Below are 70,107 nucleotides of genomic sequence, written 5' to 3'. Positions count from 1 at the left end.
TCCAGACCCAAACTGGACGGGGAGCTGTCCCTGGAAGGCCTGTGCTTTGGTGGCTCAGCACACGTTCAGAAGGGCTGGGAGGAGTAAGAAGACCTTAGTCATGTACCAGGGCGCAATGGGCACGAAGAAAGTGATGGGACGTAGGAAAGGGTTTGGGATATGAGTCTCCCCATTTTCTCACAATCAGTCAGTTCACTGCCCCAGCATTTTCACTTCTCTGGGAAGGTGGAGCAAGTCTGTTGCTGCTATAAAAAATTTAGGGTGTTCCCTAGGATACGCAGATGACACCACTCTTATGGAAGAAAGCGAGGAAGAACTAAAGAGCCTCTTGATGAAAGTGAAAAAGCAGAGTGAAAAAGTTGGCTTCAAACTCAACATTCAGAAAACTAAGATCATGGCATGTAGTCCCATCACTTCATGGCAAATAGATGGGGAAACAATGGAAACAGTGAGAGACTATATTTTGGTGGGGGGGCTCCAAAATCACTACAGATGGTGATTGCAGCCATGAAATTAAAAGACACTTGCTACTTGGAAGAAAAGTTATGACCAACCTAGATAGCATATTAAAAAGCAGAGACATTACTTTGCCAGCAAAGGTCCGTCTAGTCAAATCTTTGGTTTTTCCAGTGGTCATGTATGGATGTGAGAGTTGGACTGTGAAGAAAGCTGAGCCCTGAAGAACTGATGCTTTTGAACTGTGGTGTTGGAGAAGACTCTTCAGAGGCCCTTGGACTGCAAGGAGATCTAACCAGTCCATTCTGAAGGAGATCAGCCCTGGGTGTTCGTTGGTAGGACTGATATTGAAGCTGAAAGTCCAGTACTTTGGGCATCTGATACAAAGAGCTGACTCATTTGAAAAGACCCTGATGCTGGGAAAGATTGAGGGCAAGAGGAGAAGGGGACAACAGAGGATGAGATGGTTGGATGCCATCACTGACTCAGTAGACATGGGTTTGGGTGGATTCCGGGAGTTGGTGATGGACAGGGAGGCCTGGTGTACTGCGGTTCATGGGGTCGCAAAGAAGTCGGACATGACTAAGGGACTGAGCTGAACTGAACTGAATGTAATAAAGGAGAGAAACCACATTATCCTGAATACCCATTGGAAGGACTGATGCTGAAGCTGAAACTCCAATACTCTGGCCACCTGATGCAAACAGCCAACTCACTGGAAAAGACCCTGATGCTGGGAAAGGTTGAGGACAGGAGAAGGGGGTGACAGAGGATGAGATGGTTGGATGGCATCACCAATTCAATGGACATGAACTTGGGTGAACTCCGGGAAGTGGTGAGGGACAAGGAGGCCTGGTGTGCTGCAGTCCACGGAGTCGTAAAGAGTTGGACACGACTGGATGACTGAACGACAACATGCAAAGCATTATATAAAAATCCAGTATTTTCATGAGAAGCTAGGAATGGAAAGATATCTATAAGGAAACATTCTGCAAACATTAAAACCAGTGGTAGGGACGTCCCTGGGGATCGAGTAGGTAGGACTCCACACTTTCAATGCCAAAAGTGAAAGTCGCTCAGTCACGTCCAACTCTTTGCAACCCTGTGGACTATACAGTCTGTGGAATTCTCCAGGCCAGAATACTGGAGTGGGTAGCCGTTTCCTCCTCCAGGGGATCTTCGCAACCCAGGGATCACACCCAGGTCTCCCACATTGCAGGCAGATTCTTTACCAGCTGAGCCACGAGGGAAGTCCCACAAGCCTCAGGGTACAGCCAAAGGAAAAAAAGGCAAATCGTGAAAAGGCTTCCCTTTAAAAGCAGGAGGAAGACCGGGGGTTCATAAGGATGACTTCGACGCAAGGCTTTGATTGGCTCATGGAATAAACAGAACAAGAAATGAAATGAGAACAGGAAACGAAGAAACCAAATTCCAAATTATTATAGGTGATTTGATTGTCTACGCATAAAGCTAGAAGGAGCGAGTCAGGTTTTAGCAGGGTTGATATATACTGTAGTTTCTCTTTTTATTTCTAGTTTCTTGAGTGTTTTTCATGATGAAAAGGTGTTAAATTTTATCAAACATTTTTTCTGCTTCAATTGAAATGATCTTGTGGGTTTTTTTTTCCTCAACATAGTTTATTCTTCCTTTTAAATTTGATTAATTGTAAAATTTATATGGAAGAGGGAATGGCCAATATTTGCAAAGACTCCTAATGTCAGACAACAATGTGCAGTAATGTCCTATCAGATAACAAGACTTTTAATAAAGCTGTAACAATGCTGTACCAGTTTTCAGAGTCACTTAGACAAATAAAACAGGATAAAGAGTCTAGGAAAAAAGTCCAAGAATACACAAAAGTCAAACGTAGGGAAAAAGCTCTGTGACATTGGTCTTGGCAATGACTTTTTTTAAATATAACACCCAAAGCATAATCAATGAAAGCAAAAATTATTAAGTGGGACTGCATCAAATTTTAAAGCTTATGCACAGTAAAAGAAGCAATCAACAAAAATGAAAAGAAAACTTACAGAATGGGAGAAAAAATTTGCAAGCCATACTTTGGGATAAGGGGTTAATATCTCAAATACCTAAAGAAATCATACAACTCCACACGAAAAAAAATCCAATTTAAAAACTGCAGTGAGGAATTCTGTCTCTGCAGCCCAGTGATGAGCATGCCACATTTTCACTGCCTAGGGCATGGGTTCAATTCCTGCTTGGGGGAACTAAGATCCCACAAGCCAAGAGGTGTGGCCAAAAAGAAAAACGGCAGAGAAATTGAGTAGACAGTTTTCCAAAGTGTCTATTCCATGGCCAACAGGTCCATGAGAAGATAGTCAGCGTCACTAACCACCAGGGAAATGCAAATCGCTTCACGCCTGTAGAACGGCAATCACCAAGAAGACGACAGTTAACAAGTGCTGGCAAGCGTGTGGAGAAAAGGGAATCTCTGTGCACCCTTAGCACTATGGAAAATAGTGTGCAGGCTCCTCAAAACCTGAAGAGAAGAACTACCGTATCACCTGGTCATCCCACTTCTCGGTGTGTATCAGAAGGAAGTGGAAACAGGATCGCGAAGAACATCCGCACACCCGTGTTCACTGCGATAACAGCAGATGAAGAGATGAGAAGGCATGGTGTGCACACACGAGGAAATTGATGCGGTACATCAGTCATATCTGAAAATATCTGGAAAAATGAAAATACAGTCATCTTGGGGACTGTTAAAAACATATGAATGCTCTGAGGGGAGGATAAACTAGGAGTTTCAGGTTAACATACACATATTACTATATATATTGAATAAAATAGTTAATCGACAAGGACCTACTGTGGAGCACAGAGACCTCTAGTCAATATTCTGGAACAACCTCCATGGGAGAAGAATCTAAAAAATGGATATATGTATATGCATGTATTGCACTGATTGCTGAGCAAGGCTTTCTTATCTCTCCTTGCTATTCTTTGGAACTCTGCATTGGAAGGACTGATGCTAAAGCTGAAACTCCAATACTTTGGCCACCTCATGAGAAGAGTTGACTCATTGGAAAAGACTCTGATGCTGGGAGGGATTGGGGGCAGGAGGAGAAGGGGACGACAGAGGATGAGATGGCTGGATGGCATCACCAACTCGATGGACGTGAGTTTGGGTGAACTCCGGGAGTTGGTGGTGGACAGGGAGGCCTGGCGTGCTGCAATTCATGGGGTCACAAAGAGTTGGACACAACTGAGTGACTGAACTGAGAACTGAACTGATATGTATGTATAACAGAATCACTTTACTATACACCTAAAGCTAACACAACATTGTAAATCAACTCTATTCCATTATAAAACAAACATTAAATTAAATTGACAAAAAGGGTGCTGGGTTGACAGACCTGTATGTGTGTATACATACACACTCCGGAAAATCATGTGCGTATATATGGTAAAACCATGAAGAATGGAGATGATGGATGTAAAATCCAGAGTTAAAGGAGGAACTTCGTTAGGGCTTCAAAAGTGTTAACGATGTCTATTACTTAAGCTGCAAGGTACACACTCAAGAGTTATAGAGTATTCCTGCTTTAAAGAGTAGGCATTTATTAGGCATATTCTTTTGTTTGCACGATACATTGCAAGAAAAAGTTTCCCAAAAGTTCCCCGAGTGTTCCGAGAGCGACACTGGTACTGAATTGATTGGTCAGGAGTCATTTCTATCCGCCAGAGGGGGCTGTGACCCTGGGCAGGCATGGCAACAGATGTCACCGGTTCTCAGCTTCTCGAGGGCCTGTGGACCCAGAGGGCCGCACCGAGCATGCCCAGGAGCAGGGGCACCTTCAGGAAGACCAGCAGCAGGAAGTGGGTGCGGCCCAGCAGGAAGCGGGCGCTGCCCAGTGGGGGCCTGTGCGGGACACGGGGACAGTGCCCCGCATCCTTAGAGAGACCCCCTGGTCTCTCCACCCCCGCCCTCCAGAGCTGAGGCCACGACAATCCACACGAAGATCACCCCCGGGCAGGGCAGCCCCCCTCTAAGGCCTTCTACTCCCCTAATCTCTGCTTAATAATTCCCCTTGAGAATTAGGCCTGTGAGCATGAGGGCGAGAATCACGTGAGAGGGACCAGGGATCCTGGTGGGATCTGGGCAGGAGGAGGATTCCTTCCAAGGCCCTCCACGCGTGGGGCTACCCTATCCGGGGTACAGTAATCAGTCATGTCTCCTCTCCTATAAACAGCGTTTTCCATGAAGGAAGGAACTGTTCTATTCAGGGAGAACCTCGTACCAGCCTGATATCTCTGAAGATCAGCCTTTAAACATCTGCCGTGTACTCTAACATATATACGGCATATATACGGGACGGAGACAGCTCAGGAGTCACTCATCCATCAGCTACTACCGTCACTTTTTTTTTTCCAACGTTCACGTTAAAAAAACGTTCATACTCTAACATGAAATAAAAATTAAATTTTAAAAAGTCATATGGTGAACGTTGAAAAAAAAGTGACGGTAGTAGCTGATGGATGGATGGATGATTGGCTCCTGAGCTCTCTCCGCCCCTGGCGGCTGGGGTTCTTCGACAGGATGACACGTCTAACCAGAGCTCGTGGGGGGCAGGGGCCGCAGTGCAGGGGCCAGTGATGCCCAGAGCTTCTGCCACCTGCTCTGCCCTGGACCGGGTCCCAAAGCCTCCTTTTATGGGACATTTGCACTCACTTTTCTCTCTACCTAGAGCCTTATTTCTGCAGAAACCTGAATGCCAGGCTCCCCAGATCCTGCAGGTCTCCCCTCAAAGGATTCAGCCAGGCATCCCTGATTATCATGTATCAGATAGCAAATCTAATCACCTTCCCCACACACACTCTCACCAAAACCCCAGTGACTGGTATCTCTCTGTAGTACCCATTACAAACCGCCATATTTACATAGGGGCTCTGTGTGGACTGGTCCAGGGGTGACTTCCCCCTTACAGCACAACTCTCATCAGAGCTGGATCCTGCCTGGGTGATCTTACCTGCATCCACAGCAGAGCACCAGGAACGTAGTCGGGCCTTCACAGTCAGGTGTGGGAATAAACGAAGGGCCTGGAGATGGGAGACCCAAATCCCCCATCTGTCCCTTCACCCAGAGGAGAAACCACCCAGGTGCCAATGTCCTTCGCCCCTTACCGCGGAGATTGGCCGGGGTCGGGGGTCTCCTGACCAGACGCGGTGCTCCAGGTGGGCACTGGCAGGGTTGTGGCAGAGCCTGGGGAGCCTGTGGACCTCTCGGGGCCGGTGGCTGCAGCAGGGGCTGTGGGAGAATCACAAGGCAGGCCCCGTTTCCTTCCCCAGGTCCCACACTCCATCCCTGTGTGGCTGTGACTCACACAGTCAAGGTCACTCAGGACATCTGGTCAGATGTGCATGTCCACTGCTCCCCATGGCCTCACCCAGGCCTCCAGCACCCTGGGAACCCCTCTCCCACCCCTCCAGATGCACCCTGGCCAGGTGGGCACTGTCAGATGCAGAGTGGAGAAAAAGATGGAGAAACAGGCTAAGCCGGGCAGGGCAGGAGGAAGTCCCCCAGAGCGACAGAGGGAGGCCCACTCAGGTTGAGGGCACCTTTTTGCGCTTTCCTTGGGGTTACAAGAGAAACCCCCAGAACCCCAAGAGGTCCTTCCAGAACACTGTAGGGTCACTGGTGGCCTGTGGGCCAGCACAAGGACAGGGTGGATACTGGAAGTGGGGATCGTGGTGGAGAAGCCCAGTGCAGGTGCGGGCTCTGGAGCAGGTCCCACCCCTGGGCTCAGGGGCGGGCCCATCTCAGGTTCTCAGGGCCCCAGGGTCAAGGCCAGCCTGTATGCAGTGGGGCCTTGTGAGAGTGCGCCCCCCATAGGCAGGACCCTGCACAGGCCAGAAAGAGACACAGGCCCCTTGAGAGTGGACGTGCCCTTGTGAGGAGAGCAGGCAGCCTGGACCCCAGAGCAGGATGCCCGCCAGCCCGTGAAGCAGGAAGACGCCCACATTGACAGTGTCCACGTGTGGCTCTAGGGTGGCCCCAGCCAGAGACAGAGACGCGGCTGTGCGCCAACGAACATGGGCCCAAGACACCACCCACAGCCAGCTCCCCGCCCACGCCCCTCCCGGTCATCCTGGCCCAGCCTTTCTGTCCCACTGCCTTCCTGAGGGTCCGGGTGACCAGCCTGGTGCTGGAGTGAGGGCGAAGGATGCTCACCTGGGATCACAGACACCTCCACCTGGAAGGCAGGGTCAGTTGAAAATGGCACATCGATCCCACAGCGGTACCTTCCCGCATCCTTCTCTCTGAGGTTCTCCAAGGTCACCTTGAATGTGAGGCTTACAGGACGGTCTCTGGTGGACCCATGGCCCTTCCTCACTTCTCTCTCTGACTCTCTGGTCTCCACAGTCTTCCACAAACATGGGGGTGTGCACCAGAATGTTGTCATCTCTGAATCCCTCCTGGTACCGACACTCCACTCTCAGGGATCCCCCCATGATGCCCGTCACTCTGCTGGGGCCGCTCAGGGACAAACAGCCTGGAAAACACAGCCAGCTCCTCATCGGAGAGGGGCCAGTGCTGGGGACACCAAGGATGTGGGTCCTGCAAAGGGCCTGTGGGGTTGGAGGAGGTGGAGGCAGGAGACAAATGTTTCCTCAGACCCAGGGGAGACTGAGGAGGGACGAGTACCCTCCTCACAGAGGAGAGGGTGTCTATGGAGAAGGGAAGGGCCCAGGCTGGAAAGAACTGTGTGTATGTCTATGGGAAGAGTCAAGAGGTTATCTCTGACAGTGAATGTTGAGGTGTGACCATCATAGGCGCCCCCTTCCACCAGCACAGTGGACCAGCCTCACCTGCTTCGCGCCCTGAACCCTCCTGCTTGCTGCTGAGACAGGTGGCAGCCCCTTCTGGAACCTTCTCCCCGCCCCCCACTGCTGGCCCCCTGCTCACCCAGCTCCAGCCCTGCCCCCTCCCCTCCCGCAGGAAGGGCTGAGCCGCTCACCTGGGAGCTGGAGCAGCAGCAGAGCTGAAGGCAGCCACCCAGCCCTGCCCCTCGGGGTCATTTTCCAGCAGGGATGTCACCTGCACCAGCCAGGCCCTGGGCAGGGACAGGGTGGAGCCTCTTGAAAGGAGTCCCTCCCAGGCCTCACTTCTGCTCCTCTGGGCCTCTCTGCTTCCTGGTCCTGTCCCGGGTCAGCTCAGGTGGTCCAGGGGGCAGGGGCAGGAAGCTTAGAGGGAAGGGCACACGGCTGGTCCAGGTGCTCGGACCCGCTGCCCTCAGCTCCGCTCAATCCAGCGACTGACGCGTCCAGGGTCCCCCAATCTAGGAGGCTGCCCCCTCCTCACCCTGCACAGTAGGTCCTCTCTCGGTCTCACACACGCTCCGGCAGCAGCACCAAGCTGTGTTCCTCTTCTGGGGGCCTCCTTGGCTTCTGGGGGGCCTCCTTGGCTTCTGGGATACATCATTTCCCTGTTGTCAGGATGGACACTCCGATGAGGATGCCGTGCTCATCCATCCTCACTGGCCTTGGTGGGGATGACGCAGGGTCAGTGTCCCCATGACCTGGGACTGCGGGCACCCTGTGGGATCCCCAAGTCCACTTCCTGCCCCGCAAGTCTGCCCCGTGACCCCAGACAACTTCCTACGTTCCACCTTGGCTCTGGTTCTCCCCAGGGTACACATCCCTTGGGCCGTGGCTTCCCCCGTCTTGGGCCCCTCGATGCCTACATTAGACTCAGAATAGCGGTTCCCAACCTTTCCATGTTCCGCCTCTGGACAGAGTCTACTCCCCTTTGAGAACCAGAGAGAGACTGGGAACCGACAGGAGGCCAGAGGAGAAGATGCTGGGGGGTGGAGGGACGAGGAATTGGGGGCCCAGGGCTGAGAGGAGCCTCCTCCCCCACCAATGGCACAGAGAGGTGATTGTACACCAGGGGCCCGAGGGCACTGGCTGATGGGGCCTCTCCTGGATCCACGTGATGAGCAGGGGCCTCTTCATGGTGCAGAGATGAGGGAGGGGACGGCCCGCAGAGAGGAGACAGACTGCCTTCACTGAAGGTGGCTTGTTCGTGTGCCGTGCTGGGCCTTTAAGCCCTATTTTCCCGGGCACTGGCCTGCTTTCCTGCCCTCGGGTAGGTTATTCCAGCGTCTCAAGCTGGTCTGCACACCCCAGGGTGTCCCACTGCTCCCCTGAAGATGCTGACTCTCCTCAGTTCTGGTCACAGGGCGTAGACCTGAGTCCCAGTGCACAGCACGGCTGGAGGCCTGCCCGTCCCAGGGCGAAGCCCCGTGTTCTGACTGGCTCCCTCCACACAGCTCTTGGCAGCACCCAAAGGCCCAGCATTCGGCCTCAACATCCCGTTGCAGGTCCACCCCGGGCTACTGCCCTGCTCACTTCCGGCCTGGTCCAGACCCTTGAGTCCCTGCTCCTCTGCCTGACCCACCAACACCCGTGACTGGGCACCCTCACCTGCTCTCCCAGCTCATGCCTGCTCCCCATCTGTGGGCTCTTGGCGCCTATGACACCCCCTGGGCTTTCATCAGACCTGGGATTCGGGGTTCCTGGTGTGTCTCCTGCTGGGCTGTGACCCCAAGAGTGCAGGGTCCTCATCTTGCCTCATGGCCCGGGGTCTTTCCACAATAAGTGTGTGTCGCAGTCCAACTCCTGGCTGTCGAGTGGGTCAATGATGGACGCCTCTCTCAGGTCTCCCCTGCTTTCAGGAGACCAAGTTCTCCAACCCTGGTCTTTCTTTTCCTGCTCAGGCTGGGAAACAGGACTGGACCATGATTCTTGGAGAACATGGCACCACCGGACCCTGCAGGCATCTGCTCCCTAGTCTTCCCTGGATCCCCATTGAAAGTGTTCCCACGGCAGGACATTTTCCTCGGGCCTTCCCTTTGCCCAAAGGCTCTTCCTCCAGATGCCCACAGGGCTCACTCCATTTCTTTCTTCTGATCTCAGTTAAATACAGCCCTATTCACGGAGCCTGACAGAAGTCACCCCTCACAACTGCACCAATAACACCTTACCTGATTTGATGTTATGCCAAGATACTCTTCAACTTGGACTTTGACGTTACCGCGTGTCTGCATACCTGTATTCTTGGGTTTGTTAATTATCTGTGTCAACCAGCTGCTATGTGAGTGCCACAAAGCTGAGCTCTTGGGCTTCCCTGGCAGCTCAGTGGTGAAGAATCTGCCTGCTGATGTAGGAGACACAGGATCCGTCCCTTATCCAGGAAGATCCCCCATGCCACGGAGCAACTCAGCATTTTGCCGCAACTGATCGGCCTGTGTTCTAGAGCGAGGAAACCCCAACTACCGAGGCTCCTGTGCCCGGAACCCATGCGCCACAGAAAGGGACGCCACCACCAAGAGAAGCCGGCACACCACAGCTAGAGAGTACCCCGCACAGCAGCGAAGACCCAGAACAGGAAGAACATTTAATGTTCAAGCAAAAAAGTTTTTTAAAGCTGAGCTCTTTTTTCTGTTTGTTCATGGTTGGAACCATTGCCTGAATTAGTGCTTGCTACTTTGTTCATCTCTATACGTTTCCTGGATGAAAAGCTGGTGAAATTCCCCGGGCTCAGCTGCTTCAAATGGACGAGTCATGCCGATAACCTACCTTTCGGAGATGTTTGGTGCCCACAAGTTCATCATGATACACCTTGAACTGAAATCGGTGGGCAGCCTACTCAAGCCTTTCTTTGTTGCTATTAGTAGGAGAGACTAGGCTATTGGACAGAAGAAACAGTCATGGCCCCTCAATCTATTTCCAAACTTGAACCAGGTCTAAAACCACAGGCCTTGGATGATGGGGTGGGAAAGGGTTTCAGTTACTCTTGAACAGGAGGAAGGAAGGACTCTGTTATTTTGCATAAACTGTGTACTCTTATTGTTCTACCAGCCATCCACAAAGGACCTGAACACACTAACCAGTCTGACTGGGCATGAGGAGGGAAGAACCAATTTTTCAGGCAACTCTGGATTCTGTTCTGAACTGACACCAATTGCAGAAGCCCAACATGGCCCTTTGGTCCATTAGACAGAGCAGAGGCTTAGGAAGCTCTGTGAACAATGGAGTTTTGACTCAGAACTCAGTCTCAGTGGGCCCAAAGGACTCATGAGTTTTCTGCATTGTTATTTCCTGAGCTTCAGCATGCAGAATTCATTAGACGGATTCAGCAACTGGAAGATTCCCCACGGTGGAGCCGAGCTCTGTGGAAGGTGAGTGATTGTGGTAGCACAGATGGTGGGGGAGACCATGGAACTGCCCCAACAACACAGGTCCAAAGGAAGGCTTGCACACTCCTGGGGATGAAGACCGCAGGGAGAGCGCCCGAGAGGTAGGTCAGTACATGAGCGATGCTCTGTGAGTTAACCCGAAGGTACGTACTCAACGTTGATCTGTGGTTAGAGTTCAGAAGAACCTATTGAGTAGGTTACACTTTGGATTTATGAGAACCATGTTCTAGGAAAAAAGTTACAAAGAAGTTCTGAGAGAGAGGCGGAGTGTGATGCAGGACAGCTGGACAGAAGGTCGTTTCCATCCTGCGCTCAGACTGCATCATTGAAGAGGACACGATGAACACGGGGGCTACTGGTTCTCATAAATGGACTGACTGCCTGTCCGCAGAGCTCCTCAGAGGCCTGTGGACACAGAGGACAGCACCGAGCATGCCCAGGAGCAGCGGCACCTTCAGGAAGACCAGCAGCAGGAAGTGGGCGCTGCCCAGCAGGGGCCTGTGGGGGACACGGGGACAGACAGGGAGCCGCATCCTTAGTGGGGACCCTGGTCCCTCAGTCCCTCCCCACCCCCATCCCTGTGCCCTGAGTCCAGGACCATCCACGTAAGCATCACCCCTGGAAAGGGCAGCCCACTCTATGGCCCTCTGCTCGCTTGTCTCTGCTTAATAATAGCCCTTGAGAATTAGGACTGTGAGCATGAGGGTGGAGGTGGCTGTGAGAATCACGTGAGGGAGACCAGGGATCCTGGTGGGATCTGGGCAGGAGGACTTTTTCCAAGGCTCTCCACTTGTGGGGTTATCCTTTCCAGGGTATAGTAATCAGTAGTCGGCTTTTTTGTGTGATGTCTGCTCTCCTGTAAACAGATTTCCCAAAAAGAAAGGGACTGCTTTATTCACTGGTAGAAACTGGTACCAGCCTGATACCTCCAAAGACCCAAGGTCTAAGAGTTGCGTGTTCAATCCCTAGGTCAGGAAGAGCCTCTGAAGTAGGAAACTGCACCCACTCCAGTATTCTTGCCTGGAAAAGTCCATGGGCAGAAGCCTGCTAGTCTATAGTCCATGGTGTCCCAAAGAATTGGACATGACTTAGCAACTGAGGATGTATCTCCAAAGGTCAACACTGAAAAGTCTCTGGTATACTCTAATAATCATAGCTGATAGATGTTGGTGTTCGGCAGAAACCAGTACAGTTCTGTAAAACAATTACCCTTCAATTAAAAATAAATTAATTTTTAAAAGTCTGTGATATACTCTATACTTCATAATCAATTATAAAATAAAAATTAAATTTAGAAAAGTTGTATGGGGGAAAGTCAAAGCAAAAAAAAGTGCATGGTAGTTGATGGATGAATAAATGACCGCCTTAGTTGTCTCTGCCCTTCGACCCTGGGGCCTTCAACAGGAGGGCACCAATGACCAGGGCTGGTGGGAGGCAGGGGACAGAGTGCAGCGGCCACCAATGCCCAGGGCACCTGCTTCCTCCCTGCGCTGGGCCGGGGACCTGAAGTCTCCTTCTGTGGGACATTTGCACTTTTCTCTCTGCCTGGAACCCTGAATGCCAGGGTCCTCAAATCCTGCAGGTGTCTCCTGAAAGGATTCAGCCAGGCGTCCCTGATTATCGTGTATTAAATAGCAAATCTAATCACATTCCCCACACACTCTCACCAAACCCCAGTGACTGGTATCTCTCTGTAGTACTCACGACAAACCGCCATATTTACATAGGAGCTCTGTGAGGACTGGTCCAGGGGTGACTTCCCCCTTACAACACAACTCTCATCAGAGCTGGATCCTGCCTGGGTGGTCTTACCTGCATCCACAGCAGAGCACCAGGCACGTAGTAGGACCTTCACAGTCAGGTGTGGGAATAAACGAGGGGCCCGGGGTTGGGAAACCCAAACCCCCACGTGTCCCCTCACCCAGAGGAGAAACCACCCAGGTGCCAATGTCCTGGGACATGGGCCCCTTACCGCCGAGGTTGGCCAGGGTCAGGGGTCTCCTGACCAGACACGGTGCTCCAGGTGGGCACTGGCAGGGTCGTGGGAGAGCCTGGGGAGCCTGTGAACCTCTCGGGGCCGGTGGCTGTAGCAGGGGCTGCGGGAGAGGCACAAGGCAGGCCCCATTTCCTTCCCCAGGTCCCGCACTCCATCCCCGTGTGGCTCTGTCTCACACAGTCAAGGTCACTCAGGACATCTGGTCAGATGTGCGTGTCCACCGCTCCCCATAGCCTCACCCAGGCCTGGCCAGCACCCTGGGAACCCCTCTCCCACCCCTCCAGATGCACCCTGGCCAGGTGGGCACAGTCAATGCCAAGTGGAAAGCAAGAGGGCCAGACAGTGTCAGCCTGGCAGGGCAGGGCGAGTCCCGAGGGACAGAGCAGGGGCTCCTTTGTAAGCTTTCCTTGGGGTTACAAGAGAAACCCCCAGAATGCCAGGAGGTCCTTGCAGAACACTGTAGGGCCACTGGTGGCCTCTGGGCCAGCACAAGGACAGGGCAGGTACTGGACACAGGGATCGTGGTGGAGAAGCCCGGTGCAGGTGCGGGCTCTGGAGCAGGTCCCACCCCTGGGCTCAGGGGAAGGCCCACCTCAGGTCCTCAGGGCCCCGGGGTCAAGGCCGGCCTGAATGCAGTGGGGCCTTGTGAGAGTGCATCCCCCATAGGCAGGACCCTGCACAGGCCAGAAAGACACGGGCCTCTTGAGAGTGGGCGTGCCCTTGTGAAGAGAGCAGGCAGCCTGGACCCCAGAGCAGGATGCCCGCCAGCCCGTGAAGCAGGAAGATGCCCACCTTGACGGTGTCCATGTGTGGCTCTAGGGTGGCCCCAGCAAGAGACAGAGACGCGCCTGTGTGCCAGTGAACATGGGCCTAAGACACCACCCACAGCCAGCTGTCCGCCCACCCTCCTCCTGGTCATCCTGGCCCAGCCTTTCTGTCCCACTGCCTTCCTGAGGGTCCGGGTGACCAGCCTGGTGCTGGAGTGAGGGCGGACGATGCTCACCTGGGACCACAAACACCTCAATCTGGAAGGTGGAGTCTCGAAGAATTCCTTCAAACCATGATGTTTCAATCCCACAGCGGTACCTTCCTGCATCCTCCTCTCTGAGGCTCTCCAAGGTCACTGTGAAGGTGAGGTTTGCAGGACGGTCTCTGATGGACACGCGGCCCCTCCTCACTTCTCTCTCTGACTCTCTGGTCTCCACCATCTCCACCGATAACAGACATGGGGCTTTGCACCAGTATTTGGAATTGTTTATGAATACCTCCTTGTACTGACACTCCACGCTCAGGGATCCCCCCACGATGCCCGTCACTCTGCTGGGGCCACTCAGGGACAAACAGCCTGGAAAACACAACCGGGTCCGACTCCATCAGGTGGGCCTGGGTCAGAAGAGCCCCGGATGCAGGTCTCTGAAGGGCCCGTGGGGTCTGGCGGAGGCCAAGGTAGAAAGGGAGCCTTCCTCAGACCCAGGGGAGGAAAACAGGGAGGAGCTCCCTCCTCACAGAGGAGACGGTGTCCTCGGAGACAGAAGAGCCCAGGATGGGAAAACTTCCATGTGTGTGTGTGTGTGTGTGTGTGTGTCTGTGCGTGAGTGTGTATGTGAGTGTTAGTGGGCGTGAGTGTGTGTGTGTTAGAGTGTGTGTGTGTGTCTGTGCGTGTGAGTGTTAGTGGGCATGAGTGTGTGTGTTAGTGTGTGTGTGAGTGTGAGTGTGAGTGTTAGAGTGTGTGTGTGAGTGTGTGTGTGTGAATGTGTGTGTGTGAGAGTGTGTGTGTGTGTGGTGCCCCAAGAGGTCATTTCTGACTGTGACCGTTGAGGTGTGATCATCACAGGCGCCCCCTCCCACCAGCACAGTGGACCAGCTCACCTACTTCGCACCCTGAACCCTCCTGCTCTCTGCTGAGACAGGCGGCAGCCCCTCCTGGAACCTTCTCCCCCCAACCCCCGCTCACCCAGCTCCAGCCCTGCCCCCTCCCCTCCCGCAGGAAGGGCTGAGCCGCTCACCTGGGAGCTGGAGCAGCAGCAGAGCTGAAGGCAGCCACCCGGCCCTGCCCCTCGGGGCCATTTCCCCAGCCGGGATGCCACCTGAAGCAGTGCCAGCCCCGGGCAGGAATAAAATCAAATCTCCTCAGAGGAGTCCCTCCCAGTACCCACTTCTGCTCCTCTGGGCCTCTCTGCTTTCTGGTCCCGTCCCGGGTCAGGTCAGATGGTCCAGGGGTCAGGAGGCAGGAAGCTTAGGGGGAGGGGCACACTGTTGGTCCCGGGCAAGGACCCGCTGCCCTCAGCTCCTCTCAGTTCAGCGACTAGACACGTGCTGGGCCCCTCCACCAAGTTCACAGTAGATTCTCTCAGTCTCACACGCCCATGCACAGAGCAGGGACAAGCTGGGTTCCTCTTCCGTGGCACATCCCCACCCTTTGCGATGCGTCATTTCGTTGCGGTCAGGATGGGAAGTCCGAGGGTGGATGTCATGCTCATCCATCCTCCCCGGTCCTGGTGGCAACCAAGCGGTCACTCTCTCCCCATCTGCAGCTCTAGGTGACCACAAGACTCTGCCCCCACAGGGCCCAAAGTCCTCTTCCTGCCCCGCAAATCTGCCCCGTGACCCCAGACTACTTCCTGCGTCCCACCATGGCTCTGGGTCCCCCCAGGGTACACACCCCTCGGGCTGTGGCTTCCGCTTTCTTGGGCCCCTCGCTGCCCGCATGACACAGAGAACAGCGGTTCCCAAGCTTCCAAGACCCCTGCTTCACGCTCCGCCTCTGGGCAGAGTCTACTCCCCTTTGAGAACCAGAGAGAGACTGAGAATGGAGGCCAGAGGAGAGGACGCTGGGTGGGGGGATGAGAAGCTGGGGACCTGGGGCTCAGAGGAGCCACCTCCCGCATCAGTGGCACAGAGGGGGCGGTTGTACACCAGGGGCCCGAAGGCCCTGGCTGCTGGGGCCTCTCCTGGATCCACGTGACGAGCAGGGGCCTCTTCACGGTGCAGCGATGAGGGAGGGGACGGCCTGCAGAGAGGAGACAGACTGCCCGTCCTCACTCACCGTGGCACACTCACGTGACGTGCAGGGCCAACAGGTCACATCTTCCTGGGCAGTGGGGCGGGGGTAACAGGGGACTGCAGCCCTTCCCTCAGTCAGGTTTTTTCAGCTTCTCCAGATTGCCTGCAGAAACCAGGGTCTCCCATCCCTCCCATGCGGGTCTTGACTCTCCCCACTTCCCGGGCACGGGCGGTAGACCTGGGTCCCAGTGCGCAGCGGGAGGGATGCAGGAGAGCCGGGTCACGCTGCTTGATCCATCCCCGATCACCCCTGTGACTCCTGCCATCTCCAGATGAAGCCCCGTGCTCTCAGCAGGTCTCTCCCACAGCTCGTGGCAGCACGCCAAGGCCCAGAACTCAGCCACCTCATCCTGCCTCCAGCTCCACCCGCAGGCTGCCACTCTGCCCACACTGGGCCTCATCCAGACCCTTGGGCCCATATTCCTCCTCCTGACCCACGGCTAACACCCTTGACTGTACAGCTTCCGAGGCCCTCCCAGCTTAGGCTGGTTCTCTCGTTATGTGTCCTGTTGGACCATTTGACACCCGCTTTGGATTTACCTCCTGGGATTTGGGGCTCCCTGTGTGTCTCCGTCTGGGCTGTGACCCCGAGAGTTAATGGCCCCCATCTTGCCTGAAGCCCAGTGTCTTTCCAGCATAGCCTGTGGCAATTCAGCGAAGGGATCACTGACTGAATCCCTCTCTCAGGATGCCCCTGCTTTCAGGAAACTAAGTTCTCCAATCCTGGTTTTCCTTTTTCTACTCAGGCTGGTGAACACGACTGGATCAGGATTCTTGGAGAGCATGGCTCCAGGGGACCCTGCAAGCATCTGCCCTCTGCTCTCCCCTGGATCCGCGCCTAAAACGCTCCCAAGGCAGGACGTTTGCACCTGCAGTTCCCTTTGCCTGAGGGCTCTTCTTCCAGGTGCCCACAGGCCTCACTGCCTTACATTCTTCTGGACTTGGTTACATATCACCCTCTTCACGAGGCTGGTAGGACTCATCCCTTACTGTCTCACCAACAGCACCTCCTCTTATCTTACGTGACTACGAGATACTCTTCAGTGTGGACTTGGACATTTCTGCATGTCTGCACGCCTGTACTAATGTGTCTGTTTTATCTCTGTCCACCAACAGGAATGTGAGGGCCAAAGCTGAGCTCTTTCTTCTGTTTAATCGTGGTTGGAAGCAACGCCTAGGTTAGTGGTTACTACTTTGGTCCTCTCCCCATATATTTGCTGCATGAAAAGTGGCTGCAATTCCCCAGGTCCTGGCTGCTTCAAATAGATGAGTCAAGATGATAACCTGCCTCTCAGAGATCTTCAGTGCCGGCAAGTTCATCACGTTGCAGTTTGCACTGAAACTGTGGGCAGCCTACCCAGGTCTTTGCCTCTACAAGTCGTGAAGACTAAGCTATTGAATAGAAGACTCACTCTTGGCCCCTCAATCGATTTAAACCCTTGACCCAGGTCTGTAACCAGGGGCCTTGAATGATGGGGTGAGGGTGGGGCTTGAGTTACCTTTGAACAGGAGGAAGGCAGGATTCTCTGACAGTTGCATCAATTTTGTACTGTTATTCTTCTACCAGCCATCTGCAAAGGACCTAAACACACTCACCAGTTTGACTGGGCGTGGGGAAGGGAATAATCTGATTTTCCATGGAATGCTGGATTCTGTTCTGAATTGACACCAATTGGAGAAACCCAACATGGCCCTTCGGTCCCTTAGACAGAACAGTGGGGTGTGGAGGTTTGTGCAGAAAGGAGTTTTGATTTAGGTCCCATGCATGATGGCCCTGTGGACCATCAAATCTCTGCATTGCTATTTCCTGAGCTTCAGAATGCATAAATAGACACCCTCAGCAACTGGAAGATTCCCCACATTGGATCTGAGACCTGTGGAGGGTGGGTGATTATGGTAGCACAGATCATGTGGGAAGCCATGGAACTGCCTGCATCCATCAAAACAGACCCCAAAGCAAGATTCCCACACCGCTGGGGTTTGAAGACTGCAGAGAGAGTGCCTGAGAGTTCAGCACATGAGTGATGCTCCGCGGATGAGCTGGAAGCTCTGTACTCAATACTGATCTGCGGTTACAGTTCAGAAGCACCCATTGAGGGGGTATACTTTTGGTTTTAGAGACTCATGGGCCAGGAAAGAAAGCTACAAGGAAATCCACAAACACAGTATTCTGAGAGAGAGGGAGAGGGTGATACAGGACAGATGGACAGAAGGTCGTTTCCATCCAGTGGTCTGACTGCATCATCAAAGAGGACACGATGAACACGGGGGCTCCCAGTTCTCATAAATGGACTGACTCTGCTGGTCCGCAGAGCTCCTCAGAGGCCTGTGGACCCAGAGGACAGCACCGAGCATGCCCAGGAGCAGCGGCACCTTCAGGAAGACCAGCAGCAGGAAGTGGGCGCTGCCCAGCAGGAGCCTGTGGGGGACATGGGGACAGACAGTGAGCAGCATCCTCAGGGAGGCCCTGCTGTCTCCACCTTGCTTGCCCCGCGTCCAGGTTCTGTGGCTGCAAGAATCTATGCAAGGATCAACCTGACACAGAGCAGCCCCACCTGAAGGACTTCTGGACCTTGATTTTCAAGAATTGCCCCTGAGTCTTAGGACTGTGGATGTAAGGGTGGATGCGGCCGTGAGAATCATGTGAGGGAAACCAGGGACTCAATGGGGACCTGGGCATTAGGAGGATTTCTATCTGAGTCCTCCTCATGGGGGCTTCCCCAGCGCTCAGAGGGAAAGAATCTGCCTGTGATGCAGGAGAGACCCATGTTGGATCCCTGGGTCAGGAAGACCCCCTGGAGAAGAGAATGGCTACCCACCCCAATATTTCTGCCTGGAGAATCCCATGGACAGAGGAGCCTGGTGGGCTACAGTCCATGGGGGTCACAAAGAGTCAGCCATGACCGAAACAACTAACACACTCCTCATGTGGGGGTTTTGCGGTCTAGGGTGTAGAACCCAATACTGGGGAGCCTTGGCTGATGTCTGCTAGACAAGAGAGCACAGCCACCTCGAGCGCAGGGACTGTTCTGTCTTATTCAGTGAGCAGCCGGCACCTGCCCAGGGTCTCCAAATCTCCAGTCCTTCAAAGTCCTTGGCTGATGAAAGAGTGACCCCCTCAGCTCTGCACCCTCAGCGGCCAGGGCTCTTCAGCAAGGTGATAGAGATGACCAGGGCTCAGGGGACAGAGGGGTCACCAACATGCAGAGCGTCTGCTTCCTGCCCTGCCCTAGGCTGGGGGCCTTTTGTTCAGCCTGCCCCCCTTGTGCCTGGTGCCTCATTTCTGAGGATCCCGGCATGCCTGGCTCCCCAGACCCTGCAGGCCTCCATTCAAGTGTCTGTAATCAATTAGGTGCCCTCTCATCATTGTATTTTAACTAGCAAACTCCAGCACCCTCCCATACATGCTGGCCCCTCAGCCAGTTGACATTTTCCTCCAAGCAATCATCAATAGGTGGTGTATTTATACAGCTGATGTGTCGATCTGTTCATTATGTGAATCCCCTCTTAGAACACGACTCTGTCAGGGCAGGACTGTGTCCGTGGGCTTTGCTACTGGATCCCAAGTCAACGAGAGCTCCGGGCACTTAGTAGGACCTTTACTGCTTGTTACAGAATTTGTTGAATAAGTTAGGGTCCTTGGTGAAGGGAGCTTGCCTATTCCTGCCTGGTCTCACCTAGAAACCACCCAGGTGAGATGTCCTGGGATGGGGGTCCCTTACCGATGAGCTTGGCCGGGATCAGGGGCCTCCTGCCCGGACACGGTGCTCCAGGTGGGAGACTCCGGGGTGCTTGTGGACCTCTTGGGGCTGGTGGTTGTCATAGAGCCTGAGGGAGAAACACAAGTTAGGCCGCGTTTCGCCCCCTGGGTCTCTCCTCTCCATCCCATTGTGGCTCTGACTCACAGTCAAGGTCACTCACACGATCTGGATGGATGTGCTGTGTCCACCACCCCCATGGCCACGCCCAGGCCTGACCCACACCGTGGGCCCCCCTCCCTGCCCCTCTCCAGAAGCCCCCTGGCCAGGCGGGCACTGTCAGAAGCATATGGCCCTGCTCCCCTGGGGATCTGAGAGTGCAGAGAGGGCACTTGGCTCCAAGTTACCCCCAGGCACAGCCACACCTCTCTCCTCCTGGCCCACCCCGCCAGGCGACAAACGGGGACACATATTCTTTCGGGATTAACAGAGAGACGAGCAGACAGTGACAGGCAAGGGGCGTGGCTGGAGCAAAGCTCAGATGGAAAGTCCTGCAGCTGAGTCTGAGCTGAATCAGGAGACCCCGTGTCATGTGTCAGCCAGCCCCAGGCAGTCCTCTCCGTGGGAGGGCATGACCAGAAAGATCTACAGAGATATCGACCTGGTGGACCCCGTGAAATGTGGCCTCTCCTGAGGTAAGCGGACAGAGCCCTTCCAAGACACACCCTGCGGAGCCAGTAAACTTTCGGTTCCTTTCTTGCAAACAGAAACACCAAAAGGAAACCTTCCTCCTGAGAGAGAAGCAGCGACCAACAGGAAGGAACTCAGGGGATCCAGGCACAACCTCAGAACAAGAAGTCAAGGGGAGAAAGCAAATATAGGGACAGAGGATCGTGACTGGCTTCTTAGGATACCAGGGCAGCCTTCTGTTAAAGAAGACTTACTGGGGCTTCCCTGGTGGTCCAGTGGCAAAGAATCTGCCTTCCAATGCAGGGGACGTGGGTTCGATCCTTGGTCTGGGAAGATCCCACACGCCACTGGGCATGCGCAACGACTGAGCCCCAGCTCTAGGGCCCCTGCTCCGCAGCAGGAGAAGCCACCACAGGGAGAGGCCTGGGTGCCACAGCAAAGAGCAGCCCCTGCTGGCTGCAACCCGAGCAGGCCCGCGTGCAGCAACCAAGACCCAGCACAGCCGAAGAGGGAGAAAGGAAAGTTTAAAAATTCATTTGCAGCATGTGGCAGTCCACTGAGGGCCATAACACCTCCTAAGAGCCCTGTTCCTCATCCTTCTCTGCCTAACGGGCTCCTCTGGGTTTCCTCCTTGGGTACCAAGTGCTGGGGGAAGAGGGATAGGCAAGGTCAGGCTGGAGAGGCGAGGGGTCTCCAAAGCATCCAGAGCCCCACGTGGGCTCCGGGACTCCGCCTCCCCCCCCCTCGGCTGCTGCGGATCCCCAGGACCTCCACTGCAAGGCTGGGGTGCCAGGAGCCCTCCACACCATTGCAACGTCCTCTGCTGGCCCTGCTGGTCCCCGTCCCACAGGCCTGGCCAGAGAAGTCCAGGAAGAGACACAGGGTCACCTTCCGAGTGGACCTGACCCTTGTGAATATGGGAAGGCAGCAGGCCCCCTGATTCAGGGCGTCTCCCCATCCCTTTCCACCCAAGAGAGCTTCAGGTGTGAGGGTGTGTCAGGGGTGGACACAGAGGAGGTCTCGAAGAACCAGAGGTGGACACGTGCTGTGTGCCTGCCGGCCACTCAGAGCCTGGGTCCTGATCACTGACCCCAACACCCTCCGCTCCAGGTCCTTCCTGAAGGTCAGGGTCCCAGGTACGGTCAGCAACCCTAGAGCTGGCATCTCAGGCTCACCTGGGACCACAGACACCTCCACCTGGAAGGTGGGGTCAACTGAAAATGGCACATCGATCCCACATCCGTACGTTCCCGCATCCTCCTCTCTGAGGCTCTCCAAGGTCACTGTGAAGGTGAGGCTTGCAGGACGGTCTCTGATGGACACGGGGCCCCTCCTCACTTCTCTCTCTGACTCTCTGGTCTCTACAATCTTCCTCGGTGACACACACGGCTGTTTGTACCAGTATTTGATGTCGTCCACGAATGCCTCCTGGTACCGACACTCCACGCTCAGGGATCCCCCCACTATGCCTGTCACGCTTCGGGGGCCACTCAGGGACAAACAGCCTGGAAAACACAATGGAGTCCAACTCCATCGAGTGAGTCTGGGTCTGGGGAGCCTTGGATGGGGTCCCTTGAGGTCCCATGGGGTCTGGAGGGGGCCAAGGCAGGAGGCAGGCCCTTCCTCAGACCCAGAGGTGGATGATGGGGGTAGGAGGTCCCTCCTCAGAGAGAGAGGGTTCTGTGGAGACAGAAAAACTCAGGGTGCATGCATGTGTGAGTGTGAGTGTGAGTGTGTGCGTGTGTGTGTGGTGCCCCAAGAGGTCATCTCTGACAGTGACCGTTGTGGTGTGACCATCACAGGCGCCCCTTCACCAGCACAGTGGACCAGCCTCACCTGTTTTGTGCCCTGAACCCTCCTGCTCGCTGCTGAGACAGGTGGCAGCCCCTCCTGGAACCTTCTCCCCGCCCCCACTGCTGGCCCCCTGCTCACCCAGCTCCAGCCCTGCCCCTTCCCTCCCGCAGGAAGGGCTGAGCCACTCACCTGGGAGCTGGAGCAGCAGCAGAGCTGAAGGCAGCCACCCGGCCCTGCCCCTCGGGGTCATTTCCCCAGCAGGGATATCACCTGCAGCAGCAGCAGGCCCCGGGCAGGGACAGGGTCAGGCCTCCTCAGGGGATTCCCTCCCGGTGCCCACTTCTGCTCCTCTGGGCCTCTCTGCTCCTGGTCCAGCCCTGTCCCTGGTCTCCACAGTCCTCCTGGCAGCTGGCACTGAGCCGAGTGCAGAAACCTCGGGGTGAGGAGCAGAAGGGCCGTGCAACACTGGCTGGTGACCCCTGGCTCTTCCCAGTCTCCTGACTGGACATCCACGGTCACCTTCCAAGGATGAGTGACCCACTCCGCTCAGCCCACAGCTGCCCTCTGTGTGTCTCACACGCGGCCCCCCAACACCTGAGCCACACTGGGCTCTTTCTCCGTGGCACGTCCCCACCCTTGGTGATGTATCATTTCCTCTGTGGTCAGGGTGGACAGCTCCAGAGGCAGGTGCCAGGTTCCTCCATCCTCCCTGGCCTGGGTGGTGACCACAGCAGGTCTGTATCCTGCCGATCTGCAGACCCAGGCACTGTGAGAGCGCCACCCCGGTGGAGACTCGGGCTCCTCTTCAGTCAACCTCAGATGCTTCCAGAAGGTCCTGTCTTGGGTCCAAACACAAATCTCACAGCCCATGGCTTCCCTCCCGGTGTGTCTCCCAGATCCCCGACACAGACAGGGAGCCGCTGACCCCGACCCTCCACGTTCCTCACTTTTTACTCTTCTTTTAAGAGTGGACTGCATCGTGAGCCTCAGGACAGAGAACTGAGTGTGAGCGAGGGCAGTTCAGTGGTGAAAGATGCTAAGGGGGAAGCTGGGACCCGGGGAAATCTCTCTCCGGCCCTTTAGCCTCCACCCAAGGGCATGGAGGGGGAGGCTATATAATACAGGGGCGGTCTGCCCGAAGACACCGAAGCTGGCCTCTCTTTGAGTTCGCAGTGACAAGCAGAGAGGCAGAGAGAGGGGTGGTCCTTCCCAGGAGGTGGGCAGGCAGGTATGGCCTCACTCAGAGGGACTCCTTCTCATGATGTGATGGTTTAGGGTCGGTTTCCCCTGGGATTGACAGGGAGGTCGGTCCAGGTGCAGGGTCATCTCACCCACCTTGTGCATTTCTCCACCTTGTCCTGCACAAGCCAGGTCTACTGATTTCCTCCTACACACTCTCTTCCCAGATCTGTCCCTCTTCTAGACTGCCTTATCAAGATCAGAGGCCACAGTATTCCTGGAACACAAATCCTGTAGTCTTGGATTCCTCTAACTCTCCCTCTTGCTCCCTCCCCTCCCCCTGGCATTACAATAGCCCTCTCTCCCAACAACACTGTGATCACAGCCTTCTGTTTGCATGCTCCACCTCGATAAAAGAATTTAAGCACCAATTTAGAAAGAACAGAATAGTGCCTTGGGCAGCAATGTAAATGGACCTAGAGGATGCCACACTGAGTGAAGTAAGTCAGGCAGCGAAAGGCAAATATCATGATATTATACATGGAGTCCAGTTTTTTTTTAAATGATATAAATAAACTATTTACGAAACAGAATCAGACTCACAGATTTCAGAAACAAACTTGTGGTTTACCAAAGGAGAAATGTGGGTGGGGGTAGGGATATGTTAGGAGTTTGGTCTTAACAAACACATAATACTCTATGTAAAATAGATAGCCAACAAGGATTTACTGTGTAAAACAGGAAACTCTACTCAGTATTCTATAATAACCTATATGGGAAAAGGATCTGAAAAACAGTGAATGCATGTATGTGTGTAACTGAATCACTTTGCTGTACGCCTGAAACTAACGCCACATTGTAAATCAAATAAACTCTAATAAACCTTTTTTGAAAGAATTTAAAAACCAAAATATGGAGATTAAAAACTCAGTAATGAACACACATGCAAACTCAAAATGTGAAATTATGCTTCGGAAAGTTTGCCTGATTTTTTTGGGGGGGATTGATCATTTACTGGGCTTTTCCATGCAGTAAAGAGTATATGGATGAGCCTCACCTCTTCCCAACTACCTTCCCCACGAATCAAAAGGCAAACAAACCGCATGTGTGTATGTTCAGCTGCTCAATCGTGTCTGACTCTGCAACCCCCTGAACTGCAGCCCACCAGGCTCCCCTTTCCATGGGATTCCCCAGGCAAGAATACTGGAGTGGGTTGCCATTTTCTTCTCCAGGGGATCTTCCTGACCCAGGGATCGAGCCCGCCTCTCCTGCATTGGCAGGCAGATTCTTTACTACTGCGGTACCTGGGAAGCCCAAACAAACTGACCAGAAGCATATCAGACGTGATGGTGTCAAGACCCGAACCCAGATGTCCCTGGCACATCGGCCCAAGTATCTCCTCACCATATGGGGACTCGGAAGGGGAAAGAGCCAGAGGCCAGCAAGAGGGAGAGGCACAGTCATCAGAGCCAGGAAGCAGAATGGGGTGGGGTGGGGTGTGGATCACTATGGTAACCTCAATTGAGAAATCTGATCTGCACTGTTCCCTACACCTTCTCCCCTCACCAAGATCTCTCCCTTCTCACTAACTTCCCCAGGGTATCTTCCTTTCCAGAAGAACGTTTCTTGAGCTAAAAGCAGTTTCTGCCAGCTCCTGGCTGTGCTGATTGGTGGAAGAGTCAACATGGGCAATGACAACAGTAATTCAGGAAATGCATCTGGTTTTCTGTAGGGGTTCCTGTTGTGATGGTTAATTTTATGCATCAACCCGCCTGGCCACAGAATGCCCAGGTTAAACAATTCTGGAGGTGTGTGCCAGGACGTTTCCCGGTGAGATCAGCATGGGAAGGGGTGGACTCAGTGAAGTAGGTTGCCCCTGCCCAAAGTAGGTAGTTGTTGTTGTTCAGTCCCTAAGTTGTGTCCAGCTCTTTGCGACACCATGGACTGCAGCACGCCGGGCTCCTCTGTCCTTCGCTGTCTCCCGGAGTTTGCTCAGATTCATGTCCACTGAGTTGGTAAGGCCATCCAACCATCTCATCCTCTGCCGCCTCCTTCTTCTTTTGCCTCCAATCTTTCCCAGCATCAGGATCTTTTCCAATGAGTAGGCTCTTCGCGTCAGATGACCAAAGTATTGGAGCTTCAGCGTCAGCCTCAGTTCTTCCAATGAATATTTAGGGTTGACTTCCTTTAGGATTGACTGGTTGGATCTCATTTGATCTCCCAGTGTAGGCGGGCTTCCTTTAGTCAGTCTAATGAAGTTGGAGGAACAGGTGGAGGACCAGGTGGAGGAACAAGGTATTCAGCCCTTCCTGCCTGGTTGCTTCCTATCCTTGGCACTTCAGCTTCTCAAACTTTGGAACTTGGCATGAATTATACAGACAGCGGATGGTGGTGTTCCCAGGTGAGCCAATTCCTTACAATACATCTCTTCACATGCAAACATCTCCTATTGTTCTGTTTCTCTAGAGTGTTGACCAACACAGGTGTGTGTCTGGCCCTGTGGGAATTTCCTTCTTCAACTCTCAAGTCTGCACATGAAGATCTAACTCAGGAAGATTTCCTTCGAGGACTTGACACAGGGATCCCACACCGCTGTGAGGGAAATAAAGCTGATACTTCTGATCCACTCCCCTTCAAAGAGCAATTACTTGGCTTTAAGCTCAGGCGGTAAAGAATCTGCCTGCAATGCGGGAGACCTGGGTTCGATCCCTGGGTTGGGAAGATCCCCTGGAGGGAGGGTATGGCAACCCTCCTACGGAGTGACATCCCCACCCCCTCTGCAGACATTCCCTGGAGCTGATGAACCGTTTGTGTTTCAGTGGGCTCCTAGAGAGATATGTAGAGCAAAAAGCCTAAAATGTCAAGTGGAGCATTAAACAGCATAGGAACCAACCACAGAGTCAATTTGATAGGGACAGAGTAAGGTAGTTACCCTACTAGGGATTGTAAGTAGAAAATAAATGGGTGGTGGGTGGGTGACAGTGAAAGTCGCTCAGGCCTGTCCGACTCTTTGTGACCCCACGGACTATACAGTCCATGGAATTCTCCAGGTCAGAATACTGCAGTGAGTAGCCTTTCCCTTCTCCAGGGGATCTTCCCAACCCCAGGGTTCGAACCTAGGTCTCCCACGTTGCAGGGGGGATTCTTTACGAGCTGAGCGACAAGTCTTGTAATTTGATGATCACTCATGAAAACAGGTTTGCTTAACCACAAAACCAAGCAAGCTTGCTTAGCAACAAAACCATGCAACAGAAGCTCCCAAAAATAAAACGATGGTGGCATGAGCCCCACATCCTGTCCAGCGAGCTCAGTAATTAACGATCTCTGCACACAGAAAAAAACAATAATTTGTGCACCTAGTTTGACCATGTAGGGACAAGAAAACGCCACTACTCAACCTGGAGGAGGAGCTGATGATGGAAGCGCTACGTCTACGTGAGGAAAACAAAGTTCTCCTCCCCCTCCCTTTTCCTTTGATTATAAAACTGTAGCCCAGTAAGTTCTTGGGTGTGATATCTCTCAGCCACCCTTTGGTAAACCTCACAAGCATCCTATTCTACTGAATGATTTCTTATCTACCACTTTGCCCTCACTGAATTCTTTGCACTGAGACATAAAGGACTGTGTTACCAGAGCTCTTTGGAGCCCCCTGGACGACACCCAACAGTTTCAAATTGGGTCTCCCTTTCACCAGGGAAAACTATAATTAATAAAAAGTTGTGTGCTTAGTCGCTCAGTTATGTCCGACTCTTTGAGAGCCCATGGACTGCAGCCCGCCAGGCTCCTCTGTCCATGGCGATTCTCCAGGCAAGAATACTGGAGCGGTTTGCTATGCTCTCCTCCAGGGGATCTTCCCAACCCAGGGATCAAACCCATATCTCCCGCATTGCAGGCGGATTCTTTACTGACTGAGCTTAAAGCCAAGTAATTCCCTTTCTTTGAAGGGGAGTGGGTCGGGAGTATGAGCCTTATTTCCCTCTGGGTTTCAGGGTCTCTCTAAGTTCCACAGAAACCTGGAGAATAATGTAGATACTTTAGAAAATCAGTTGAGTTCAGTCGCTCAGTCGTGTCTGACTCTTTGCAACCCCATGAATCACAGCATGCCAGGCCTCCCTGTCCATCACCAACTCCCGGGGTTCACTCAGACTTATGTCCATCAAGCTGGTGATGCCATCCAGCCATCTCATCCTCTGTCATCCCCCTCTCCTCCTGCCCCCAATCCCTCCCAACATCAGGGTCTTTTCCAATGAGTCAAGTCTTCGCATGAGGTGGCCAAAGTATTGGAGGTCCAGCTTCAGCGTCAGTCCTTCCAATGAACACCCAGGACTGATCTCCTTTAGGATGGACTGGTTGGATCTCCTTGCGGTCCAAGGGACTCTCAAGAGTCTTCTCCAACACCACAGTTCAAAAACATCAATTCTTCAGTGCTCAGCTCTCTTCACAGTCTAACTCTCACATCCATACATGACCACTGGAAAAACCATAGCTTTGACTAGGCAGACCTTTGTTGGGCAAAGTAATGTCTGCTTTTTAATATGCTAACTAGGTTGGTCATAACTTTCCTTCCAAGGAGTAAGCGTCTTTTAATTTCATGGCTGCAATCACCATCTACAGTGATTTTGGAGCCCAAAAAATAAAGTCTGGCACTGTTTCCACTGTTTCCCCATCTACTTCACATGAAGTGATGGGACCAGATGCCATGATCTTCGTTTTCTGAATGTTGAGCTTTAAGCCAACTTTTTCACTCACTTCTTTCACTTTCATCAAGAAGCTTTTTAGTTCCTCTTCACTTTCTGCCATAAGGGTGGTGTCATCTGCATATCTGAGGTTATTGATATTTCTCCCGGCAATCTTGATTCCAGCTCGTGCTTCCTCCAACCCAGCGTTTCTCATGATGTACTCTGCATAGAAGTTAAATAAGCAGGGTGACAATATACAGCCTTGACGTCCTCCTTTTCCTATTTGGAACCAGTCTGTTGTTCCATGTCCAGTTCTAACTGTTGCTTCCTGACCTGCATATAGCTTTCTCAAGAGGCAGGTCAGGTGGTCTGGTATTCCCATGTCTCTCAGAATTTTCCACAGTTCATTGTGATCCACACAGTCAAAGGCTTTTATTCAAAGCCTTTTATTTTTTGAAGCCCTTAGTGTCTCAAAAAAAGGGGCGATGCCAAAAGAAGATTATAAAAATTGCGGTCTATTTTACATGCACCAAGTTCACAAATTGACTTTCTGTTACACAAACGGCCATAAAGTAGAATTAATTGGGCTATAAAACGACTACTGGATGAAAACCTAATTTGCTGATGCAAGTTCGTGTGCCCGATGCACAGTGAGGCCAAACACCCTGGAACATCGGAGTCCAGAGGAAAGGAAGTCTCATTGCAAGAAGAGGAGGCCTAGAAAGCCCCGAGCTCCCTGAAAGACTTCAGCAAAGCATTTTTAAAAGCCAGGTTGGGGGGTGGGGTGGTCGCCGGGTCCCCCACGATCCTCTGGTCGGCTGGTGAGGGAGCAGGGGTTGTCACAGGGTTCCGTCCACCAGTCCTGAGGCTCCAGGAGGCCTGGGGCCCGGTGCTCATGGTCCTCAAGTAGTCAACATCTTCCCTTTGGTGGGAGGTTTCCACCTCTGCAAAACAGCACAGGAAATGTGCATCAAATGCTATTACTTAGGTACTTCAGAGAGGAGCTAAAGCAGGGGATAAGGGGGAAGGCCTGACCACCCCCCACACACCCCCACCCCGGGAAGGCCCCATAGGGTCCTGCTCACTTACATACCTACTGGTGGTTTGATGGGAATAGCAGCTTCCCTCACTCTCAGGCAATACAAGGAAACTGACAGTCCTCACCACTTCGAGTTACAAGCGAGCAGACACGTCGAGGAGGGGGCGCTGGGTCTCTCCACTCCTCCCAGAGAGAAAGAAATCCAGAAGAGCAGTTAGGGAGCTGCTGCTCCGGGAAGCTGAAGTCCCGGACTGGAATCGGACGTGTCCTTATCTTTCTTACCTGGGTCTAGTCCCTCCCTGGGGAACGGGTCTTTAGGACCTTGATCAACTCCAGTCCAAACTACCCACTGGGCCCCAGACCCCTGGTTGCACCTTGAGCCCTGGCCCTGGAACCCCTGGATGTCTGGGTCCGTGTCTGGTCGGTCCCAGGGTGGGAAGGTGACCCTTACTCAGACAGCTCAGGCTGATGAGAGGGAAGGGGCTGTAGGAGTCAGCCTGGAGAGGAATGGCTGTCAGGATGCAACGGGTCTTGTTTCAATGCTCACGGTGACCAGGATCAGATTCAGCAGCTGAGAGGCAGTCCCCTTAGAGTAGAATTGTTCGTCTGTCCTTGAAGGAGTGAAGCTCTGCAAGAGGCCACTAGCACCATCTGGTGGTAGGCCGAAGAACTGCCACAAGTGTGCCCTGGTGTGTGCCGACTTGCCTCAGTCGTGTCCGACTCTTTGAGACCCCACGGACTATAGCCCACCAGGCTCCTCTGTCCATGGGATTCTCCAGACAACAATACTGGACTGGATTGCCGTGCCCTCCTTCAGGGGATCCTCCCGACCCAGGGATCGAACCTGTATCTCCTATGTCTCCTGCATTGCAGGTGGGTTCTTTACCACTAGCACCACCTGGGAAGCCCGAGTGGTTACCTTCTTTTTTGCCCTTGAGGTCAGGAAATAGAGGTGCCACATCCACCCAGCAAGGCTTCCGACTGACCTGGGGCTCGGACACGGGGGATGGGTCCCGACGAGGTAAACTGCTCCTCTACCCGAGCTCCCACCTCCCAGAGAGCAAGAGGCTCTATTTTATGGAGACTGGTTTTGATGCTGGCTGAGTTAGAGGAGATCACCCGGCTGGAGAGAGAGGGTTGTCACAGCCCCTGCTCCTTCCTGACCCAGGCCTTTGCCTTTGTCCAGCCCTCCCCCCGCCACCCCCTCGCAGCCAGCCGGAAGTCCTTATCCGAGAGGTTGTCTCTGCCCTCCTGTCACCCCACCCTCTGAATTCTGGTCTCTTTTTTTCTCTATAAGGCTTATTTTTTTCTATGTGAACCATTTTTAACATGCCGATTGAATTTGTTACAACATTGCTTCTGCTGTTTATGTTTTGGTTTTTTGGCCATGAGGCATGTGGAATCTTAGTTCCCTGGGATCAAACCCTCACCCCCTGTATTGGAAGGCAAAGTCTTAACCACTGGACCGCCAGAGAAGTCCCCACAATGCTTATTATAAACCAGTGTTATATCTTTATTTTTTAAAAACTCCCTTTAGAATTTAAACCCATGTTTTAATGATTGGTCTCTCCCCGACACCTAGAAACATGCCAGTCTCTTTGTATTTGGTGAGTGAATGAAGAAATGAAGAGTCGAGAATCCACGCCTGGGGGAAAGGAACGCAGGTGGGCGAGATGGCAGAAAATCAGGCCCTGGCGTCCCCTGACGAGCGGTGCTGTGCCTGGGACTCCCTCCTCGGGAATGAGGGGTTCTGGGTGCCCTTGTGAAACGCTCTTCCCGGTTCTCCCCAGCCAAGCACCAGGCAGGTAAACATCATATAGACACTTGTATATGTGATTTATTTCATTAAACTTTTTAAAGTTTTTTTTTTTTTTTAATCGAGTCTCTTTTTATAATGTGAAAAGCGACATGAAGTTCTAGGTCAGACGTTTTCTCTAGTCTGAGCGGCTGTGTCTCTGGACAGGATATTGATGGTGGTGGGGCGGGGCTGCAGGTTGTCTTGGTCAGACTGGTTCTGTCTCCCCACAAACTGCCCGCTGAGGCCTGTTGACCCAGAGGACAGCACCGAGCATGCCCAGGAGCAGAGGCACCTTCAGGAAGACCAGGAGCAGGAAGTGGGTGCTGCCCAGCAGGGGCCTGTGGGAGGATGCGGTGACCGGTGGTGAGTTTCTGCTTCCACAGGAGGCCCAGGCCCCTCCCCCATCTTCCTCTGTGCTCAGGTCCCATGGCCTCAAAACTCAAAATCAAGGTCAAGTCGGGTTGGTATTGAGGCTGCACTGGGTCTTAGTAGCGGTATGAGGGATCTTTAGTTGTGGCAAGTAGAATCGCTAGTTCCCTGACCAGGGATTGGATCTGGGCCGCCTGCATTGGGAGCATGGAGTCTTAGCCACTGGACCACCTAGGAAGTCCCCACTCACCCTTAACGTGGTCTGCGTGGGAGAGCATCTGTCCTGTTTAAATGGCTCCACAGTCTCAGCCACAACGATCTCAACTCCTCGCTCAGCTCATGGCCCATCCTCTCACCTCCGGGTCCCGGGACCTGCCCTCACTCCAGCTCCTCATGAATGCCGCGTCCTCTCCCCATCCTGAGCCTCTGCCTAATCTCTCCACCTCCCCAACCCTGTGCCTGGCTCCCAGCCTAAGGCGGCCCTCCAGGGTCACCTCCAAGATTACACTGGGCTCCTGCGGCCAACCCTGTTGGTATCCCGCCCTCCTTGCCCACATGACCTCCTGGCCGCTTGGACAGTACTCAGCCCACCAGTGGTCCCACATGCTTGGCTTGAGGGCGATCTCTGGTGTTTGGGGTGTGCGTGGCTTCCTGCACCAAGCAGGCCAGACGTGCTATAGAATCCTCTGCCTGGACGCTCCTCCAGGCTCCGTCTTGGTGGGCTCTCCCGCTTCTTCAGGTTTCTGCTCAAACGTCCCTTTCTCTGAGAGGCCGTCCCTCACCACTCTGTATGAAAACCACCAGCCTCTCCATCTTCTCCCACCATGAGGACCAGTGTGTGTGGACCACCACCCTGGCTTCCTCGCCACGCTGTGGAGCCATCCCGGGGGATGCCCCACAGAGTCTCTCTGAGGGGAGTGAGCCCCATTGCTATGGTGACACCTCTTTCACTGGTGTCTACTTCACTGGCGTTCCCAGCTTCCTCGTTCCCTCACCATTATTCCTGGGATCAACTCACCAAAATGTGTCTTAGGATCGAGTTCGAACAAACCTAAACTAAGACAATCTCTTGGTTATTTGTTTTCACTGAGCATCTTGGTAGCCTTCATCATGCCCCGCCTTCTTCCCACACATCTCTCACCCTACTCTTACACTCCTGCGTCACTTTCCTCACAGTGATTGCTGTTTACTGACATTTCCTCTATGATTTATCTATCATCTATCCAAGTATCTACCTCTCCATCCACCTCTATTGTCTATCATATATCTATCCATCCTGTCACATATCTCCGTCTCTACCGACTATCCTCTGTATGTATCAATCATCCATCCATATCTATCTATATTCATCTATGTGTGCATCATCATCCACCCATCTATCCATCCATCCATCTATCCATCCATCCATCTACCCATCCATCCATCTACCCATCCATGCATCCATCCATCCATCCATACATACATACATACATACATACATCTGTCCATCCATCCATCTATCTGTCCACCCATCCATCCACCCATCCATCCACCCACCCACCCACCCACCCATCCAACCATCCATCCATCCATCCATCTGTCCACTCATCCATCCATCCATCCACCCATCCATCCATCCATCCCTTCATCTGTCTGTCTGTCCATCCATGCATCCACCCATCCATGCATGCATGCATGCATCCATCCATCTATCCGTCTGTCCATCCATCCATCTATTCGTCCAACCATCCATCCATCCATCCATCCATCTGTCCGTCCATCTGTCCACCCATCCATCCACCCACCCATCCATCCATCCATCCATCCATCTGTCCACCCATCCATCCATCCATCCGTCCATCTGTCCATCCATCCATCTGTCCATCTGTCCGTCCATCCGTCCATTCATCCATCCATCCATCTGTCTGTCCATCCATGCATCCATGCATCCATGCATCCATCCATCCATCTGTCCACCCATCCATCCATCCATCCACCCATCCATCCATCCATCCATCTAGCCACATCTAGCTATCCTTCCTTTCACACATCTCTATCAACTGTCCTCTATCTACTCCTATGTGTGTGTATCTTTGTATCTATTGATCATCCATATCTACCTACCTATCTATCATCTATCTATCTTCTTATCCATCTTGCCATTGCCTAAAATCTACCCATTTGAAAGAAACTTCCATGAAAGCACAACCTTGCCCATTAGTTCACAGCCATATTCCTAGCCTTTGGATCAGTTCCTGGCACACAGCAAGTAAATTAAAAGTTTGTTGGGTGGTGATCCATTAAGGAGACCCGTGTCCAGGAAGCCCCACCCTAGGGGAGAAGCAGTGAAGGTGACAGAAGTCACCAGTGGGCGCGCACCTTACCCCTGCTGCTGGCTGGGCGATCCGGAGGTCCACGCAGAGCTGTTGCTACTGGAGGCTGCGATGGAGGCTGGAGTGAAGAACTGTGGCGGGTGAAGAACGGTGTCCTGCCCACGACTCTTCCCAGCCAGTTGCCTGTCCCCTGCATGGTTCCCAGTCCACAGAGGAGAAGGAACTCACAGAAGAGACTGGACAGGTGCTCTGGGACCATCACCTCCTCATGCTCAGACCCAGGCCTGACCAGCATATAGGAGTATCTGCACCCAACTCCACCCCCACCTGCTCTGTATCCAGGTGGACACAACCAGGACCGGCGTCACTGCCTCTAGCATGAAGCATTTTCCTTCTCTTCACCTCATTGGAAACAGGAGTGCATGAAGGTCAGCACAAGCGTTGGACCTCAGGTCCCACCCCCTAGCCAGCGCATCCACATTCCACCCCTCCCTCACCCTGTCCACCCTGGCGGAAGACAGTAGAGCGGAAGCTACTGAAGCCTGAGCACCCTAGAGCCTGTGCTCAGCAAGCAGAGAAGCCACTGCGAGGAGAAGCCTGTGCGCCAGAGCTGGAGGGTTGCCCGGGGAAAGCCCGTGAGCAGCAATGAAGATCCAGCATCTATAAATAAGTAAATATTTTAAAAATATTCTGTTAGTGGTCCCCCAGCCCACTTCCACCTTGTCCGGTCCAGGGGTCTGTGGGCTCCCTCCTGCCCACCACTCTGAACCTGGTTCAGAGTCCAGAAGGGAAAGGAGCAGAAGCAGAGGGAAGCTGAGGAGACAGAGAGGATGCCAGACAGACAGAGACACAGCACTTGCACAGCACAGACAGTCTGCACAGCGTATTGAGTGCAGCACTTTCACAGCATCATCTTTTAGGATTTGAAATAGCTCCACTGGAATTCCATCACCTCCACTAGCTTTGTTTGTAGTGATGCTTCCTAAGGCCCAGACAGGGGCCAGAGGCTTGGGGGCTCCCTCTCGGGCTTTCCTTTGCCTACAAACCAATCCCCTTGGCCCCCAGCCCAATTGCTGGTGCCTCCGGGAAACGGGTTTTCCCTGGGTCAGCACAGTGGTCAGAGGCTGAGGAAAGGCCCAGGGAGGAGCTGGGGCTGGGGCTTGCCCTTCGGGATCATGCAGTCAGAGGGGCGAGCCTGGCAGGCTTGGCCATCTCTGAGCCTGGACCACTCAGGGCTCCTGGATGAGGATCTGGGTTGTTGAGAGGCCCCAGTTCTGACAGCAGAAGCCAGGGGAGAGTGAGAAGAGAGTCTTCTGGAGTGGACCCCCCCACACACACCCCACACACACACCCTGTGCCCCATGCACAAGGGAGATGGCAGGAACCCCTTAGTCCTGATGGATCCAGGATAACAGCGGGCCCTTCCCCCTCTACAGCCTCAGAATCCCCGAGGCCCACAGACATTGTCAGGGCCCAGGCGGTGGCAGGAACCCGGATGTCCCCCCCTCACTCTCACACCTGCTTACACACTCACACTCTCACACACCAGACACACACTCACATGCACACAATGCACTTGGCCCTGAAGTTCTGACACACAAACACCAGCCCCAGTTCTTCTCCCCGAGGCTGAGATTTCCTGGGACGCCCCGCAGAGCTGAGCTCAGATACCTTCACCACCAGTACCAGAGAAAAAGAGGGTCTTACCTGGGGAGACAATCACTTGAACCTGGAAAAAAGGATCAGGCAGGAAGCTGAGGAGTCCTTCTTCCTTTAGACTCGTTGCAACCCCACACCTGTATTTCCCTGCATCGTCTGCAGTGAGGCTTTCCAAGGTCACTGTGAAGGCGAGATCCTCCGGAGGGTCTGTGATGGACACCCGGCCGCTCTTCGCCTCCACCTCGGGCCCGCTGGTCTGCACCGTCCGCTGCCAAAGCGGGAAGCGCGGCTGTCTGCACCAGTATTTGTGAAATGCCCTGTATTCCTCTTCATAGCGACACTCCACACTCAGGGAGTCCCCAACAGCGCCAGTCACGGTGCTGGGGCCACTCAGGGACAAAGAGCCTGGAAGACACTGGAAGTCAGTCTCGTCTTCATCCTAAAGAGCCTGGGACAGAGGAGCCTGGGGGGTCAGGTCCTCTGGGAGCCTGGAAGTCACCCTGAAGCCAGAGGAAGGAGGGATCAGAAGCCAAGGAGGCAGGGGGGTTAACCCGTTGTAAAGTTCGGTTGAGAAACAGTTTTAGCAAAGTACCAAACTTCTGAAAAAGAATTGTGTATGTAATATATTTGTGTGTGTGTGTGTTAGTCGCTTCAGTTGTGTCTGACTCTTTGCAACTAACAAGCTAACAAACTGACTAACAAACATGTGAAAGAGGCCAGAACTCTGTGACGATTGTTGTTTAGTCGCTAAGTTGTGTCCAGTTCTTTGCACCCCCATGGACCATATAGGCTGCAAGGCTCCTCTGTTCATGGGATTTTCTAGGTAAGAATACTGGAGTGGGTTGCCATTTCCTTCTCCAGGGGATCTTTCTGATCCAGGGATCAAACCGGGGTCTCTGTCATTGCAGGCAGGTTTTTTACCATTTGAGCCAGCAGGGAAGCCCAAATAATCTACTTACTGATAACCTGTCTGTCCATCCAGCCATCCTTCCCTCCCTCCCTTTCTCCTTCCTTCTCTCTCCTCATCCACCCATCCAACCAACTATTCAGGCAATATACTGTCACCCACAGATTAGGAGCCTTTTGCTTTTGTTTAATGTTCAAATTAACATTTAAAATACATTTTTCGCTTCTTCATTAAAAAAAAATTGGGGGCTGAGCTGCCCAGCTTGCAGCATCTTAGTCCCCCACCCCACCCCAGGGATTGAAACCAGGGCCCTCAGCAGGAAAAATGCTGAGTCCTAACTACTGGATCACAAAGGAATTCCCACTTCTTCACTTTTAATATCTTGAATTTGGACCCTTTATTTCCCAGCAAGTCCAAGGCCATTGACCTATAGTCCACAACAGAATGCTGTCCACTCCTCCCACCAACATCCCCTAGTGCAGCAGTTCCCAAGCAGCAGCGACAGTCCCCACAGGAGATACCCGGCAATGTTTGAAGACATTTTCTTTTTTAATTTATTTATTTTAATTGGAGGCTAATTACTTTACAATATTGTATTGGTTTTGCCATACATCAACATGAATCTGCCATGGGTGTACACATGTTCCCCATCCTGAACCCCCCTCCCACCTCCCTCCCCGAACCATCCCTCTGGGTCACCCCAGTGCACCAGCCCTAAGCATCCTGTATCCTGCATCGAACCTGGACTGGCGATTCATTTCTTTTATGATATTATGCATGTTTCAATGCCATTCTCCCAAATCATCCCACCCTCTCCCTCTCCCACAGAGTCCAAAATACTGTTCCATACATCTATGTCTCTTTTGCTCTGTCACATACAGGGTTATCTTTACCATCTTTCTAAATTCTGTATATATGCGTTAGTATGCTGTATTGGTGTTTTTCTTTCTGGCTTACTTCACTCTGTATAATAGGCTCCAGTTTAATCCACCTCATTAGAACTGATTTGATTGTATTCTTTGTAATGGCTGAGTAATATTCCATTGTGTACAGGTACCACAGCTTTCTTATCCATTCATCTGCTGATGGACATTTAGAGCTAATCAATGAATATAGTAAAGTTGCAGGATATAAAATCAACACACAGAAATCCCTTGCATTCCTATACACTAATAATGAGAAAATAGAAAGAGAAATTAAGGAAACAATTCCATTCACCATTGCAACAAAAAGAATAAAATACTTAGGAATATATCTACCTAAAGAAACTAAAGACCTATATATAGAAAACTATAAAACACTGGTGAAAGAAATAAAAGAGAACACTAATAGATGGAGAAATATACCATGTTCATGGATCAGAAGAATCAGCATAGTGAAAATGAGTCGACTACCCAAAGCAATCTATAGATTCAATGCAATCCCAATCAAGCTACCAACAGTATTTTTCACAGAGCAAGAGCAAATAATTTCAGAATTTGTATGGAAATACAAAAAACCTCAAATAGCCAAAGCAAGCTTGAGAAAGAAGAATGGAACTGTTTGAAGACATTTTTGAGGGTCACCATTCCAGGGCGGGAAGATGGGGGAGAGGGAGGGTGTGAACTGCTTCTGCCATCCAGTGGGCAGAGGCCAGGGATGCTGCTAAACATCTCTCAGTGCACAAGGCACCCTCACCACACAGAACGAGTGCTCCCATGTCAGCAGTGCTGAGGTCCAGCAACCTTGCTGGAAGGGGCAAAATGCCCCAGCTGGAAGACCTCCACACTGAGGCTTGGGACTCAAGGCAAGAGGGGGCAGCCTCGCTGAGCCGTCTCTGTGCATCTGCTGCTGTTCTGGGCTCAGGCTCTGGGGGCACTGTTCTGTCCGATTCTGACCTCGAGGATAGGAGGGAGGGGAAGGGAAGAGGGGAGGAGCGGAGGGACGGGGCGCGGGAGGAGGGCGACTTCTGGCCTGGACTCTTGACATTCGACTCTTTCAGTTGCCTGGGACCCACCCTTCAAGATCTGGGGCTGCGCTTCCTCAGATGCGGACAGGAAACATGAGGGAACGTTCCAGAACCTCCCTGCCCTCTGATGCTCCACCAAGACCCTGACCCCAAGCCAGCGTGAGCGGCACCCCCAGCACCCCCTAGAGCAAGCTCCCTGCGCCCCAGGGCCTCAAAAAGAAACCTTGAATTTTTCTCTCAGACCAGGACTGACCACATTCCCAGCAGTCTTACTTTCCAGGGGTCCACAGAGCAGGAACACCCCTGCCCTGCCCCACGCATCCCCCAACCTGGGGCCAGCCCAGACCCCCAGAGAGGCACCGGACCCCCAGTGCATCAGATCCTCCATACATAAAGGGATATTCACTAGGGGACTTAGAAGTAACTGACATTGTACTATTAAAAAGACTGATGCCCTTGGATATAAAAATATTTGGTTTGAATCTTGACTATGTCTTTTATATATGTATGTATATATATAGATACATACATATTTATCTACTTATTTTGCTGTGCTGGGTCTTTCTTGCAGTATGCAGGATCTTTAGTTGCATCATGTGAGATCTAGTTCCCTGACCGGGGATGGAACCTGGGCTCCCTTCATTGAGAGGGCACAGTCTTAGACACTGGACCTCTGGAGAAGTCCATTGGCTTTGTGTGTCTTTATGAACTGATTTAGAATAAATTATCTGCACCTTTCTGAGTTTGCCTCTCTTTTTCTAAATGTATTTATTATTTTTATTATTTATTTAATACAATAAATATTTATTAACTAATGCATAAATAATATAATCAATTTTATATAGTTATTTATTATTTAAAAAATTTTTTACAATGTTGTGTTAGTTTCTGCTGTACAGCAACATGAATCCATTATATGTCTACATATATCTCCTCCTTTTCAGCCTCCCTTCCAGGGAATGTTGAGTCATTCCCTTCCACCCTACAGTCACTTGTTTTAATAAGAATCACTCATTGGAAAAGACTTTGATGCTGGGAGGGATTCGGGGCAAGAGAAGAAGGGGACGACAGAGGATGAGATGGCTGGATAGCATCACTGACTTGATGGATGCGAGTCTGAGTGAACTCCGGGAGTTGGTGATGGACAAGGAGGCCTGTGTGCTGCGATTCATGGGGTCGCAAAGAGTCGGACATGACTGAGCAACTGAACTGAACTGAACTGAAGGACTGGATTAAGTAACAGGAGGAAATCTTGTCTAACTGATTTGTCCAATTAGTATTAGTTCTCTGCTCCCCCTGCCCTTCTCTCTGGTGTATCAAGACAACACTCCTGATTTTAATCATGTTGGGTATAACAACTCAAGTGGCCAGATATAAACTTAAGGCTCAGTACATACTGTCTGTGTGGGAAGCAAGCTTTTCATCTCATACTCTTCCTTTCCCAGGGAGCAAATACGCTGAACTGGGGTTTTTACAGGCACATCGCACCCTCTGTTTCCTTATGCTTCTTCTTCCCATCAGCACCCTTTGCTCACACCGTGCTCGCCCTGACTCATCCGCATGAACTTCCCCACATCAGGCCCAGCCCCACTCACCTGGGATGCAGAGAAGCAGCAGAACCACCAGCAGCTGCATGGCCCGGGCCCTGGTGATCTCTGCAGGCTCCTGCAGAGCCTGGCGCCTCCTTACCCAGTTCCACTCACTGTTTCCCTTTTCTGCTTTTCTTGGCACTTTTCTGCTTCCTCTCTCAGCCTCCTAGAGCTGTGCTCCTAGAGTTGATCAGAAAATGAGGGAAGCTGGGGCCTTGGGACATCAGATAATGATGCTGAGAATTTGTTGAAAGTCATTCTCATGTAGCACATTTGAATTTGCAGTTCCAGTTTCTGTTCCTTGTGAAGATGATGCCCTTCCCATTCCTTGCCTGTGGTTGATGGGCCCATCCCCCCTTCTCTAAATCAGTATTGCCCAGACAGCCATACCAGTCTTGGTTAAATTCCATCTAGATTTTCTGAGCAAGTCCTCCTCTTTGTCAAGAAAGCCCATTTTCTGTGGCTGGCGCGGGCAGTCCTGTGTGATCAAGCATTGACTAAGCCTTGTCTGGACACAGTCAGCTGTTTGCAGGGCCCAGTGCAAGATGAAAACATCCTCAATCTGGAAATATTAAGAATTTCAGGAGTGGTCTAGAGGCTAAGTCTCTGTGCTCCCAATGCAGGGAGTCCAGGTTTGATCCCTGGTCAGAGAACTAGATCCCACATGCCACAACTAAGACTGATGCAATGAAGATCAAAGATCCTGAGTGCCACAACTATGACCCAGTGCAGTCAAACAAATAAAGAAATTCTAACATGTATACTATCATGTAAGAATTGAATCACCAGTCTATGTCTGACGCAGGATACAGCATGCTTGGGGCTGGTGCATGGGGATGACCCAGAGAGATGTTATGGGGAGGGAGGTGGGAGGGGGGTTCATGTTTGGGAACGCATGTAAGAATTAAAGATTCTAAAATTAAAAAAAAATAAAAAAATAAAAATAAAAAATAAAAGAAATACTAAAAAAAAAAAGAATTTCAAGATGGCGGCAATGGAGTATCAGCCAAGCATGTGGCCCTTCTAAGTGTGAAGCCTGATGATGCTACACCAGCTGTACCCCTGTGAGGCTGGCTCTGTCTTGGCCCTTGATGGTACAGATCAAGGGCACTGTGGAGGCCAGTGAGGCTGCCAAGGATGGAATGGAGGGAGATTAGTTGGACATGATGTCAGAGAGAAACTCAAGAATGAAGTGGGGACCTTGGAGGGTTTTGAGCAGAGGAATGGCATGATCCCATGCTTGTTTTCAAAGCATCATTCTTGCTGTTAAATGGGGAATGGGGACTTCCCTGATGGTCCAGTGGTTAAGATTTCACCTTCCAATGCAGGTGGGTAGGTTCAATCTCTGGTTGGGGAGCTGAGACACCACCTGTCTTGTGGCCAAAAACCCAAAACACAGAACAGAAACAATATTGTAACAAATTCAGTAGAGACTTTAAAAATGGTCCAGATCGAAAAAAATAATATTTTTAATAAATAGAGAGTAGACCATCCCCTCCCCAAGAAAAATAAATGCAAAAAGGCAAAATGGTTGTCTGAGGAGGGCTTACAGATAGCTGAGAAAAGAAGAGAAGCTAAAGGCAAAGGAGAAAAAGAAAGATAGACTCATTTGAATGCAGAGTTCTAAAGAATAGTTAGGAGACGTAAGAAGCCCTTCCTCAGTGATCAATGAAAAGAAACAGAGGAAAACAATAGAATGGGAAAGACTAGAGATCTCTTCAAGAAAATTAAGAGATACCAAGGGAACATTTCATGCAAAGATGAGCACAATAAAGGTCAGAAATGGTGTGGACCTAACAGAAGCAGAAGATATTAAGAAGAGGTGGCAAGAATACACAGAAGAATCTTATACCAAAAAGATCTTCATGACCCAGATAACTACAATAGTATGATTACTCACCTAGAGCCAGACATCCTGGAATGTGAAGTCAAGTGGGCCTTAGGAAGCATCACTACGAACAAAGCTAGTGGAGGTGATAGAATTCCAGTGGAGCTATTTCAAATCCTAAAAGATGATACTGTTAAAGTGCTGCACTCAATATGCAAGCAAATCTGGAAAACTCAGCAGTGGCCACAGGACTGGAAAAGGTCAGTTTTCATTCCAATCCCAAAGAAAGGCAACACTAAAGGATGCTCAAACTATCGCACAGTTGCACTCACCTCACACACTAGTAAAGTAATGCTCAAAATTCTCCAAGCCAGGCTTCATGAACCATGAACTTCCACATGTTCAAGCTGGATTTAGAAAAGGCAGAGGAACCACAGATCAAACTGCCAACATCTGCTGGATCATCAAAAAAGCAAGAGAGTTCCAGAAAAACATCTATTTCTGCTTTATTGACTATGCTAAAGCCTTTGACTGTGTGGATCACAACAAACTGTGGAAAATTCTGAAAGAGATGGGAATACCAGACCACCTGACCTGTCTCCTGAGAAATCTGTATGCAGGTCAGGAGGCAACAGTTGGAACATGGACATGGAATGACAAACTGGTTCCAAATCAGGAAAGGAGTATGTCAAGGTTGTGTATTGTCACCCTGCTTATTTAACTGATATGCAGAAAACATCATGCAAAATGCCAGGCTGGAGGAAGCACAAGCTGGAATCAAGATTGCTGGCAGAAATATCAACAACCTCAGATACGCAGATGACACCACCCTTATGGCAGAAAGTGAAGAGGAACTAAAGAGCCTCTTGATGAAAATGAAAGAGGAGGGTGAAAAAGTTGACTTAAAACTCAACATTCAGAAAACTAAGATCATAGCATCCAGTCCCATTACTTCATGGCAAATAGATGGGGAAATAATGGAAACAGTGAGAGATTTTTATTTTGGGGGGCTCCAAAATCACTGCAGATGGTGACTTCAGCCATGAAATTAAAAGACACTTGCTCCTTGGAAGAAAAGTTATGACCAACCTAGACAGCATATTAAAAAGCAGAGACATTACTTTGCCAACAAAGGTTTGTCTAGTCCAAGCTGGTCATGTATGGATGTAAGAGTTGGACTATAAAGAAAGCTGAGTGCTAAAGAATCAATGCTTTTGAACTGTGGTGTTGGAGAAGACTCTTGAGAGCCCCTTGGACTGCCTGGAGATCCAACCAGTAAATCCTAAAGGAAATCAGTCCTGAATATTCACTGGAAGGGCTCATGTTGAAGCTGAAACTCCAATACTTTGGCCACCTGATGCAAAGAGCCGACTAATCGGAAAAGACCCTGATTCTGGGAAAAAGATTGAAGGTGGGAGAAGGGGACAACAGAGGCTAGGATGATTGTTTGGCATCACTGACACAATGGACATGAGTTTGAGTAGGCTCCAGGAATTGGTGATGGATAGGGAGGCCTGGCGTGCTTCAGTCCATGGGATTGGCATGCTGCAAAGAGCCGGACATGACTGAGCGACTGAACTGAACCAAGTAGACTGTTCAGATGAGAAAGGGGGTCTAACGTGAGAATTGGGAGACCAGTTAGTCTGCAAAAGTCCAAGAGTTGATGATGGCTGGCTCTCAAATTAAGAGCAGGGGAGGGAGTGGTTAGATCCTGGAAATCGGCATTTTGAAGGAAAGATATTTTAACAGATCAGATATGGTGTATGAGCAAAAGAGAAGGGTCAAGAGTATCGCTCCAGTTTGGGGAGCAATGGGAGGAATGGAATCCAAATAAACTGAAGTGGGAAAAGCTGGTTTGGGGATGAAGATCCTAGTCTGACTTGTTTTGTTGTTACTGTTGTCTAAAATTTTTGGCTGGGTTGCACAGCATGTGAGATCCTAGTTCCTCAGCCAGTCATTGAACCCAGGCCCCCCTGCATTGGAAGCACGGAGTCTTTAACATTGGACCACCAGGGAAGTCCCTGATTTATGTTTTAAGATGTCTGTCAGTCATCCATCATGGACCAAACATCTGTGTCTTCTTCCAACCCCAGTTTATATGTTGAAGGCCTGACCCTCTAAGTGACCTGACCCTCCTGGGGAAGGTAACGAGGTTAGATGAGGTCATGAGGGTGGGGCCCTGTTCTGATAGGATGGTGGCCTTATTACAAGAGGAAGACTTCTCTCCCTCTACCTCCATCTCTGTCTCTATCTTTATTTTTTTCTCTCTCTCTCTCAAAAAGATAAAAGCAGAATTTAGTGAATTTTAAAACAGAAAAGCAGTAAAACCATGAACAAACCCAAGGGCTGACCTTTTGTGGAGTGGAGGAAAATGTGAGGAAAAAGAGACAATACAACAGAGGAATTAAAAAAGAGAATATTTCCAGATAAAGAGAAAATTAAAAGACTCTCACGAGAGCATTTTGAAAAAAGTATTTACAAGTATGCTCATAAACAGATTAGATCAGCAATTTTCTAGGGAAATATATATTACCTAAGCTTACTGCAGATGAAATAGAAATCTTCAAAATACTGTAGAAAGGGCTTCCCTGATAGTTCAGTGGTAAAGAATCCTCCTGGCAATTCAGGAGACACAGGTTCGATCCCTGGTCCTGGAAGATCCTGCATGTCCCGTGGGCCACGACTACTGAGCCTGTGCTCTAGAGCAGCAATCACAACAAGAGAAGCCACAGCAATGAGGAGCTCGCGCACTGCCACTGGAGTGTAGCCCCCACTCTCTGCAACTAAAGAAAAGCCCATGCATCAAGGAGAACAGCCAAATAAATAAATAAAGTTATTTTCTTTAAAATGCCATGGAAAAATCTGAGAATGTTACCAAAGAACTATTTATTCCCTCCAGTCCCCACTCCAACCCTCAAAATGATGGACAAACCCCAGTGATTTGTCCTTCCAAAGCTTCAAAGAACAGATACTTCCAACACTATGGAAACCATTCCAGGCCATCCAGAAAGAAGGAACATTTTGGGGTGAAGTCAGCGTAATATTGATATGACAAGCTGACCAAGAGAACATTTATAAGAAAGAAAATATAGTCCAATCTCATTGATAAGCATTGATGAGAAGGTTCTTATATTAAAAAATTGAAGATAAATTTGGGGAAGTACTTTAAAAGAATGATACAATATGATCAAGTTTGATTCATTCTAGGAATCTTAGGAATCTAGGAATCACAGGGTGATTCATACAGGAAATATGTTTGTATTATTAATCACTTTAAAATTCTATTGAGAGATAGAAATATAAGCAAATGGAAAGCTATATCTCTTTCATTTCATTGCCCAGAGAATCCCAGGGACGGGGGAGCCTGGTGGGCTGCCGTCTATGGGGTTGCACAGAGTTGGACACGACTGAAGCGACTTAGCAGCAGCATATCTCTTCTAACCCCATGGACAGAGGGACCTGGTGGGTTATAGCCCATGGGGTCGCAAAGGGTCGGACGCAACTGAGTGACTGATCACACACACACACACACACACACACACACACACACACACACACACACCTCTTTCAATACTGTGAATGTGTGTGCATGCCATGTGCCCTTCTGTTCCCTCTTTCAGTCCCATCTTGGTTCTGGCCTAGAGCCGGTCACAGAGTCAGGAGGCTGGGGGGCACATCAAGCCTAGAGATGGTTCCGACTCATCCTACTAACCCTGTTTAGATGCCAGTCCTCATGCTGCTCTCGCCCTCAGTAAATATCTGCGCCCCTCCTTCTTAGCAGTTAGAGGGACCCTCATTTCCTTTACCAAGAAGAACAGTTGTGCTATAGATCAGGCCAGGACCAAATTTTTTTTAATGGTTCTTTCAATTTTATTTTTTAATTGAAGTATAGTTGATTTATGATGTTGTGCCAATCTCTGCCATACAGCAAAGTGACTCAGTTATACACATATAGAATTTATATATATATAAATATATATATTCTTGTAAATATATATATATATTCTTTTCCCCTTATGGTTTATCACAGGATATTGAATATAGTTCCTTGTGCCATACAGTAGAATATACTTGCTGTTTATCCATCCTACAAAAAAATAGCTTACATATGCTAAACCCACACTCCCACTCCTTCCCTCCCAAACCACCCTCCCCCTTGGCAACCACAAGTCTAACCTCTGTATCTGTGAGTCTGTTTCTGTTTGTAGATATGTTTATTTGTCCCATATTTTAGATTCCACATATAAGTGATTGTTGTTGTTGTTCAGTTGGTAAGTCGTGTCCAACTCTTTATGACCCCATGAACTGCAGCATTCCAGGCTTCCCTGTCCTTCACTATGTTCCTGAGTTTGCCCAAATTCATATCCATGGAGTTGGTGATGCCATCCAACCATCTCATCCTCTATTACCCGCTTCTCCTCCTGCCTTCAATCTTTCCCAGCATCAGTGTCTTTTCCAATGAGTCGGTTCTTTGCATCAGGTGGCCAGAGTTTTGGAGCTGCAGCATCAGTCCTCCCAATAAATATTCAGGGTTGAATTCCTTTATGTATGAAATCATATGTTGTTTGTCTTTGTCTTTCTGGACACAGCTCCCATCACCTGCTGCAATTCATCTTCTCAAAGAGTGACACTCTTTCCTCCTAATATATAAAATGTAGAAATAGGTGCTGACAATGGGAAATGAATCAAAGACAAGTGCAAATGAGATTCAAACAGCTTCACTTAAACCTTAAGGACATCCAGGGTGTTCACTCTTGACCTTGGCTTTGCATCCTTGAAGGCTATTAAGCATGTGTTACCACCGAGGATGGGAGGCTGGACCACGTGGCTGCTCCTGGCTCTGCTCTTCTAGTCGTCCAAGGTGAGTGGGGCTGGTGCTTCAGACACTGGAGTGACTGAAGTTGGGCAGGAGATCATGAGGGTCTGTTCTGGCTTAGAGATAGGCAACTTTTTACTGTGACCCTGTCTCTGTGTCTATGCATAGAGAGAGAGTGTGGACCTCCAGGGAATTCTCTTCAACAGACTCTTGAGGAAATCCACATTGGAACTTTTGACTGTGAGCACAGTAAGTATCAACATCCCTGGTCATTCAGTGGAGTGTTAGGACCTGTCTAGGTCCCCATGCAGCCTCATTCCTCTGGCCATCTTCCCCCTCAGGCAGAGTTAGCAACCATGTCCACTCACAGAACAAAGGATTGAATGAACACCAGAAGAGAGCTAGCCAGCTGCAAACCGGCCCATCCCCTGCCAGAGGCAAAGAGGCAGGTGGGTGACATCCACAGCCAGAAGGCAAGGGGCAAACTTGGCACCAGAAACAGCATCCTCCACCAACCTGCAAGCAGGCTCCCAGTTGCTAACCAAGACTTCCTGGGGTCCTGGATGGTTGACATCCTCCAGGAGGGTCACAGTCAGAGATCAGCTCCCCAGAGGAGACACATGGCACACCTGAGACAGCATTCTTGCTGTGCACCCAGGAAACCCAGCGGCTGGGACCAGGGAGATGATAAGATGCATTGCCCACCTGGGGAGAGTGTGCTCACCAAGCACCTGGGCCATCTGAGCTGCTCGGACCTGGGAAGGACACAAAACGCAGGCCCAACCGAGTCTGTGTCTTTGTGGAATACCCAAGAACTTGAACCTGAGTGGCTTAGACCTGGGAAGTGCACACAACCCAGGGCCGGCCTCAGATAGTTCCCCTGCAGAGCAACCTGGAGCCTGAGCAGTGTAGACTGGGAAAGCACACACACCATGAGTGGGGGCAAACCCAGTGTGGCCCAGACACTGCGAGCACTCCCCACACATGCCAGTAATATTTGTTTGCAGTGTTCCTCCCTTCCCACAGCACAATTGAAAAAGTGAGCCTAAATAAATGACCACCTTCACCCCCTTGTGTCAGGATGGAAATTAGAGCCTGAACAGACTTGCAAACAGAGGGAGCCAAAATAAAGAAATGGGAACTGCTTTGGAAGTAATAGGTGCAACATATTAAAACCTGTAGTTAGCATTGACTACATTGGAAGGGGCCTATAGACCTTGAGAAAAAATATAAGCTGGAACAAGGAACTATCTGAAACTGAACTGACCCCACATTGCCCTCAACAGCTCCAGAGAAATTCCTAAATATATTTTACTATTATCATTTTTTATTTTTTTAATTTTTAAGTTCTTTATTACTCCTTTAATTTTCATTTTTAAAACCTACTGTTACCTTGCAAAAAAAATACCCTATTTTAAAAGCAAATTTCATATATATATATTTTATAATTTTTGCAATTTTGTTTTGTTTTATAAGTACTGTATTTTTGAGAATCTAACCTCTACTCTAGATTTTTAATTTTCTTTTTGGTATTTGTCATCAATTTTGTACCTTTGAGAATCCAATCTTCAGTACCCATTTTTAGTTAGGAGTGTGATTACTGGTTTGATTGCTCTCTCCCCTTTTGACTCTCCTTTTTCTCCCCCAGTTCACTTCTATCTCCTCCCTCCCCCTTCTCTTCTCTGCTTAACTCTGTGAATCTCTTTGGGTGTTCCGGGCTATGGAGAACACTTAGGGAACTGATTATTGGCTAGATTGGTCTCTCTCCTTTTGACTCCCCCTCCTCTCCTCCTGGTCACCTCTATCTCTTTCCTCCCTCTTCTCTTCTCTATGTAACTCTGTGAACCTCTCTCGGTGTCCATCAGTGTGGAGAATCTTTTCTCCATTAACCTAGATGTTTTATCACCAGTGCTGTATGGATGGAGAAGTCTTGAGGCTACTGTAAGAATAAGACTGAAAGCCAGAGGCAGGAGTCTGAAATCCAAAACTTGAGAACACCAGAAAACTCCTGACTCCAGGGAACATTAATTGACAAGAGCTTATCCAAAAGCCTCCATACCTACACTGAAACCAAGCTCCACCCAAGAGCCAAAAAGTTTCAGAGCAAGACATACCAAGCTAGTTATCCATCAATGCAGGAACATAACCCTGAGCATTAACATACAGGCGGCCAAAAGTCACACCAAACCCAGAGACACCTCAAACTCACTACTGGACACTTCATTGCGCTCCAGAGAGAAGAGATCCAGTTCCACCCACCAGAACACTGACACAAGCTTCCCTAACCAGGAAACCTGACAAGACACTTGTCCAACCCCACCTACAGGGAGGAACCTCCACAATAAAGAGGAACCACAAACTTCCAGCATACAGAAAGGCCACCCCAAACACAGCAATCTAAACAAGATGGAAAAGCAGAGAAATATTCAGCAGGTAAAGGAACACGATAAATGCCCACCAAACCAAACAAAAAAGGAGGAGATAGGGAGTTTACCTGAAAAAGAATTCAGAATAATGATAGTAAAGATGATCCAAAATCTTGAAAACAAAATGGAGTTACAGATAAATAGTCTGGAGACAAGGATTGAGAAGATCCAACAAAAGTTTAACAAGGACCTATAAGAAATAAAAAAAGAGTCAGTCAGTAATGAATAATGTAATAACTGAGATCAAAAGCACTCTAGAGGGAACCAACAGTAGAATAACTGAGGCAGAAGATAGGATAAGTGAGGTGGAAGATAGAATGGTGGAAATGAATGAAGCAGAGAGGAAAAAAGAAAATGAGGACAACCTCAGAGACCTCTGGGACAACGTTAAATGCCCCAACATTCAAATCATAGGAGTCCCAGAAGAAGAAGACAAAAAGAAAGGCCATGAGAAAATACTTGAGGAGATAATAGTTGAAAACTTCCCTAAAATGGGGAAGGAAATAGCCACCCAAGTCCATGAAACCCAGAGAGTCCCAAACAGGATAACCCAAGGCGAAACACCCCAAGACACATATTAATCAAATTAGTGAAGATCAAACACAAAGAACAAATATTAAAAGCAGCAAGGGAAAAACAACAAATAACACACAAAGGGATTCCCATAAGGATAACAGCTGATCTTTCAATAGAAATTCTTTAGGCCAGGAGGGAATGGCAAGACATACTTAAAGTGATGAAAGAAAATAACCTACAGCCCAAATTACTGTATCCAGCAAGGATCTCATTCAAATACAAAGGAGAAATCAAAAGCTTTACAGACAAGCAAAATCTGAGAGAATTCAGCACCATGAAACCAGCTTTTCAACAAATGCTAAAAGATCTTCTTTAGACAAGAAACACTCCAGTACTCTTGCCTGGAAAATCCCATGGATGGAGGAGCCTGGAGGGCTGCAGTCCATGGGGTCGCTAAGAGTCAGATATGACTGAGTGACTTCACTTTCACTTTTCACTTGCATGCATTGGAGAAGGAAATGGCAACCCACTCCAGTGTTCTTGCTTGGAGAATCCCAGGGACAGGGGAGCCTGGTGGGCTGCCATCCATGGGGTCACACAGAGTCGGACACGACTGAAGTGACTTAGCAGTAGCAGTAGCAGACAGGAAACACAGAAAAGGTTTATAAACTCAAACCCGAAACAACAAAGTAAATGGCAATGGGATCATACTTATTGATAATTACCTTAAGTGTAACTGGGTTGAATGCCCCAACCAAAAGACAAAGACTTGCTGAATGGATACAAAAACAAGACCCCTGTATATGCTCTCTACAAGACACCCACCTCAAAACAAGGGACACATACAGACTGAAAGTGAAGGGCTGGAAAAAGATATTTCAGGCAAATGGAGACCAAAAGAAAGCAGAAGTAGCAGTACTCATATCAGATAAAATAGACTTTGAAATAAAGGCCACGAAAAGAGACAAAGAAGGACACTACATAATGATCAAAGGATCAATCCAAGAAGGAGATATGACAATTATAAATATATACGCACCCAACATAGGAGCACCACAATATGTAAGGCAAATGAAAGCAAGTATGAAAGAGGAAATTAACAGTAACACAATAATAGTGGAGACTTTAATACCCCACTCATACCTATGGATAGATCAACTAAACAGAAAATGAGCAAGGAAATACAAACTTTAAATGATACAATGGACCAGTTAGACCTAATTGATATCTATAGGACATTTCACCCCAAAACAATGAATTTCACCTTTTTCTCAAGTGCACATGAACCTTCTCCAGGATAGATCATATCCTGGGCCATAAATATAGCCTTGGTAAATTCAAAAAAATTGAAATCATCTCAAGCATCTTTTCTGATCACAATGTGGTAAGATTAGATGTCAACTACAGGGAAAAACTATTAAAAATACAAACATATAGAGGCTAAGCAACATGCTTCTGAATAACCAAGAAATCACAGAAGAAATCAAAATATGCATAGAAATGAATGAAAAAGAAGACACAATAACCCAACACCTATGGGGTTCAGTAAAAGCAGTGCTAAGGGGAAGGTTCATAGCAATACAAGCTTACCTCAAGAAACAGGAGAAAAACCAAATAAATAACCTAATTCTACACCTAAAGCAACTAGAAAAAGAAGAAATTAAGAACTCCAGGGTTAGTAGAAGGAAAGAAATCATAAAAATTAGGTCAGAAATAAATGAAAAAGAAACAAAGGAGACCACTGCAAAAATCAACAAAGCTAAAAGCTGGTTCTTTGAGAAGATAAATAAAATAGGCAAACCATTAGCCAGACTCATCAAGAAAAAAAGGGAGAAGAATCGAATCAACAAAATTAGAAATGAAAGTGGAGAAATCATAACAAGCAACATAGAAATACAAAGGATCATAAGAGACTACCATCAACAACTATATGCCAATAAAATGGACAACTTGGAAGAAATGGACAAATTCTCAGAAAAGTATACCTTTCCAAAACTGAACCAGGAAGAAATAGGAAATCTTCACAGACCCATCACAAGCATAGAAATCAAAACTGGAATCAGAAATCTCCCAACAAATAAAATCCCAGGACCAGATGGCTTCACAGCTGAATTCTATCAAAAATTTAGGGAAGAGCTAACACCTATCTTACTCACTCTTCCAGAAAATTGCAGAGGAAGGTAAACTTCCAAACTCATTCTATGAGGCCACCATCACCCCAATACCAAAACCAGACAAAGATGCCACAGAAAAAGAAAACTATAGGCCAATATCACTGATGAACATAGATGCAAAAATCCTTAACAAAATTCTAGCAAACAGAATCCAACAACATATTAAAAAGATCAAACATCACGACCAAGTGGGCTTTATCTCAGGGATGCAAGGATTCTTCAATATTCACAAATCAATCAATGTAATATACCACATTAACCAATTGAAAGATAAAACCATATGATTATCTCAGTAGATGCAGAGAAAGTTTTTGACAAAATTCAACATCCATTTATGATAAAAGCCCTCCAGAAAGCAGGCATAGAAGGAACATACCTCAACATAATAAAAGCCATATATGATAAGCCCACAGCAAACATTATCCTCAATGGTGAAAAATTGAAAGCATTTCCCCTAAAGTCTGGAGAAGGAAATGACAACCCACTCCAGTATTCTTGCCTGGAGAATCCCAGGGACAGAGGAGCCTGGTGGGCTGCCATCTATGGGGTCACACAGAGTAGGACACAACTGAAGTGACTTAGCAACAGCAGCAGCCCCGAAAGTCAGGAACAAGACAAGGGTGCCCACTCTCACCACTACTATTCAACATAGTTTTGGAAGTTTTAGCCACAGCAATCAGAGAAGAAAAGGAAATAAAAGGAATCCAGATTGGAAAAGAAGAAACAATACTCTTATTGTTTGCAGATGACATGATCCTCTACATAGAAAACCTTAAAGACTCCACCATAAAATTACTAGAGCTAATCAATGAATACAGTAAAGCTGAAGGATATAAAATCAACACACAGAAATCCCTTGCATTCCTATACACTAAGAATGAGAAAACAGAAAGAGAAATTACGGAAACAATTCCATTCACCATTGCAACAAAAAGAATAAAATACTTAGAAATAAATCTACCTAAGAAAACAAAAGACCTATATACAGAAAACTATAAAACACTGGTGAAAGAAATCAACGATGACACAGTTAGATGGAGAAATACACCATGTTCATGGATCAGAAGAATCAATATAGTGAAAATGAGTATACTACCCAAAGCAATCTATAGATTCAATGCAATCCCTATCAAGCTACCAACAGTATTTTTCATAGAACTAGAACAAATAATTTCACAGTTTGTATGGAAATACAAAAAAAACTCAAATAGCCAAAGCAATCTTGAGAAACAAGAATGGAACTGGAGAAATCAACCTGCTTGACTTCAGGCTATACTACAAAGCCACAGTCATCAAGACAGTATGGTACTGGCACAAAGACAGAAATATAGATCAATGGAACAAAATAGAAAGCCCAGAGACAAATCCACGCACCTATGGACACCTTATCTTTGACAAAGGAGGCAAGAATATACAATGAAGAAAAGACAATCTCTTTAACAAGTGTTGCTGGGAGAACTTGTCAACCACTTGTAAAAGAATGAAACTAGAACTCTTTCTAACACCATAAACAGAAATAAACTCAAAATGGATTAAAGATCTAAATGTAAGACCAGAAACTATAAACCTCCTAAAGGAAAACATAGGCAAAACACTCTTTGACATAAATCATAGCAGGATCCTCTATGACCCACCTCCCAGAGTAATGGAAATAAAAGCAAAAATAAACAAATGGGACTTAATTAAACTTAAAAGCTTTTGCAGAACAAAGGAGAAAGATGCAAAGCAAGGTGAAAAGACAGCCTTCAGAATGGGAGAAAATAATAGCAAATGAAGCAACTGACAATTAATTTCAAAAATATACAAGCAGCTCCTGCAGTTCAATTCCAGAAAAATAAACGACCCAATCAAAAAATGGGCCAAAGAACTAAACAGACATTTCTCCAAAGAAGACATACAGATAGCTAACAAACACATGAAAAGATGCTCAACATCACTCATTATTAGAGAAATGCAAATCAAAATCACAATGAGGTACCATTTCACGCCAGTCAGAATGGCTGCTATCCAAAAGTCTACAAGCAATAAATGCTGGAGAGGGTGTGGAGAATAGGGAACCTTCTTACACTGTTGATGGGAATGCAAACTAATACAGCCACTATGGAGAACAGTGGTGCAATTCCTTAAAAAATGAAATAGAAGTACCATACTACTCAGCAACTCCACTGCTGGGTATACACACCAAGGAAACCAGAACTGAAAGAGACACATGTACCCCAATGTTCATCACAGCACTGTTTATAATAGCCAGGACATGGAAGCAACCTAGATGTCCGTTGGCAGATGAATGGATAAGAAAGCTGTGCTACATATACACAGTGGAATATTGCTCAGCTATTAAAAAGAATGCATTTGAATCACTTCTAATAAGGTGGATGAAACTGGAGCCTATTATACAGAGTGAAGTAAGCCAGAAAGAAAAAACACCAATACAATATATTAATGCATATATATGGAATTTAGAAAGATGGCAATGATGACCCTATATGCGAGACAGCAAAAGGGACACAGATGTAAAGAACAGACTTTTGGACTCAATGGGAAAAGGCGAGGGTGGGATGATTTGAGAGAATAGCATTGAAATATGTATATTATCATAAGTGAAACAGATCGCCAGTCCAGGTTTGATGCATGAGACAGGGTGCCCAGGGCTGGTGCACTGGGATGACCCTGAGGGATGGGATGGGGAGGGAGGTGGGAGAGGGGTTCAGGATGGGGAACACATGTACATCCATGGCTGATTCATGTGAATGCACAGCAAAAACCACCACAATATTGTAAAGTAATTAGCCTCCAATTAAAATAAATCAATTAATTAAAAAAAATAACAAATGGATAACCAACAAGGACCTACTGTCTAGCACAGGAAACTCTGCTCAATCTTATGTGGCAGCCTGGAAGGGAGGGGAGTTTGGGGGAGAATGGATGCATGAATATGCATGGCTGAGTCACTTAGCTGCTTACCTGACGCTATCACAACATTGTTAATCAGCTATACTCCAATATAAAATAAGAAGTCTTTTAAAAATGAAAAAGAGACTACTTTCCCATCTGCTCCTGGTGCAGCCCCCTCCCCCAAGTACAGAGTGGCAACATGAGTAGCCTCCCTCTCTGGTCTTAAGGCAACCCAGAAGTAAAAGTCCCAGCGGAACTTGAGAAGAAGGAAACAGTTGACCTTTTCTAGACTAGCTCCCTGAGGCCCTGCCCCCTTCCTTCACAATGAACCACAGGAAGAACTTAATTCATATCCCAGGACTCTTAGTCTATCGGTCTTTTTAAGAAAAGAGTCCTGTCCAAGCCCCACCCTCCCCAGCCTACCCTAGCTCATAGCCACTGATCTGTTCTAACTCCAGGGTCTGACTGATGAATTACTTCACAGTCCCCAAAATGCATGGAGGATCTCCTCACAGACCCCAAGTGAGAGTCACAGACAGACTGAATACATTCAAGACGAGGAAGAAAATGGAAATATTACTGGGGTGGGGACTTATAGTAACAAGGAGAGGCTGTGAGGTCGTTCTCATCTTCAGGTGTGCCCAGGACGTGAGGAATGGCGCTGGTATTAGAATCTCATTTCAAACACACAAAGTATATCAAGGCAGGGATGCCAGAGTCTTCTGACCACTTTTTAAGAAAATATTTATGTATTTATCTGGCTGCATCGCGCCCCACCCCCACCCCCCACCCCGGGATATTCATGAGTCACGCAGAATTTTTTGTTGCACTGCACAGTCATGGTTCCCCAACCAGGGATCAAACCCACAGCCCCTGCATTGCAAGGCAGATTCTTACCCACTGGACCACCAGCAAAGTCCCTCTGTCCACTTATACTTGCATATCTTCACATGCAGTTGGCATATTATCATCGTTTTGCACATTTTTCTACTTTCATGGGGGCTAGAATTTCCCAGGTGGCTCAGTGGTCCACCTGCAAATGCAGGAGATGCAGGAGACATGGGATCAACACCTGGGTCGGGAAGATCCTCTTGGGGAAGAAATGGCAACTCACTCCAGTATTCTTGTCTGGGAAATCCCATGGACAGAGGAGCCTCGTAGGCTACAGTCCATGGGGTCACAAAGAGTCAGACACGATCAAGCACACACAGAGAATCTCAAACCCATGGTTGGCTGACCTCTGCCCCGCACACAATGCAAAAACAAGTGCATTACGTTGTGTGTGACACAGACTTGAGATCATATATGTCCTCCAAGGAACTAGGCCCAGAAGAAGGCATCCGCTCTTCCATTCCTTCGTGTAGTTTCTCCTGTGATGGAGGCCTCAGGACGATGAAGGCCAGAGGCTGTGCAGGGAAGGGCGAAACTAGAGCCAGACTGGAGCCTCACAGCAGCAGGTTTCCAGGGACTAGAGGACTGATTCTTGAAGTGGGGGGCCACGGTGCCTTGAGAACCACAGTCGCCACTGACCACCATCATTGCCTGAGAAAAATGCCTTTTTCTTCTGTTTGAGGGTCTTTCTCTCTGGACAACGTTGAAGAGCATGGGGGCTGCTGGTTTTCCTGGGGCTTCCCCCTGGAGCTCCTCAGAGGCCTGTTGACCCAAAGGACAGCACCGAGCATGCCCAGGAACAGGGGCACCTTCAGGAAGACCAGGACCAGGAAGTGGACGCTGCCCAGCAGGGGCCTGTGGGGGACACAAGGACAGGAAGTGAGATGCCCCCAAGCCCTCTCCTCCAGCTCTCCTGGAGCCTGGGTTCCAATAACCTACATGAGGGCCAGCCTGGGACCCCAGGATACAACGACCTTCACACCCCAGACTCTCCTTCATGTCTCCCTGTTCTGACCCTTGCTGCTCTCCTGGGCAGGAAAGGACCAGTGTCCTCATCAGAAGGAGAAGAGCTTAGAACATAGACACACACAAAGGGGAAACCACGAGATGCACAGCGAGGAAGACGGCCGTCTACACAGCTAAGGAGGGAACCCTTGGGAGAAAGGAGATATGCTGACACTTTGACCACAGACCCTGGCCTTCAGAGTTGTGAAAAATGAATGTTGTCTAAGCTGCCTGGCTTGTGTTACTTTGCCATGCCAGCCAAGCTAACACAAGAATCATCCCTTATTCTTCACCTTCACAGAAATTTGTCAAATGAAGTCAGCAATCAATCACTTAACTCTGTTTGGTACATTGATTATATGATATAAGTACCTTGAAGGCAGAGAGCTGGATATTTGGATAATCCTCATATCCCCTCATATTTCTAAAACAGGGATGGGCAGGCTTCCCTGGTGGTCCAGTGATAAAGAATCCACTGCCAATGCAGGGGTCACGGGTTGGATCCCTATTCTGGGAAGATCCCACATGCTGCAGAGCATCTAAGCCCGTGTGCTACATCTTCTGAAGCCCATGCACCCCAGAGCCCACGCTCCACAAGAAGAGAAGCCACTGCAAAGAGAAGTCCACTGACCACAACTGGAGAGAGCCTGCATTCAGTGATGAAGACCCAGAGCAGCCAAAACTAAATAAAGGAATTAATTGGAAAAACAGGAATAGGTAGGAGTGGGTGCTCAATGCTTAATTTTTGCATAAATGAGTGAATCGACCATCTCATGTGTATCAAAGGCCCTGCCTGATACTTATGGGTGACTTTGATCCATTCAATGAAGATATTCCTTAGTGATCCTTAGTGATTCCTTATTCACAGCAGTTTGGTAGAAAGAAACTTTCCAAACACAGAGCAAAAGTGACAGGGGAAGGCAAGTGTTCCTGGAGGAAGAAGGTGGGGGGTGGCCCACAGATATTCTGTGTGAAGGCCCAGCAATAGGAAATGGGGCAGATCTAGAAGCAGAGAGGGCCAGGGAGAGAGAAGGAGGAAGTGAAAGGGACCTCACAGTGTACAGAAACCGCTTTGGCTGCAACGGCTGGGCAGGGCACTAAGGAGCATGGGTGAGACCCAGTTTGTTCCTCTGTAAATGGGGAACATGCCTATCTGTCCGTTTCTTCTCATGAATGGTGTAGGCAGGGGTGAAGAATTAACAGGATAATGACAGGAAAGCCTCTGTGAGCTGCCAGGAGATATGAGTGTCACTGCTGTTGCCATAGCAGAAGTTAGGGAAAACAGCACTTATCAGGCCTTTCCTGCTCTCCCAGAATCTGGACCAGGAGACTCGCTGAGGCCCACACATACCAGCCGTGCCATCCACACTGGCTGCCATCCCAACCGAGTCCCAGACTCAGAGTCTCCATCTCTGAGCTCCGCAGGAGATGCTCCTTGTCTGTGTCCCCGGAGCCCCGCACAGTGCAGGCCGTGCAGAAGTCCACTCCATAAAAACGGGACAGATGAACGTTGGAAGCAACACGCCTGCAAAAGGCACTGAGCCCAGGACAAAGGGTCTGGGGGCTCCAAGGACACTTGCAGCCCAGGAGCAAGTGGGTAGAGAGCCCAGAGTCCTCGACTTCTCAACAGAGCCTGAGGGTCGGGAGACAAGCTCTGGCCGGACTCTAAAGGGTGCCTCCACTGGAGGGCTGGGCCACAGGGAACAGTAGCAACAGAGCTGACTGACCTGCCGTCAGAGCGGGGTTTGGTCACAGTCGGGGACCAAAAGGGCCACAACTAGAAAACGCCCGTGCACAGCCATGAAGATGGAGCTTATCCAAAAAACTAAAATATCTTTTTTTAAAGGAATGGGCAGGAGTGGGTACGCAGTGCTTATCTGTTGGTTAAATGAGACAATCAGACATCTCATGCAGATCAAAAGCCCTAACTGATACTTACAGTTGCCGTTGATTCTCTTCTGGGGCAACTGATGCCGTGAACATGTTGGCACTGGAGGTGGCGCGGGTGGAGATCGACACTGTAGGTGCTGCAAGACATACAGACCAGGTTACACAGCACCCTGCCTGCTCACCCGCCCGCCACCCTAAACATGGCTCTGAGTCTGGAGGATCTGGGTTTCGGAAGCATGGGCCTCCCTGTCCTTAGGAGTCTGGAGCAGGGCCAAGGGAGGGGCTGACAGCCTGGACTGCTCATATCTCCCTGGCCTCCACGAGACTCAGAGCCTCAGAGGTAGTGAGGCTGACACAGGTCTAGGGAGGTTAGAGGGGCCCAGGGTCACCTCAGGCCAAGGGCAGCTGGAGGGAGCAGGATTCAAATGCTCCAGCTGCTTGTGACAGGGCCGCGGCCAGTGCCTCCCCCATCTACGTATCCACGAGGACGGGAATAGAATGGGGGTTACCAGGTAGCTGACACAGCCAAGATCTGCGAAGTCAAAGGCCAGGACCAGCCCTGAGCAAAATCCCGAGGCTCAGGAAGAGCCTGCACTTGGAGGACTTTATTAAGCTCCTGTGATGGGGATAGTTCCTCTCAGGAGTTTTGTCAGGATTGACTGAGATGAACCTGGTCTGCTTTGCAAGCATAATGAGCCTCACAGGTTCAGGATGTATGTGTAGGGAGCTATTGACTATGTGCCCACCCCTCTCTGCCAGAGGTTCCCCATGAGCTGGTGTTGCCCGGTCCGAGGGTCAGCAGAAGCAGAGCCCAACAGACACAATCGGTCAAACCAAGGTGCCTCTGCTAACATGCCCAGGAGTGCTTGCCTTCTAGATGGATTGAAGAAGAGAGTGTCATTGAACCCAAATGTATAAATGGCTGTGATAGGGTTTCATGCATCAGAAATGCAGCCTTCTGACTAGAGCCCTGTCCAGACCCTGACATTAAGCACAGCATCCCCCACTGGGCTGGGACGTCCCCTGAGATGGGATATGGAACACGCGGTGGGAACATCAGCTCTGAAGACCCAACCCCGAATTCCAGAAAGAGCAAGAACACCCCCAGCAGAGCAGGGGTCCCAGGAAAGCACTGGCAGGAATCAGGGTCTCCAGGTCCCACAGAGGAGGGTCCCTTGGCCCACAGGCTGACACGGGGATCACCACCGTCATCCTCTTGGGAGCAACTCAGGCGCTGACTGTGCGCAGGGAAACAGGGTGTTGGGAAAGCCTGATCCTGGCCAGAGGTGGCCCTGGAGCCAGGAGAGGGTCGAGGGGAATCCCAGCCCCTCCCAGCCCAGGTGGTCAGTGGGGGCTCCGTGAGCCCTCAGGACTCCCCCACCCCTGGGACATTCCCTCTGAGGGACAGCTGGGTCCCTGGACAGAGCAGGCCCTGAAGAGACACATCCACACACACACACAGTCTTACCTGGGTCAATGGTCACATCAACGTCGTCCCCCAGGTCGACTCCAGTTCTCTCAGTCCCACACCAGTAAGTGTCTGAATCGTCTACCCTGAGCTTCTCCATGGTCACGGTGAACGAGCGGTCTTTCCAGTTGTCCTTGATGGACACGCGGCCCTGCTTCACCTCCTTCTCTGATCCAAGGTTCGTTTTAACAACGAAGCAACAGCTGCTCCAGTCAGCCCCCCGGCACCACCACTTCACATAGGGCTCATACCCAGGGTCGTATTGACACCGCACAGTCAGTGAGCCCTGCTCCACACCTCTCACTGCTCTGGGACCCGAGATGGCCGATGAGCCTGGAAACACAAATCCATGTACGTGTCACCTCCCATCCTGGGGGCAGGGCCACAGCCTCCTGCATTGTGAATCATTCAACCAGACCCAAGGGCCCCCTGAGCTGAGTAACAGTCAAGGAAGGGATACACCTTCCACAAGATGGACATTTTGCCCTTCAAAATTCTAGTCAAAGCCACCAGGAAAATCCCATAAAAGCACAACTGCAGATCTCGAAGAAACCCAAACACTGACACAGAGCAAGAGCAGTTTCCTGTAATTATCCCCCCTTCCCCTGTCTGCGGCCAGTAAGTCTTTCCATTTCCAGTCGTTTCCATTTGCAGCCATCCCTGTGTTACTCTGCTCTGATGGGGAGGAAAGACCAGAGGACCCGTTTCCACAGAAGATAACTCTGCACTGACGACCTCAGGAGGTCCAGCTGAAACGCCCCCTTAACACGTCTGTGGGGAGGCTGTTCCTACTGGTTATGATGTAGTGAACCGGTAAGCTGTGGTGAACTGGGGATGGAGTAGCGAATGCACTGGCAGGGGCCTGCTTGAAGCTGACCAAGGCAGTGGATGCCACCGGGGCTCCATGTGCTATGGACTCCATACAGGACGCATCCCATTATGCCCACTGAACTGTAAGTTCCACTCCCAACTTCCTGGGAGAAGTGCTCTTGTAAGATAAGAGCGAGGACAGGACAGCACTCACTTGCTCTTTATCTTCAGTCTAGGTCCATCTAGTCAAAGCTACGGTTTTTCCACTACTCGTGCATGGATGTGAGAGTTGGACTATAGAGAAAGTTCAAGGCTGAAAAGTTGATACTTTTGAACTGTGGTGCTGAAGAAGACTCTTGAGAGTCCCTTGGACTGCAAGGAGATCCAACCATTCCATCCTAAAAGAAGTCAGTCCTGAATATTCATTGGAAGGACTGATGCTGAAGCTGAAACTCCAATATTTTGGCCACCTGATGAGAAGTACTGACTCATTGGAAAAGACCCTGATGCTGGGAAAGATTGAAGGTGGGAGGAGAATGGGACGACAGAGGATGAGATGGTTGGATGGCATCACTGACTCAATGGACCCGAGTTTAAGTAAACTCCAGGAGTTGGTGATGGACAGGGAGGCCTGGCGTGTTGCAGTCCATGAGGTCACAACAAATCGGACAGGACTGAGAGACTGAACTGAACTAAACTGAACTGAAACTTGCATAAAAGCACTCAGAGCCTTGTAAATCACTTCAATCAGACCTCCATTAAAAATTATTTAAATTTACTGAAGTCAACGCAAACCTGGAGCTTCCCAGTGGCTCAGGGGTAAAGAATCTGCCTGCAATTCAGAAGCCGCAGGAGACAAGTTCCATCCCTGGGTCGGGAAGATCCTCCGGAGGAGGGCTTGGAAACTCACTCCAGTATTCTTGCCTGGAGAATCCAAGGGACAGAGGAGGCTGGCAGACTACGGTCTATGGAGTCACGAAGAGTCGGACATGACTGAAGCAACAGTACACATGCATGCAAATGCTAACCCATTCACAGAAACTCTGACCACTTCTTTACAGTCAATAAGCATTCAGCGCGATTGTTCAGCATGAGTGTGAGATGCAATCAGAAGCATGTGGAACACGATCTAACAACTTCAAACAACTCGTTTTTTGAAAGCATGTAGAGAACAGTTACAAAAATTGACCATTAAAGAGACCGCTGCAAAATAGGTGACTGAAATTTTCCAAGGACTGAAGTCATTGAGAACGTTCTCTGAATATAATTCAACCAAGCTAGAAATTAACAATAAAACAGAAGTTAACATTTCCACATGCTCAGAAAATGTCTAAAGAGCAAAATAAAATGGAAGTGTTATCGCTAAGTCGAGTCTGACTCTTTGCCACCCCGTGGTCTGTCATGGAATTCTCTAGGCAAGAATATTGGAGTAGGTTGCCATTCCTTTCTCCAGGGAATCTTCCTGTCCCAAGGGTTAAACCAGGATATCCTGCCTTACAGGTGAATGTTTTACCATCTGAGCTACCAGGGATGCCCCAAATCAACAAAACAGTGAGGGAAAAATCACAATAAAAACTTTATGGACTTCCCCGATGATGCAATGCAGGGGCACGGGTTCCACCCCTGTCCAGGGAGATTCCCCATTCCACGGGTGGGGCGGGCAACTCCACGCCTGCACCACGGCCGTGGAGCCTGCACCCCTGGAGCCTGTGCTCTGGGACCAGAGAAGCCTCTGCTATGAGAAGCCGGCGCTCCACACCTGGAGGAAGAGCTGAGCACCCCCACGACCCAGTGCAGCCAGAAATGAAGCTTTAACAAGCTCTTCAGGAGTGGGTTCCTTCATTATCCCCATTTTCATTCATTCATCTGTGTGTCTAGAATGGCCGAGGTTGGAAAACACTGTCCTATTTTGGGGGTACACTTTGGTTTGGTTTGGTTTCTTGTTTCCCAGCATCTAGAAGCTGTGAGGTGATTGTAAACGTGACATTTCATTAACAAATAAGCATCTGGATGAACGAATGGACCCTGCCATGTTCCCCCAGGACAGACCCTCAGGATCTCCTGCCTCAGTCACTCCAGGGTCTGAAGCCCCTCCGCCCCACTCACCTGGGATGACGAGAAGAAACAGAGCCGGGAGCAGACAGGTGATCCTGCCTCCCATCCTCAGAGCTAACAAGCTCTCAGTCCCTTCAAGGAACTGGAGCCAAGGTCAGAAGTAGACACGCCAGACCTCCCTCAAGCCTCGAGAGGTCTCCTGAATCTCCTTTGCACTTGTCTCTGGCTCACTTCCCACTGTCAGCACCCACTTCTGCATTTTACAGATTAGGAGAAAGGGGTGTCACTCATTCAGAGGATGAACTGCAGCACGTGATGAGAGCTGTGTCCAGACCTCTGTGCCTCTGGGGAGAACAAGTGTTCCGGGTCCAGGTGGGTGTGCCCACAAGGAGCCGAGACATCACTGCTGGGGGGAGAGGGCAGAGCTGGTGGTGGGTGAGGAGAGAGGAGCCCCAGAGCAGGGGGTTGGAGGCAGGAATGGACTCAATTGGGTCTGCACTTGGGGAGAAGGCGGAGCTCAGGGCTCAGGTCCAGCCTCGCTGCAGAAACAGCCCCATCCTCCCCTCCCTGCAGGCAGTACCCCCACCTGCATCTCAGACCACCTTCCTGCCCTGAGCCTGACCCTTGCCCCTCCCTGGGGTCAGCTTCCTTTGAGGTCCTGAGTCACTGCAGAGCAGAGGCCGCCCTGGGGCAGGATCAGAAAGGAGAAGCCCCTGTTCCTTTCACACATTCTGTCCAGAGGCTTCCTCTCCCACGTCTGCAAGCGCCCTGGCTCCTGGCTGCTGGTCACCACCCTGCACAGGCGCTGCTTATCTTCCGTCTCCTGGGTGACCCTCCCCACTGCCCTCGGGGCCCTGTGTCCCCTGCTCCCTCTCCCCCTCCTCTCTGGACTGATTCTTTGTCTCTCCTTCTCTCTGTCATATTTCAGGAGGCAAGTTTCTCTGAGCCTCTGACCCCTTCTTTCTCACTCTGTCCTGGCCAGTTCTGTTTATTTCATGTAATGTGTGGCTTTGTGGCTTCTGTGCTGCTAAGAGCTACCCAGAGGTGAACAGGCCCAGCTCCCCAGGCTTGGCAAGTGTGCTGAGTGCCCCCATGCTGTGTGTACGTGTGTGTGTGTGTGTGTGTAAGCCCCAGGTCGAAAGACTCCTCCTCCGTCATCATGAGATTCCACCACTGGGATCTGTGTCTTGAGATCCACTCCCAGGCACGCCCTCTGGTCGTGACGAAAGGAACTCATTTTCTTCTTCCCTGGTAGCCCTGCACTCCCTGGGGCCATGCCCACACTCAACTTCAACCATTGATCTGAGGTTGGGACGGGAGGGCAGATTGTGGGGGCAGGAGCATGTCCCGGCTCCCTCTCAAACACCCACATGTGCTGCAAGGGAGCCACTGTCTTCTAACAGGTGTTCAGGCCTCTTTTGCCCAACCTGAGGGTTCAGGGCACCTGGGCAGGTGGTGAGGAGCTCAAGTGCCCTGGTCTCAAGGCCTCAGTTTCCCTCCAGGAAATTGTGTTCTGAATCACTGGATGTGGCTAAAGATTTAACCCTGGCTGAAATCCCACTTCTCTTAGAAGCAGGTCTCAGCCATTTCTCCAAAGGAGATATCCAGGGTCTACGTAGGCACATGAGAAGATGCTCAGCATCACTAATTAGTAGAGAAATGCAAATAAAAACTTCAATGAGATATCACCTCAGACTGGTCAGAGTGGACATCATTAGAAAGTCTACATTTAACAAATGCTGGAGAGAGAGTGGAGAAAAGGGGAACCGTCCTACCCTGTTAGTGAGAATATAAGCTGGTGCAGTGACTATGGAAACTGTGTGGAGGTTCCTCAGTAAACTAAAAATAGAATCACGATATGATCCAGCACTCCTACACCTGGACAAAACTGTTTCAAAAAGATGCATGCCCCCCCATGTCCATAGCAGCACTGTTCACAATAGCCGAGACCCGGAAACAAGCTAAATGTCCGTGAACAGATGATGGATGAGGAAGAGGTGGCGTGTATACATCCACATACATACACACACTGGAATACTGCTCAGCCTTTAAAAAGAATGAATAATGCCACTTTCTGGAGAAGAGAATGGCAACCCACTCTAGTATTCTTGCCTGGAGAGTCCTATGGACAGAAGAACCTCGTGGGCTACAGTCCATGAGGTCACAAGACTCAGACACGACTGACTGTTTTCATCCACATGGGTGCAACTAGAGATTATCCTACCAAGTGCAATAACTCAGAAAGTCAAAGACAAACACCATATGATATCACTTATATGTGGAATCGCAAATATGGCATAAATGAACATACCCACCAGAAAGAAACAGACTCACAGACGTAGAGAACAGACTTGTCGTTGCCAAGGGGGAGGGAGGAGGGAAGCAAAAGGCTCTGAGTCTGGGGTTAGCAGACGTAAGCTGTTACATGTGGATGGATAAGCAGCAAGATCCTACTGTATAGCACGGGGAACTGTCTTCAATATCCTGTGATAAATCACAATGGAAACGAATATTTTTAAAAAGAACGTCTCCATACATGTAACTGAGTCACTCTGCTGTACAGGAGAGGTCAGCTCAACATTGTCAATCACCTACTTCAATTAGAGAAATAAAATAAAAACAGCCATTATAGAAACTGGGTCCTGACCTGATCTATACACGAATGTTTCTTCCGATAAAGAAACCAAGGTTCCCTTTAAATGCTAAGAAGAAGGTATATAGATGTTCACCAAAGGCATGGGCCAGAATGTCAGGGCAACACTCCTCATAACAGTCAAAACGTGACATGACTCAGACACCCTCCAACAGAAAGGATCGGGATTTCCCTGGTGGTTCAGTGGGTAAGAATCCACCTACCCATGCAGCGGACGTGAGTTTGACCCCTGGTCCAGGAAGGTTCCGCATGCTATGGAGCAGTCAAACCTGTGTGCCAGGGCTACTGAGGCCTAGCACCTGAGAATTGCCGCTGCCCCGCCTCCGGGAGGCCCCGCCCACCCCCGCGAGAAGCCTGCCCTCTGCAACTAGAGGAGGCCCTGCTCACAAGTAGAGAAAGCCTGAGCGCAGCAACAACGACTCAGCCACGACAACAAAATAAACAAATAAATCTTTTTTAAAAAATAGAAGAAGAAACACGGAGGCGGCTGGGCAGGGAAGCCAGTGCATGTTTCTTCTCATGCTCCCTCTGCGAGGCCCTGGAGGCTTGGGGGGAAGACAAAAGCCTCAGCTTTCCAACCACAGGTCCAGGAGGCAGGGGGAAGGGGTCAGGGAGTTAAAGAAGAGGAAGCAGCTCCAGAAAGGGACCCTGGACAGTCAGCTCACCCTCCAAGCTGTGCGAGCTGGCGGACCCCTGAGACAGTACCCCAGACTCTGTGTGTGTGTGTGTGTGTGTGTGTGTGTGTGTTAGTCACAAAGTAGTGTCTGACACAGACTGTAGGCCGCCAGGCTTCTCTGCCCGTGGAATTCTCCAGGCAAGAATACTGGAGTGGATTGCCATTCCCTTAGCCAGAGGAACTGGACCCTGGTCTCCTGCCTCACAGACAGATTCTTTACCATTTGAGCCAGAGGGAAGTCTTTTCCCCAGACTGAGACCTGGGGAAAGGCCAACCCTGTGTCACGGACTAGCCGCTGGGTGGCGCACACGGGCCAGGTCCCAGCGCACCTCAAAGCCTCTGAAAGCTGAACTCCGTTGGAACAGCAATCCTGGGAAGCCTTCAGCACATGAAGCTCTTGACGGCCTGACATTAAAGAAGCAAAATCCACAGTTGAAGACCCTGGAGGAAAGCGATGGAATTGTGCTGTATGTTTGTGGTGGTGTTTGCAAGAAATGATGGCTCCTTTAAAAATTCATCAAAGTATACATCACAAAAGAGTAAGTCTTACTCTATGCAAAATTTGAAAAATAATAAAGAAGAAAAACAAAAAGAAAACAGTTTTCAACTGGGCACTTTCAATGTACACAGCTTATTTTATCGCAATTATAACACAATGAGGAGCTTCCCAGGTGACTAGGTCGTAAGAATCGCATGTCAGTGCAGGACACGCAGTTCCCACCCCTGGGTCAGGAAAAACCCCTGGAGAAGGAAAGGGCAACCCACTCCAGTATTCTGTACATGGGACTCTCCAGGCAAGAATACTTACCATCTAGTCACCTGGGATGGCCACCCACTCCAGTATTCCTACCTGGAGAATCCCATGGACAGCGGAGCCTGGCGGGCGGGGTCACCGAGTCAGGCATGAGTTAATGACTGAACAGCAGCTCACCTCGATAAAACCAGTGAGAACTGAAGGGAGGGGGAGCTGGTGGTCCCTGCAGTCCTGCCCACCCCCACCCCTTCATGAGTTCTTGGCTGCAGGCAGAAGCATCTGGGCTCACTGGACCCCCCTCCTCCCAGGAGAACCCTCAGGCCTCGGACAGAAACGTACACAGAAGCGGCTCAGCGTCCTCCTCCTCACGGCTCCCTCCCCAGAACCAGCTCACCACCCCTCTCCTGCTCCTGCAGACTTGCCACTGCACCTCCAAGCCTCCCTCCCCTGCAAGGCCCTTGGAGGGTGACAGGAGGCAAGAAGAAGACTCAGGGGGCTATGTCTTTGGAAGGCTAGTCTGGAGGGGGAAGCCTTAGCTGCAAAGAGATCAGTCTGAGGACTGGAATCACAAAGACTTTCAAGGAATTTCATTCTGAGCCTATCTGAGCACCGAATGGGGCGGGTAACTCTGCAGAAGCGCATTGGCTTTGAAAGCCAAGAGCCAAGTCGAGATGGGGTGGAGATGTGCGTGTGATGGCCCTGTGCGTGGAGGGGCCACTGGAGAGAGCGCTGGGGATGCTGCTCAGAGACAAGGGCAACAAGGACAGAGTCTGGGAGACGCAGGGGTGAGGGGCATGAGAGCAAGAAGAGGGACTCGGCCAGGAGAGAGGAGACTTCCCTGGTGGCTCAGCGGTTAAGAACCCGCCTCCCAGTGCAGGAGACATGGGTTTGATCCCACACCCGGGAAGATCCCACGTGCTGCAGAGCAGCTAAGCCCTCGCGCCTCAACTACTGGGCCTGAGTCCTGGAGCTCGGGAGCCACAACTACGGAGGCCTTGAGCGGCCTAGAGCCTGTGCCCTGAGACAAAGAGAAGCCACCAGGATGAGAAGCCCGTGATTAACAACCAGAGAGTAGCCCCCTGGTCTCCACAGCTAGAGAAAACCCTGCGAGGCAGCGAAGAGCCAGCACAGTCATAAATAAATAAATAAATGTATTTTTTTAGATAAAGGAGAGGGGGCAGGGCACAGAGGAGCGGGGCGCCCTGCAGGGAAGTGGGGAGGGGAGTGCAGAGTCAGTTGAATAAGCAACTCAGCAGTCTGCAGCCCAGAGCCAGGGGAAGTATGCAAAGAGGTGGGAGGGGCAGCAGAATGAGGGGTGGGGAAGGCTCCTCTCCTTCCTTCCAACTCCCCTGTGGCAGCCTCTGCTTCCCAGTGACTCCAGACCTTAGGAGGCCAACCTAAAAGAGGGGCAGGCATGGGGCTCAGGGAGGGACCCTGGCCCTGGGCAGGAAGGTGATCTGAGATGCACGGTGGGTGGGGGACGGGGCTGCTTGCAAGGAGGGTAAGATGGGGCTGTTTGTCCAGCGAGGCTGGGCCTGAACCCCGAGCACTACATTCTTTCCGATCACAGACCAATGTCTCTCCATCACTCGTCTCCCGGATCTGCAGTGCTCTCCTCCCAGCCCCGCCACACATGTCATGCTGTTCAACTGACGGCCACCTCCTCAGACCCTCACACACACTTGCAGGGAGATCTTGGGCAACTGGGATGCTCTGTGTCGCCCCAGCCATGGAGGACACGTTATCACACCCATCAAACGCTCTAAAGGACAACAATTCATGAAATGGAGAAGTAAGAGCAGAAAAACATGAGAAGTAGATGAGAAATATTAAAAACTAATGATTTCGACACATAGAGGGCTCTTTGCCTGTGGGTTCAGTTCCAGTCCCTGGAGAGCAGCTGGCATTGATGATCCACAGGGCGGGGACCGGGACAGGACCATGTGGCTGCTCCCAGTCCTCCAGGTGGGAGGGGCTGGATTTCAGCAACTGGGACCTGCCAGGCTGGGCTGGGACACAGAGAGGGTCTGTGCTCGGGGTAAACAGCTTTCCTGAATGAAAGCTACACGGCTCAAAATAGCCTGGAGTTAAAACTCCCCTCCAGGTCCTCCCCACCATTCTATGCAGAGTAAAGAACTTTCTCCCCCCAAAGAAAGGAATGGACGCTAAGACGGATTACGTTCAGCTCCCAGCCGATCCCAGTCTCTGGCCGGTCTCAGGAATTCCTTGCCCCAGTTGTTGAAAGCTAACTAATCAAAAGTAATCTTGAGGAAAAACTGACCCCCTCAGAACAATGTATCTCCGCATATATATGTTTTCTATATATACCTACTCTCTTCTTGACTTAGCGCAGCAGCCCACTAATCTGACTGCTGCCCCTTCTCACCTCATTAAAGGTGATCTGTTCCTGTAAAGTGCCGGGCTCGTTCTTTTTCGAACCTCACCTTCTCTAGTTCCCTTGACTTACACTTTGGTGGCGAAACCCGGGAGGTTGAGGTTCCTTCTCATTCTCCACAGCCAGCTCTTCAGAGCGTGGAAGCCTGCCGAGCTCACTTTCCCGCCTGGGCTTTCAAGACCTCCTCGAGAGGACGCCCAGCCAAAAGGCCCTCTGGGGAGGTACTTGGGGGACGCCCCTCCCTCCTTCAGAGCCTCCCTCCCTTTGTGGGGTTGAAGGATTAGGGGATGACATTTTCCCTCAACCGGACAGTCATTAGCCATTTGCTGTGGGGTCAAGTCAATCCATTCCATGGGGCTTTCTCTTGGCCTGTGTAAAACGAAACCTCAAACCTCTACTCTTGACCGCTCCTAAGGTTCGTAAACTCGAGTCACTTTGCACTCAAATTTGGCCTCAATACAAATTGGGTAACCAAAACCACTGGCCTGAGTTCAGGACTTCTGATTTCAATATTTTATCAGATCTCACTAACTTCCTCAAATGGAAGGGCAAATGGTCGGAGGTCCCCTATATTCAAGCCTTCTGGAATCTTAGAAGCCGTCCTTCTCTCTGCAAGGACTGCTCAGTTCAGTTCAGTCGCTCAGCCGTGTCCGACTCTTTGCGACTCCATGAATCACAGCACACCAGGCCTCCCTGTCCATCACCAACTCCCGTAGTTCTCTCAGACTCACGTCCATCGAGTCAGTGATGCCATCCAGCCATCTCAACCTCTATTGTCCCCTTCTCCTCCTGCCCTAATCCCTCCCAGCATCAGAGTCTTTTCCAATGAGTCAGCTCTTCGCATGAGGTGGCCAAAGTACTGAAGTTTCAGCTTCAGCATCATTCCTTCCAAAGAAATCCAAGAGCTGATCTCCTTCAGAATGGACTGGTTGGATCTCCTTGCAGTCCAAGGGACTCTCAAGAGTCTTCTCCAATACCACAGTTCAAAAGCATCAATTCTTCGGTGCTCAACCTTCTTCACAGTCCAACTCTCACATCCATACATGACCACAGGAAAAACCATAGCCTTGACTAGATAACCTTAGTCAGCAAAGTAATGTCTCTGCTTTTGAATATGCTATCTAGGTGGGTCATAACTTTTCTTCCAAGGAGTAAGCGTCTTTTAACTTCATGGCTTCAATCACCATCTACAGTGATTTTGGAGCCCCCCAAAATAAAGTTTGACACTGTTTCCACTGTTTCCCCATCTATTTCCCATGAAGTGATGGGACTGGATGCCATGATCTTCATTTTCTGAATGTTGAGCTTTAAGCCACCTTTTTCACTCCCCACTTTCACTTTCATCAAGAAGCTTTTTAGTTCCTCTTCACTTTCTGCCATAAGGGTGGTGTCATCTGCATATCTGAGGTTATTGATATTTCTCCCAGCAAGGACTGTTCTACCTATCAAA

The 70,107-nt window shown here is 50.1% G+C and overlaps 4 protein-coding genes across 5 annotated transcripts; all 4 read right to left on the bottom strand.

The window, feature by feature from the left end:
- LOC102173413 (CMRF35-like molecule 6) lies at positions 9,920-19,702 on the bottom strand. Its single transcript, XM_018064027.1, has 8 exons — positions 19,666-19,702; positions 19,467-19,572; positions 18,093-18,163; positions 17,341-17,401; positions 15,561-15,691; positions 13,685-14,026; positions 12,658-12,781; positions 9,920-11,183 (listed from the first exon to the last, which is right to left on the bottom strand). The coding sequence occupies exons 1-8, from the start codon at positions 19,700-19,702 to the stop codon at positions 11,048-11,050; spliced, it is 1,008 nt and encodes a 335-aa protein (XP_017919516.1). The 3' UTR covers positions 9,920-11,047.
- LOC108638218 (CMRF35-like molecule) lies at positions 21,129-22,244 on the bottom strand. The gene is made up of 2 exons (XM_018064026.1): positions 22,116-22,244; positions 21,129-21,637 (listed from the first exon to the last, which is right to left on the bottom strand). The coding sequence occupies exons 1-2, from the start codon at positions 22,174-22,176 to the stop codon at positions 21,129-21,131; spliced, it is 570 nt and encodes a 189-aa protein (XP_017919515.1). The 5' UTR covers positions 22,177-22,244.
- On the bottom strand, positions 30,708-39,601 carry LOC102173123 (CMRF35-like molecule 6). 2 transcript variants are annotated; one of them, XM_013972656.2, is made up of 4 exons: positions 39,412-39,601; positions 35,010-35,366; positions 33,354-33,492; positions 30,708-30,959 (listed from the first exon to the last, which is right to left on the bottom strand). In XM_013972656.2, exons 1-4 carry the CDS (start codon positions 39,449-39,451, stop codon positions 30,827-30,829), a joined length of 669 nt encoding a protein of 222 aa, XP_013828110.2. In that variant the 5' UTR covers positions 39,452-39,601; the 3' UTR covers positions 30,708-30,826. The 2 variants fall into 2 exon arrangements, with proteins under 2 accessions (XP_013828110.2, XP_017919361.1); XM_018063872.1 differs by having other exon boundaries at positions 33,354-33,408.
- Positions 55,381-62,285, bottom strand: LOC108638217 (CMRF35-like molecule 4). The gene is made up of 6 exons (XM_018064025.1): positions 62,231-62,285; positions 59,315-59,647; positions 57,896-57,983; positions 57,308-57,481; positions 55,736-55,806; positions 55,381-55,466 (listed from the first exon to the last, which is right to left on the bottom strand). Exons 1-6 carry the CDS (start codon positions 62,283-62,285, stop codon positions 55,381-55,383), a joined length of 807 nt encoding a protein of 268 aa, XP_017919514.1.

This window comes from Capra hircus, chromosome 19, assembly GCF_001704415.2.
Source record: "Capra hircus breed San Clemente chromosome 19, ASM170441v1, whole genome shotgun sequence".
Taxonomy (NCBI): Eukaryota; Metazoa; Chordata; class Mammalia; order Artiodactyla; family Bovidae; genus Capra; species Capra hircus.
This window is presented reverse-complemented; position numbering and strand designations above follow the sequence as displayed.

Excerpts from the sequence above, each read along its gene's own strand:
- LOC108638217 (XM_018064025.1), bottom strand. The coding sequence starts at position 62,285 with ATGGGAGGCAGGATCACCTGTCTGCTCCCGGCTCTGTTTCTTCTCGTC. Across the intron at positions 59,648-62,230 it reads GTTTCTTCTCGTCATCCCAG|GCTCATCGGCCATCTCGGGT; the intron begins GTGAGTGGGGCG and ends TTGTGTTTCCAG. Across the intron at positions 55,807-57,307 it reads CAGTGTGGATGGCACGGCTG|GCCCCTGCTGGGCAGCGTCC; the intron begins GTATGTGTGGGC and ends TGTCCCCCACAG.
- LOC102173123 (XM_013972656.2), bottom strand. The coding sequence starts at position 39,451 with ATGCAGCTGCTGGTGGTTCTGCTGCTTCTCTGCATCCCAG. Across the intron at positions 33,493-35,009 it reads TCAAGTGATTGTCTCCCCAG|GGGACAGGCAACTGGCTGGG; the intron begins GTAAGACCCTCT and ends GGAACCATGCAG. Across the intron at positions 30,960-33,353 it reads TCGCCCAGCCAGCAGCAGGG|GCCCCTGCTGGGCAGCACCC; the intron begins GTAAGGTGCGCG and ends ATCCTCCCACAG.
- LOC102173413 (XM_018064027.1), bottom strand. The coding sequence starts at position 19,702 with ATGGGGGTGGTGGACACAGCACATCCATCCAGATCGT. Across the intron at positions 19,573-19,665 it reads AGCACATCCATCCAGATCGT|GCTCTATGACAACCACCAGC; the intron begins GTGAGTGACCTT and ends TTTCTCCCTCAG. Across the intron at positions 12,782-13,684 it reads TGAGGTGTTTGTGGTCCCAG|CCCCTGCTACAGCCACCGGC; the intron begins GTGAGCATCGTC and ends CCTCTCCCGCAG.
- LOC108638218 (XM_018064026.1), bottom strand. The coding sequence starts at position 22,176 with ATGACCCCGAGGGGCAGGGCCGGGTGGCTGCCTTCAGCTCTGCTGCTG. Across the intron at positions 21,638-22,115 it reads GCTGCTGCTCCAGCTCCCAG|GCTGTTTGTCCCTGAGTGGC; the intron begins GTGAGTGGCTCA and ends TGTGTTTTCCAG.